This window comes from Lathamus discolor, unplaced genomic scaffold, assembly GCF_037157495.1.
Source record: "Lathamus discolor isolate bLatDis1 unplaced genomic scaffold, bLatDis1.hap1 Scaffold_159, whole genome shotgun sequence".
NCBI classification, from domain to species: Eukaryota; Metazoa; Chordata; class Aves; order Psittaciformes; family Psittacidae; genus Lathamus; species Lathamus discolor.
The window spans coordinates 1-71,778 of NW_027069188.1; the positions used below are offsets into that span (position 1 = coordinate 1).

The 71,778-nt window shown below is 54.5% G+C and overlaps 2 protein-coding genes across 4 annotated transcripts; both read left to right on the plus strand.

Annotated features, from left to right (window-relative positions):
• The first annotated feature begins 1,416 nt into the window (after positions 1 to 1,416).
• Positions 1,417 to 5,356, plus strand: LOC136006371 (glutamate receptor ionotropic, kainate 5-like). Its single transcript, XM_065664379.1, is given in 5 exon segments — positions 1,417 to 1,539; positions 1,541 to 1,662; positions 1,768 to 1,896; positions 3,246 to 3,367; positions 4,979 to 5,356. Coding segments are annotated over 5 exon segments (825 nt in total). The 5' UTR covers positions 1,417 to 1,465.
• Positions 5,357 to 8,198: 2,842 nt separating this feature from the next.
• On the plus strand, positions 8,199 to 60,299 carry ATP1A3 (ATPase Na+/K+ transporting subunit alpha 3). 3 transcript variants are annotated; one of them, XM_065664377.1, is made up of 23 exons: positions 8,199 to 8,249; positions 15,219 to 15,298; positions 16,777 to 16,837; positions 20,281 to 20,484; positions 22,100 to 22,213; positions 23,431 to 23,565; positions 25,656 to 25,773; positions 30,066 to 30,334; positions 32,403 to 32,601; positions 33,839 to 33,948; positions 34,759 to 34,893; positions 36,826 to 37,018; positions 40,721 to 40,896; positions 44,580 to 44,716; positions 47,719 to 47,869; positions 52,193 to 52,361; positions 52,462 to 52,616; positions 54,184 to 54,307; positions 56,048 to 56,193; positions 57,068 to 57,198; positions 58,501 to 58,602; positions 59,064 to 59,155; positions 60,213 to 60,299. In XM_065664377.1, the coding sequence occupies exons 1-23, from the start codon at positions 8,244 to 8,246 to the stop codon at positions 60,239 to 60,241; spliced, it is 3,036 nt and encodes a 1,011-aa protein (XP_065520449.1). In that variant the 5' UTR covers positions 8,199 to 8,243; the 3' UTR covers positions 60,242 to 60,299. The 3 variants fall into 3 exon arrangements, with proteins under 3 accessions (XP_065520449.1, XP_065520448.1, XP_065520450.1); XM_065664376.1 differs by having other exon boundaries at positions 8,223 to 8,249; positions 15,180 to 15,298; XM_065664378.1 differs by lacking the exon at positions 23,431 to 23,565 and having other exon boundaries at positions 8,223 to 8,249; positions 15,180 to 15,298.
• Positions 60,300 to 71,778: the final 11,479 nt, after the last annotated feature.

Sequence of the window (71,778 nt, forward strand, 5' to 3'; positions counted from 1 at the left end):
TAACCCAATCCAACCCAACCCAAACTATATCAACCCAACCCAACCTAGATCAACCCAACTCAATCCAACCCAACCCAACCTATATCAACCCAACCCATCCAACCCAACCCAACCTAGATCAACCCAACCCAATCCAACCCAACCCAAACTATATCAACCCAACCCAACCTAGATCAACCCAACTCAATCCAACCCAACCCAACCTAGATCAACCCAACCCATCCAACCCAACCCAACCTAGATCAACCCAACCCATCCAACCCAACCCAAACTATATCAACCCAACCCAATGTAGATCAACCCAACCCAACCCATCCAACCCAACCCAACCTAGATCAACCCAACCCAACCCAGCCTAGATCAACCCAACTCAATCCAACCCAACCCAAACTATATCAACCCAAACCCATCCAACCCAACCCAACCTAGATCAACCCATCCAACCCAACCCAAACTATATCAACCCAACCCAACCTAGATCAACCCAACCCAACCAATACAACCCAACCCAACCTATATCAACCCAACACAATCCAACCCAACCCCAACCTAGATCAACCCAACTCAATCCAACCCAACCCAACCTAGATCAACCCAACCCAACCCAGCCTATCCAACCCAACCCAACCTAGATCAACCCAACCCAACCAATGCAACCCATCCAACCCAACCCAACCTAGATCAACCCAACCCAACCAATGCAACCCATCCAACCCAACCCCAACCTAGATCAACCCAACCCATCCAACCCAACCCATCCAACCCAACCCAACCAAGATCAACCCAACCCATCCAACCCAACCCAAACTATATCAACCCAACCCAACGTAGATCAACCCAAACCAACCCATCCAACCCACCCCAACCTAGATCAACCCAACCCAATCCAACCCAACCAACCTAGATCAACCCAACCCAACCCAGCCTATCCAACCCAACCCAACCTAGATCAACCCAACCCAACCAATGCAACCCATCCAACCCAACCCAACCTAGATCAACCCAACCCAACCAATGCTACCCATCCAACGCAACCCAACCTAGATCAACCCAGCCCATCCAACCCAACCCAACCTAGATCAACCCAACCCATCCAACCCAACCCAACCTAGATCAACCCAACCCAACCCAGCCTATCCAACCCAACCCAACCTAGATCAACCCAACCCAACCTAGATCAACCCAACCCAACCAATGCAACCCATCCAACCCAACCCAACCTAGATCAACCCAGCCCATCCAACCCAACCCAACTGAGATCAACCCACCCCAACCAACCTAACCCATCGAACCCAACCCAACCTATACCAACCCATCCAACCCAGCCCAACCTAGACACCCAACCCCAACCCAATCCAACCCAACCCACCCAACCCAACCATCCAACCCAACCCCAACCTAGACCCACCGCATCCCCCCCACCCCGTTCCACCGCAGAACTCACGGTACCAAGACCTACCAGCGCATGTGGAACTACATGCAGTCCAAGCAGCCCAGCGTCTTCGTCAAGAGCACGGAGGAAGGGATCGCCCGTCCTCAACTCCAAGTACGCCTTCCTCTTGGAGTCCACCATGAACGAGTACCACCGGCGCCACAACTGCAACCTGACCCAGATCGGGGGGCTGCTGGACACCAAGGGCTATGGCATCGGCATGCCATTGGGTATGGGGCAGGGGGGAAGGGACGGGACCCACGCACCAGCGCTGGGGTGAGGTCTCCATCTTCAACACGGGAGACCCATCGGCACCCATGGATGCTCTTCCATAGGGTCCCCGTTCCGCGATGAGATCACCTTGGCCATCCTGCAGCTGCAGGAGAACAACCGCTTGGAGATCCTCAAGAGGAAGTGGTGGGAAGGGGGACATTGTCCCAAAGAGGAGGACCATAGAGCGAAAGGTGACCCCCCCCCCCCATTGAGGGGTTATGGGGTGGGGGGGAGACACACCAATGGCACCCAATGCAACCCAATGGCACCCAATGGAGCCCAATGGAACCCAATGGCACCCAATGGCCCAGTGGAACCAATGGCACCCAATGGAGCCCCATAGAGCCCAGTGGAACCCAATGGAGGCAAATGAGCCCAATGGCACCCAATGGAACCCAATGAGACCAATGGATCCCAATGGAACCCAGTGGAGCCCAATGGCACCCAATGGAACCCATTGGAGCCCAATGAGCCAGTGGAGCCTAATGGAACCCATTGGAGCCCAATGAGTCCAATGGAGCCCAATGGCGCCCAATGAGCCCAATGGAGCCCCATAGAGCCCAGTGGAACCCAATGGAGGCAAATGAGCCCAATGGCACCCAATGGAACCCAACGAGCCCAATGGATCCCAATGGAACCCAGTGGAGCCCAATGGCACCCAATGGAGCCTAAAGGTGCCCAATGAGCCCAATGGAGCCCCATAGAGCCTAATGATGCCCAGTGGAGCCCAGTGGCTCCCAAGGGATCCCAATAGAGCCCAGTGGAGCCCAATGGAGCTCAATGAGCCCAATGGAGCCCAGTGGAGCCCAATGACCCCAACGGAGCTCAATGAACCCAATGGCACCCACTGGAACCCAATGCAGCTCAATGGAGCCCGAATGAGCCCAACAGAGCCCAATGAGCCCAATAGAGCCCAATGGAACCCAATAGAGCCCAGTGGAGCCCAATGACACCAGTGGAGCCCAATGGCACCCAATGGAACCCAATGGCACCTGGTGGAGCTCAATAGAGCCCAGTGGAGCCCAGTGGAGCCCAATGGAACCCAATAGAGCCCAGTAGAGCCCAGTGGAGCCCAATGACACCAGTGGAGCCCAATGGCACCCAATGGAACTCAATGGCACCCGGTGGAGCTCAATAGAGCCCAATGGAGCCCAATAGAGCCCAATGGAACCCAATAGAGCCCAGTAGAGCCCAGTGGAGCCCAATGACACCAATGGAGCCCAATGGCGCCCAATGGAACTCAATGGCACCCGGTGGAGCTCAATAGAGCCCAATGGAGCCCAGTGGAGCCCAATGGAACCCAATAGAGCCCAATAGAGCCCAGTGGAGCCCAATGACACCAATGGAACCCAATGGCACCCAATGGCACCCACTGGAGCTCAATAGAGCCCAATGGAGCCCAGTGGAGCCCAATGGAGCCCAATGAGCCCAATGGAGCCCAATAGAGGCCAATGGCGCCCAATGGAGCCTGATGGAACCCCATGGCGCCCAATGGGGCCCAGTGGATCCCAATGATGTGTGGGGTCTTCTCCTCCTCCAGGGCTGGGCATGGAGAACATTGGGGGCATCTTCGTGGTGCTGGTTTGCGGCCTCATCGTCGCCATCTTCGTGGCTGTGGTGGAGTTCGTGTGGTCAACGCGGCGCTCGGCTGAGAGCGAGGAGGTAATGGGGGCAATGGGGGTAATGGGGGCAATGGGGGTAATGGGGGTAATGGGGGCAATGGGGGTAATGGGGGCAATGGGGGTAATGGGGTAATGGGGGTAATGGGGGCAATGGGGCAATGGGGTAATGGGGGCAATGGGGGTAATGGGGGCAATGGGGGCAAAGGGGGTAATGGGGGCAATGGGGGTAATGGGGGCAATGGGGGTAATGGGGTAATGGGGGTAATGGGGGCAATGGGGGCAATGGGGTAATGGGGGCAATGGGGTAATGGGGTAATGGGGGCAATGGGGTAATGGGGGTAATGGGGGCAATGCGGGTAATGGGGTAATGGGGGGTAATGGGGGCAATGGGGGTAATGGGGGTAATGGGGGCAATGGGGTAATGGGGGCAATGCGGGTAATGGGGTAATGGGGGTAATGGGGGTAATGGGGGTAATGGGGTAATGGGGGCAATGGGGGCAATGGGGTAATGGGGCAATGGGGGTAATGGGGTAATGGGGGTAATGGGGTAATGGGGGCAATGGGGGCAATGGGGTAAGGGGGGTAATGGGGGCAATGGGGCAATGGGGTAATGGGGTAATGGGGGTAATGGGGGCAATGCGGGTAATGGGGTAATGGGGGTAATGGGGGCAATGGGGGTAATGGGGTAATGGCGGCAATGGGGCAATGGGGTAATGGGGGCAATGGGGGTAATGGGGACAATGGGGGCAATGGGGACAATGGGGGTAATGGGGTAATGGGGGCAATGGGGGGCAATGAGGGCAATGGGAGCAATGGGGGCAATGGGGGCAATGAGGGCAATGGGGGGCTATGGGGGCAATGGGGGTAATGGGGGCAATGGGGGGCAATGGGGCAATGGGGGTAATGGGGGCAATGGGGGCAATGGGGGTAATGGGGGGCAATGGGAGACACGGGAGTTCCCATAGGGCACTGTGGGGTTTGGGAGGTCCCATAGAGGACTGCGGGGCCCGTATGCAATGGGGGGAGCTATAGGGGATGGGGAGGTCCATAGAGTCCAGGGGATCCCATAGGGGATGCGAGGCCCCATAGGACTGGCCAGGCCCTATAGGAGATGTGGGGTCCCATAGGGGATGCAAGGCCCCATAGGACTGGCCAGGCCCTATAGGAGATGTGGGGTCCCAATGGGTCCCATAGGGGATGCGAGGCCCCATAGGACTGGCCAGGCCCTATAGGAGATGTGGGGTCCCAGTGGGTCCCATAGGGGATGCGAGGCCCCATAGGACTGGCCAGGCCCTATAGGAGATGTGGGGTCCCAATGGGTCCCATAGGGGATGCGAGGCCCCATAGGACTGGCCAGGCCCTATAGGAGATGCGGGGTCCCATAGGGTCCCATAGAGGATGCTGGCACCCATAGAACTGAATGGGCCCCATAGTGGTACCCAAGGGCTCTGATGGGATGTCCCATACGGGATGGGGGGGGGGGGGGGGGGTGGTGGTCGGGTCCGGAGCTCCCCATTCTCTCTGTGTGTACCCCACTGGCCCCACAGCCACTTGCGTGTGCCCCATAGAGCCCAGGGTGCCCCATAGAGGTCTATAGGTGCCCTATAGGGCTCTATAGGTGCCCATTGCCCCCCGGGGGGTCCCCCCCCAGCTCTCCCTCTGCAATGAGATGCTCCGCGAGCTGCGCCGCGCCGTCTCCTGCCGCAAGCCGGGCCGTGCTCGCCGCCGGAGGAGACCATTGGGCCGGGGTTCGGGGGGGGCTTCTCAAACTGGGGGGCCCCCCCATCACAGCGGGGGGGGCACGATGGGGTCGTCTCATCCCGTCGGGGTCCCCCCTGCGCTGAGGGAGATGCGTTTGAGCAATGGGAAGCTCTATTCGGGTGCCGGGGGGGGGCCGCTTGGGGAAGGGGTATCCGGGGGACCCCCCCCCCCGCCTCCGTGTACCCACGTCCGGTGTGCCCCCGAGTGCCGCCGCATCCAAGCGCTGCGAGCGGGGGCCCCCCCAAAGGATGGGGGTGGGGGGGGATAAAGGAGGGGGAGGGGGGGGGGGGCCCCACGACGCAACCCCCCCCCCCCCGCCCCACATAATGAGGGGGGGCCCCCCCCCCCATAAACCCCTTCCTTGTACGCCGTGCGTATGATAGGATATGGGGGACCCCCCCCCCCCCCCCACTTTAATAAACCCACCCCCCCCCCCCCCCCATTTTAAGCCCCTTCCCCCCCCATTACTGCGCTGTGCCTTCCCGGGGGGGGGGGGGAAGGGGTGATGCCCCCCCCTCCCCCAACCCCATTTTGCCCCTCCCCCCCCCCCCCCCAAAGCCGTGCCTGGAAGGATTTAGGGGGACACACCCCACCCCCCCCCCCAATTCACCCCTATAATGGGGGGGGCACCCCCATAAAGGGGGGAGGGGCACCCCTATAATGGGGGGGTTGGGAGGGGGGGGGGTGGTGTAGGGCCAGGCCCAAGGGGTGGGTTTTAAAGGGGGGGAAGGGGCTGCGGGGGTGGGGGGGGGATGGGGGGGGTGTTGGTTATAATTAATTATTAATTATTATTAATTTGAGGAGGGGGTGATTTTATTTCCCGGTGACGTCATCGCCCCCCCCCCCCCAAATCGCGCCCCCCCCCCCCCCCCCCCCCAATAAAACCCACCCGGGACTTTTATATGGGGTGAGCATCCTCTTGATCCCCCCCCCCCCCAATGGATGTGATACCGCCGCTCCGCCAGGGGGCGCTAAGGTGAAAGAAGCGCGGGCGATATGCAAATAAGGAATGCGGAGAAAGAGCCCCGCCCACCCCAACCCCCCCCCCCCCCGCCCCCTATCAAGGTCAAAGACACCCCCCCCCCCCCGCATCCATTGTGGTGTGGTCCAGGCGCCATCGATGGTTGCCGTGGCAACCAGACGTGACGTCACGGCAGGGGGGACACCGGCGGCATTGGGATGCTCGGAGGGGGGGAAACCCCCCCCCAACGCCCCCCTCCCCCCCATAGAAACCCCCCCATAGGGACCCCCCCATTGGGGCCGCCCCATAGGGGCCGCCCCATATGGACCCCCAAGAACACCCCCCCCCCCCCATAGGGACCCCCCCATAGGGGCCGCCCCATATGGACCCCCAAGAACAGTCGTTCCCCCCCCCCCAATACGGACCCCCCCCATAGGGGCCGCCCCATATGGACCCCCAAGAACAGCCCCCCCCTCCCCATAGGGACCCCCCCATTGGGGCCGCCCCATATGGACCCCCAAGAACAGCCCCCCCCCCATAGGAACCCCCTCCAAATACCCCACCCCCAATAGGGACCCCCCAATATCACCCCTAATAGGGACCCTTCGACACCCCCCCATAGGGACCCCCCTAAATAGCCCCCCCCCCCATAGGGACCCCCCCAGTCCGACCCCCCCCATAGGAACCCCCCCACAACCCAACCTCCATAAGGACCCCCCCCAAATCTCGGGGGGAAGGGGGGGGGTCTCTCATTTAAGGGGGGGTCCCCAATTATGGGGGTCCCTAATTTTGGGGGGGGGGGGGGGGGGGGGCTGGTCAAGGTCACCTCAAGGACACATGGGGGGGGTCCCCATCAGAAGGGGGGGGGGCATCAAAATCAGCCCCCCCCCCCCCATCCCCATCCGCATCCCGGCTCCAGCTCCCCGTTGCTAAGGCCCCCCGTTGCCATGGCGACGCCGTTGCCAGGCAGCAGCGTTGCCCCGGCGATGGGCACAGGATGCTGCAGCAGGGGGGGGGCACAAAGCTCATTAGAGACAGCGCTAATTAATTAAGGGGGGGGCATGGGGGGGTCCCTAAAGGGGCGGGGCTTGGTCTGATAGTGGGGGGGGGGTGTATTGGGGGGGGGGTCTATAGATAGTGGGGGGGGAAGGGATGGGGCCGCATTGCGGGAGGGGGGGAAATGGGGGGGGGTGCATTAAGAGGGGGGGTTAATGGGGGGCTGCATTGCAGTGGGGGGGGCAATAAACGGGGGGTACCCTATAGGGGTGTCAGTGGGGGGGTTAAATTGGGGGTACCCTATAGGAGGAGTCCATAGGGGGGGGGTTAAATTGAGGGTACCCTATAGGGGTGTCAATGGGGGGGTTAAATTGGGGTAACCCTATAGGCGGGTGCCCTATAGGCGGGTATCCTATAGGGGTGCCCTATAGAGGGGTGTTGAATAGGGGTTACCCTATGGGGGTCTCAAAAGGGGGGGTTAAATTGGGGTACCCTATAGGAGGAGTCCATAGGGGGGGGGGTTAAATTGAGGGTACCGTATAGGGGTGTCAATGGGGGGGTTAAATTGGAATAACCCTATAGGAGGGTGCCCTATAGGCAGGTATCCTATAGGGGTGCCCTATAGAGGGGTGTTGAATAGGGGTTACCCCTATGGGGGTCTTAAGGGGGGGGTTAAATTGGGGTACCCTATAGGGGTGTCAATGGTGGGGGGGGGCACTAAACTGGGGGGGGGGGGCATTGCAGTGGGGGTTATAGCGGGGGGGGGGCGGGGGGGAGCTGCATTGCAGTGGGGGGGGCCCTTTGGTGGGGGGATCCCATAGGGGGGGTCTATGGGGGGGGGTCTATAGGGGGGGCTCTATAGGGGGGGTCCCATGGGGGGGTTCGCACTGCGGGGGCCCCATCGTGTCCCCCTGCACCCCCCCCCCCATGGATCCGCAGTAAAAGGGGCGTGGCCATAGGCGAGGAAAGGGGAGGGGGGGGGTCCCCTCCTCGCTCTCTGATTGGCTGCTCCTTACCCCCCCCCCCCCCCCCCCCCCCAAAGCCCAGACGGGGCCGCTCCGTGCCCCCACCCCAGTCCCGGCTCCGCAGCCGCGGGGGCCGCTTCGTTCCCTGCGCTCCGAACGGAGCCGAACGGAGCCGAACGGAGCCGAACCCCCCCCCTCCCCGTCCGTGAGCAGCCCCCGGTCCGGCCGCAGCCATGGGGGTACGTAGGGCCCCGGGGGGGGGGGTGAGCAGGGGGCATGCGAGGAGCTATAGGGGGGGCAAGGTGATAACGGGGTCTATAGGGGATGGGCAAGGCGCTATAGGGGGGTGCGAGATGATAATGGGGTCTATAGGGGATGGGCAAGGTGATAACGGGGGGGGCAAGGTGATAACGGGGTCTATAGGGGATGGGCAAGGTGATAACGGGGGGGGCAACGTGATAACGGGGTCTATAGGGGACAGGCACGAGCTATGGGGGGGTGCGAGGTGATAACGGGGTCTATAGGGGACGAGCAAGGCGCTATAGGAGGCTGCGAGATGATAATGGGTCTATAGGGGGACGGGCAAGGCGATAACGGGGGGGGCAAGGTGATAACGGGGGCTATAGGGGACGGGCAACGAGCTATGGGGGGGTGCGAGGTGATAACGGGGTCTATAGGGAAGAGCAAGGCGCTATAGGGGACAGGCAAGGTGATAACGGAGGGGGGGGAAGTGATAACGGGGTCTATAAGGGACGTGCAAGGAGCTATAGGGGGGTGCGAGATGATAACGGGGTCTATAGGGGACAAGCAAGGCGCTATAGGGACGTGCAAGGTGATAACGGGGTCTATAGGGGACGGGCAAGGCGCTATAAGGGACGCGCAAGGCGCTATGAAGGACGCGCAAGGTGATAACGGGGGGGGCAAGGTGATAACGGGGTCTATAGGGGACGGGCAAGGAGCTATGGGGGGGTGCAAGGCTCTATAGGGGACGGGCAAGGCGCTATAAGGGATGTGCAAGGTGATAGCGGGGTCTATAGGAGGCGTGCAAGGCGCTAATGCGTGTGCAAGGCGCTATAGGGGACGTGCAAGGCTCTATAAGGGGACGTGCAATGCGCTATAGGGGGGTGCAAGGCTCTATAGGGGAAGTGCAATGCGCTATAGGGGGTGCAAAGCTCTATAGGGGAAGTGCAAGGCTCTATAAGGGGACGTGCAATGCGCTATAGGGGGTGCAAAGCTCTATAGGGGCGGCGCAAGGCGCTATGGGGGGGGTGCAAGGGGCGTGCAAGGCTCTATAAGGGACGTGCAAGGCGCTATGGGGAGGTGCAAGGCTCTATAGGGGACGTGCAATGCGCTATAGGGGACGTGCAATGCGCTGCAGGGGACATGCATGGCGTTAATGGGGGGGTGCGACGGTCTATAAGGGACGTGCGATGCGCTATAAGGGGGTGCAAGGCTCTATAGGGGATGTGCAATGTGCTATAGGGGACATGCAAGGCTCTATAGGGGGGTGCAATGCGCTATAGTGGGGGTGGAACGGTCTATAAGGGACGTGCAATGTGCTATAAGGGGGTGCAAGGCTCTATAGGGGACATTCAAGGCTCCATAGGGGACGTCCAAGGCTCTATAGGGACGTGCAAGGCTCTATAGGGGACATTCAAGGCTCTATAGGGGACGCGCAATGCGCTATAGTGGGGGTGGAACGGTCTATAAGGGACGTGCAATGTGCTATAAGGGGGTGCAAGGCTCTATAGGGGACATTCAAGGCTCCATAGGGGACGTCCAAGGCTCTATAGGGACGTGCAAGGCTCTATAGGGGACATTCAAGGCTCTATAGGGGACGCGCAATGCGCTATAGTGGGGGTGGAACGGTCTATAAGGGACGTGCAATGTGCTATAAGGGGGTGCAAGGCTCTATAGGGGACGTGCAATGCGCTATAGGGGACGTGCGAGGCTCTATAGGGGTGTGCAAGGCTCTATAGGGGACATTCAAGGCTCCATAGGGGACGTCCAAGGCTCTATAGGGGACGTGCAAGGCTCTATAGGGGTGTGCAAGGCTCTATAGGGGACATTCAAGGCTCCATAGGGGACGTGCAAGGCTCTATAAGGGACATGCAAGGCTCTATAGGGGACGTGCAATGCGCCATAGGGGACGTGCAAGGCTCTATAAGGGACATGCAAGGCTCTATAGGGGGGGTGCAAGGCTCTATAGGGGACGTGCAAGGCTCTATAGGGGACGTGCAAGGCTCTATAGGGGGGGTGCAAGGAAGGGGGGGGGGATGCTTGTGTGCCCCGTCTGTGTCACGTATGTACCACGCATGTGTCACGTATGTGCCATGTATGCGCCCCGCGTGTCACGTGGGTCGTGTATGTGCCATGTGTGTCACGTGCCCCCCCCCCCCCCCCCCAAAATCACGCGCGCCCCCGCGCCCCGTCCTCGTGCCCGCGCCCATCCGCAGTGCGCGTGCGCGCTCCCCCCCCCCCCCCCACCCCCCCCGTAACCTTCCTCTCTCCTTCCCCCCCCCCCCCCCCGGCATTAATTAACGCCGTTAATTGGGGCGTTAATGAACGGGGGGGGGGGGATGATGAGAGGGAGAAGGGGACCCCCCCCCCTATAGAAATGGGGGCACCCAAAATAGGGACCCCCCCATTTGGGGGTTCCCCTATAGTGATGTATAGGGACCCCCCGTATAGTGATGTATGGGGACACCCCCTATAGTGATGCATAGAGCCCCCCCATAGTGATGTATAGGGATACCCCCCATAGTGATGTATAGAGCCCCCCCCCATAGTGACGTATAGAGCCCCCCCCATAATGATGTATAGGGACACCCCCATAGTGTTGTATAGGGACACCCCCTATAGTGATGTATAGAGCCCCCCCATAGTGATATATAGAGACCCCCCTCATAGTGATGTATAGAGCCCCCCCCCCATAGTGATGTATAGGGACACCCCCTATAGTGATGCATAGAGACCCCCCCATAGTGATGTATAGGGACACCCCCTATAGTGATGTATAGGGACACCCCCATAGTGATGCATAGAGACCCCCCCATAGTGATGTATAGGGACACCCCCATAGTGATGCATAGAGACCCCCCCATAGTGATATATAGAGACCCCCCCCATAGTGATGTATAAGGACACCCCCCATAGTGATGTATAGAGACCCCCCCCATAGTGATGTATAGGGACACCCCCATACTGATGTATAGGGACCCCCCCCAATCAGCCCCTCCCCATAGATACTCACAGAGACCCCCCAATGGGGTGGGGGGCACCCCCATGTAAGTCTATAAAGCCCCCCCCCCCCCCCCATTATCCCCTATGGAACAGCCCCTATAGAGCAGCCCCTATAGAACCCCTCCCCCCCCCCAACCATGAGGGGCCCCTCCCCCCCTCGCCCCTCCCCCCCCCCGGGATTAACGGGGGAGCAGATGGCGAAGGGGGGGGCGCCCCCTCCCCCCCCCCCCCCCGTGTGCCTTGTCCTTGTGTGGGGGAGGGGCGAAGGGTGGGGGAGGGGATGGGAAGGATTCTATGGGGGGGGGAGGGGGGGCGCCATTGATGGGGGGCTCAGTTGTGGGTCTGGGTGCCCCGTTGTGGGTCAGTTATGGGTCGGGGGGGTCAAATATGGGTCTGGGTGCCCTGTTATGGGTTGGTTGTGGGGCAGCTATGTGGCAGTTACGGGGCAGTTGTGGGGCAGTTATGGGTCACTTATGGGTCTGGAAGGTCTCAGTTATGGGTCCAGCTGTTGGGGGGGTGGTCTCAGTTATGGGTCCGTCTGTGGGTCAGTTATGGGTCAGTTGTGAGTCAGTTACGGCTCACTTATGGGTCTGGAAGGTCTCAGTTATGGGTCCGGCTGTGGGGGGGAGGTCTCAGTTGTGGGTCAATTATGGCTCACTTATGGGTCTGGAAGGTCTCAGTTATGGGTCCAGCTGTTGGGGGGGGGGTCTCAGTTATGGGTCCGTCTGTGGGTCAGTTATGGGTCAGTTGTGAGTCAGTTATGGCTCACTTATGGGTCTGGAAGGTCTCAGTTATGGGTCCGGCTGTGGGGGGAGGTCTCAGTTGTGGGTCAATTATGGCTCACTTATGGGTCACTTATGGGTCCAGAAGGTCTCAGTTATGGGTCTGGCTGTGGGGGGGAAGGGGGGGGTCTCAGTTATGGGTCAGTAATGGGTCACTTATGGGTCTGGAAGGTCTCAGTTATGGGTCCGGCTGTGGGGGGGAGGTCTCAGTTATGGGTCAGTTGTGGGTCAATTATGGGTCACTTATGGGTCTGGAAGGTCTCAGTTATGGGTCTGGCTGTGGGGCACGGGGGGTCTCAGTTATGGGTCAGTAATGGGTCAGTTATGGGTCTGGAAGGTCTCAGTTATGGGTCTGGCTGTGGGTCAGTTATGGGTCAGTTATGGGTCAGTTATGGCTCACTTATGGGTCACTTATGGGTCTGGGAAGTCTCAGCTATGGGTCCGGCTATGGGGTGGGGGGTCTCAGTTATGGGTCAGTTATGGGTCAGTTTTGGCTCACCTATGGGGGTCAGTTATGGGTCACTTGTGGGTCACTTGTGGTCAGTTATGGGTCACTTATGGGCCTGGAAGGTCTCTGTTATGGGTCCAGCTGTGTGGGAGGCGGGGGTGTCAGTTATGGGTCAGTTATGGGTCAGTTATGGCTCACTTATGGGTCAGTTATGGGTCTGGGAGGTCTCAGTTCTGGGTCTGGCTGTGTGTGTGTGTGGGGGGATCTCAGTTATGGGTCAGTTGTGGGTCAGTTATGGGTCAGTTATGGCTCACTTATGGGTCAGTTGTGGGTCTGGAAGGTCTCAGTTCTGGGTCTGGCTGTGTGTGTGTGGGGGGGGATCTCAGTTATGGGTCAGTTGTGGGTCAGTTATGGGTCAGTTATGGCTCACTTATGGGTCACTTATGGGACTGGAAGGTCTCTGTTCTGGGTCTGGCTGTGGGTCAGTTCTGGGTCAGTTATGGCTCACTTACGAGTCACTTACTTATGGGTCTGGGAGGTCTCAGTTATGGGTCTGGCTGTGTGTGTGGAGGGGGGATCTTAGTTATGGGTCCGGCTGTGGTCACTTATGGGTCACTTATGGGTCTGGGAGGTCTCAGTTATGGGTCTGGCTCTGTGTGTGTGTGGGGGGATCTCAGTTATGGGTCAGTTATGGGTCACTTATGGGTCTGGAAGGTCTCTGTTATGGGTCTGACTGTGGGTCAGTTATGGCTCAGTTATGGGTCTGGAAGGTCTCTGTTATGGGTCTGGCTGTGGGTCAGTTATGGCTCACTTATGGCTCACTTATGGGTCTGGAAGGTCTCTGTTATGGGTCTGGCTGTGGGTCAGTTATGGGTCGGTTATGGCTCACTTATGGCTCACTTATGGGTCTGGGAGGTCTCAGTTATGGGTCCGGCTGTGGGGGTGGGGGGGGGTCTCAGTTACGAGTCACAGGGGGGATTCAGTTGTGGGTCAGTTATGGGTCACATATGGCTCACATATGGCTCACATATGCTCACTTATGGCTCACTTATGGGTCTGGGAGGTCTCAGTTATGGGTCTGGCTGTGGGGTTGGGGGGGGTCTCAGTTACGGGTCACAGTGGGGAGTCAGTTGTGGGTCAGTTATGCCTCGGTTACGGGTCACTTATGGGTCTGGAAGGTCTCTGTTATGGGTCTGGCTGTGGGTCAGTTATGGGTCGGTTATGGGTCAGTTATGGCTCACTTATGGCTCAGTTATGGGTCTGGAAGGTCTCTGTTACGGGTCAGTTATGGCTCAGTTATGGGTCTGGAAGGTCTCTGTTATGGGTCTGGCTGTGGGTCAGTTATGGCTCACTTATGGGTCACTTATGGGTCTGGGGGGTCTCAGTTCTGGGTCCTCCTGAGGGTCAGTTATGGCTCACTTATGGGTCTGGGGGGGTCTCATTTCTGGGTCCGGCTGTGGGTCAGTTATGGCTCACTTATGGCTCACTTATGGGTCTGGAAGGTCTCTGTTATGGGTCTGGCTGTGGGTCAGCTATGGGTCAGTTCTGGGTCAGTTATAGCTCACTTATGGCTCAGTTATGGGTCAGTTATGGGTCTGGAAGGTCTCTGTTATGGGTCAGTTGTGGGTCAGTTCTGGCTCACTTATGGGTCTGGGGGGTCTCCGTCCCGGGTCCGGCTGTGTGTGTGTGTGGGGGGGGAGGTCTCAGTTGTGGGTCCGGCTGGGGGGGAGGTCTCAGTTGTGGGTCCGGCTGTGGGGTGGGGGGGGTCTCAGCTGTGGGTCCGGCTGTGGGGGGGGGGTGGGGGGGGGGGTCTCAGCTGTGGGTCCGGCTGTGGGTCAGTTATGGGTCACTTATGGGTCTGGAAGGTCTCTGTTATGGGTCCAGCTGTGGGTCACTTATGGCTCACTTATGGGTCACTTATGGGTCTGGAAGGTCTCTGTTATGGGTCTGGCTGTGGGTCAGTTATGGCTCACTTATGGGTCAGTTATGGGTCTGGAAGGTCTCTGTTATGGCTCACTTATGGGTCACTTATGGGTCTGGGGGGTCTCTGTTATGGGTCTGGCTGTGGGTCAGTTCTGGGTCAGTTCTGGCTCACTTATGGGTCCGGCTGTGTGTGTGTGGGGGGGGGGGGGGAGGTCTCAGCTGTGGGTCCGGCTGGGGGGGGGGGGGGGAGGTCTCAGTTCTGGGTCTGGCTGTGGGTCAGTTATGGCTCACTTATGGGTCACTTATGGGTCTGGGGGGTCTCTGTTATGGGTCCGGCTGTGGGTCAGTTATGGCTCACTTATGGGTCACTTATGGGTCTGGAAGGTCTCTGTTATGGGTCTGGCTGTGGGTCAGTTCTGGCTCACTTATGGGTCACTTATGGGTCTGGAAGGTCTCTGTTATGGGTCCAGCTGTGGGTCAGTTATGGCTCACTTATGGGTCTGGAAGGTCTCTGTTATGGGTCTGGCTGTGGGTCAGTTCTGGCTCACTTATGGGTCACTTATGGGTCTGGAAGGTCTCTGTTATGGGTCCAGCTGTGGGTCAGTTATGGCTCACTTATGGGTCAGTTCTGGCTCACTTATGGGTCCGGCTGTGGGGTGGGGGGTGGGGGTGGGGGGGAGGTGTGGGTCCGGCTGTGGGGTGGGGGTGGGGGAGGTGTGGGTCCGTCCGCCCCGGGGGGGTCGGGGCCCCCCCACGTTCCGCGCCCCCCCCAGCCCGGCGGCTCCGACAGCTACCGCGTGGCCACCACGCAGGACAAGGGCGAGAAGGAGTCGCCCAAGAAGGGCAAGAGCAAGACCCGGGACCTGGATGACCTCAAGAAGGAGGTGGCCATGGTGAGGTCACGGGGGGGGGGGTGTGGGGGTATAGGGGGTATAGGGGGTGTGGGGGGTATGGGGGTTATATAGGGTACGGGGTGTATGGGGGTTGTATGGGGGCTATGGGGGGTGTGGGGGGTATTGGGGGTATGGGGGGGTATGGGGGGTGTGGGAGGTATGGGGGGTATGGGGGGTATGGGGGGGTATAGGGGGTGTGGGGGGTATGGGGGTTATGGGGGGGTGTGGGGGTAGAGGGGGGTATAGGGGGTGTGGGGGGTATGGGGGTTATATAGGGTACGGGGTGTATGGGGGTTGTATGGGGGCTATGAGGGGTATGGGGGGTATGGGGGGTATGGGGGGTATAGGGGGTGTGGGGGGTATTGGGGGTATGGGGGGTGTGGGGGTAGAGGGGGGTATAGGGGGTGTGGGGGGTATGGGGGGGTATGGGGGGTGTGGGGGGTATAGGGGGTATGGGGGGTATGGGGGTCATATAGGGTATGGGGGGTATGGGGGGGCGTATGGGGGCTATGGGGGGTATGACAGGCATAGGGGGTATGGGGGTATGGGGGGTATAGGGGTTATGGGGGTGTATGAGGGCTATGGGGGTATGGGGGGTATGAGGGGTATAGGGGGTATGGGGGGTATGGGGGGTGTAGGGGGTATGGGGGCTATGGGGGGTGTGGGGGCTGCAGGGGGTATAGGGGACTATGGGGGCTATTGGGGGTATGGAGGGTATGGGGGTTATATAGGGTATGGGGGTTATGGGGGTTACAGGGGGTATAGGGGTTATGGGGGGTGTGGGGGCTATGGGGGGTATGGAGGGTATAGGGGTATGGGGGGTATGGGGGTATGGGGGGTGTGGGGCGATATAGGGGATATGGGGGTTACAGGGGGTATAGGGGGTATGGGTGTTATAGGGGGTATGGGGGTATAGGGTATATCGGGGCTATGGGGGTTATAGGGGGCTATGGGTGGTATAGGGGGTATGGGGGGATATAGGAGGTATGGGGGGATATAGGGGGTATGGGGGGATATAGGGGGTATGGGGGATCTAGAGGGTATGGGGGGATATAGGGGGTATGGGGGCTATAGGGGGCATGGCGAGTATGGGGGGTATAGGGGCTGTTGGGTCAATGGGGGGTATAGAGGGTATGGGGGGTATGGGGGCTATAGGGGGTTATGGGGTGGTTTGGATGCACTATAAGGGCATTTGGGGGGGGTTTATAGGGGGGCAATGGGGGTAAATGAGGGGGGTTGGCTGCATTTGGGGTGGTTTTGGGGTGGTTTAGGGTGTTTTGGGGCTGTTTTGGGGCAGTTTTGGGGTGCTTTGGGTGGTTTTGGGGCGGGTTTTGGGGTGTTTTGGGTGGTTTTGGGGTGCTTTGGGTGGTTTTGGGGTGGGTTTTGGGGTGTTTTGGGTGGTTTTGGGGTGCTTTGGGTGGGTTTGGGGTGGTTTTGGGGTGTTTTGGGGCTGTTTTGGGTCACTGCTGCCCCACAGGACCGAGCACAAGATGTCCATCGAGGAGGTGTGCAGGAAATACAACACGGACTGCGTGCAGGTGTGGGGGGGGGGGGCGTTGGGGACCCCCCATTGCCCCTATGGGGCTGCCCCATTACCACAATGGCTCCCCCCATTCCCCCTATGTCTCCCCCCATTACTGAATGGATACCCCCATTACCACAATGGCTCCCCCCATTTCACCTATGGCCCCCCCATTAACCCAATGGCTCTCCCCACTGCCCCTATGGATCCCCCCATATACCCCTATGGCTCCCCGCATTGTCCCTATGGCTCCCCCCATTACCCCAATGGCTCCCCCCATATACCCCTATGGCTCCCCCCATTACCCCAATGGCTCCCCCCATTGCCCCTATGGCTCTCCCCACTGCCCCTATGGCTCCCCCCATTACCCCTATGGCTCCCCACATTGACCCTATATCACCCCTATTACACCAATGGCTCCCCTATTGCCCCTATGGCTCTCCCCACTTCCCCCTATGGCTCTCCCCACTGCCCCTATAGCTCCCCCCATTACCCAATGGCGCAGCCCAATGCTCGCGGTTAACCCCCTAGGGGCAATAACCCGAACCCTAAACATAACCCTAACCCTTAACCCTAATGCTAACCCTAACCCCTAACCATAACCCCTAAACCCAACCCCTAACCATAACCATAGCCCCTAAACCCAGCCCCTAACCATAACCATAGCCCCTAAACCCAGCCCCTAACCATAACCATAGCCCCTAAACCCAACCCCTAACCATAACCATAACCCCTAAACCCAGCCCCTAACCATAACCATAACCATAGCCCCTAAACCCAACCCCTAACCATAACCATAGCCCCTAACCCAACCCCTAACCATAACCATAGCCCCTAAACCCAACCCCTAACCATAACCATAGCCCCTAAACCCAGCCCCTAACCATAACCATAACCCCTAAACAAAACCCCTAACCATAACCATAACCATAACCCCTAAACCCAACCCTAACGCTAACCCTAACCCTTAACACTAATCCTAATGCTAAACCCTAACCCCTAACCATAACCATAACCCTAACCGCTAAACCTAACCCCAATGTCTAACCCTACCCCTAACCCTAACCCTAACGCTAACCACAACCTTAACCATAACCCTAACCCTAACTGTAACCCTGATCCTATACGTACCCCTAACCCCAACCAACCCCTAACCCCTAACCCTAACCCCTAACACAAACCTTACCCCTAACGCAATCCTTAACCCCTATGCCTATCCCTTACACCTACCCCTAACCCTAACCCCTAACACTGACGCTAATCCCTAGCCATAACCCTAACCCTACCCTAACACAAACCCTAACCCTAACCCCTAAACCTAACCCCAGCATCTAACCCTAACCATAACCCTAACCATAACCCTAACCATAACCCTAACCATAACCCTAACCATAACCCTAACCATAACCCTAACCATAACCCTAACCATAACCCTAACCATAACCCTAACCATAACCCTAACCATAACCCTAAACCTAACTGTAACCACAATTGTATATGCACCCCTAACCCTAACCAACACCTAACCCTAACTCTAACCCCTAACACAAACCCTAACCCTAACCCCTACCCCTACACCTAGCCCTAACCCTTACCCTAACCCTACCCCTACTGATAACCCTAGCCATAACCCTAATCATAACCACAACCGTAACCCTAAACCTGACTGTAACCCTAATCCGATACGTACCCATGACCCTAACCCCTAAAACAAACCCTAACCACGAAACCTAACACCTAACCCTACCCCTAACCATAACCCTACCCCTAACCCTATGCCTATCCCTACCCCTAAGCCTATCCGTAACACTAACCCTATCCCTATCACTAATCCCTACCCCTAACCCTGCCCCTAACCCTGCCCCTAACCCCTGCCCCTAACCCTGCCCCTAACCCTACCCCTAACCCCTAACCCTAGCCCCTAACCCTAACCATAACGCCTACCCTGAACCCTACCCCTAACCCTACCCCTAACCCTATCCCTAAACCTACCCCTAACACTACTCCTAACCTTAACCCCTAACCCCTAACCCTACCCCTAACCATAACCCCTACCCCTAACACTATCCCCTAACCCTACCCCTAACCATAACCCCTACCCCTAACACTATCCCCTAACCCTACCCCTAACCATAACCCCTACCCCTAACCCCTATCCCTAAACCTAACCTTACCCCTAACCCTACCACTAACCTTAACCGTATCACTAAACCTACCCTTAACCCACTCCCTACCCCTAACACCTAACCCTAACCCTACCCCTAACCATAACCCCTAACCATAACCCCTAAACCTAACCCTAACCCTACCCCTAACCATAACCCCTACCCCTAACCTAACCTAAACTACCACTACCCCTAACTCTAACCCCTAACCCTAACCCCTATCCCTAACCCTACCCCTAACCCCTAAACCTACACCTAACCCTAACCCCTACCCCTAACCCTAACCCCTAAACCTACCCCTAACCATAACCCCTACCCCAACCATAACCATACCCCTACCCCTAACCCTAACCTAACCTAACCCCTACCCCTAACCCCTACCCCTAACCCCTACCCCTAACCCTACCCCTAACCCTACCCCTAACCCCTACCCCTAACGCTAACCCTATCCTTAACCCTACCCCTAACCCTACCCGTAACCATAACCCCTAACCCTAACCCTACCCCTAACCATAATCCTACCCCTAACCATAACCCCTACCCTGACCATAACCCCTACCCCTAACCCTACCCCTAACCCTAACCCCTACCCCTAACCATAACCCTAACCATAACCCCTACCCCACCCCTAACCATAACCCCTACCCCTAACACTAACCCTACCCCTAACCATAATCCCTACCCCAACCATAACCATACCCCTACCCCTACCCCTAACCTAACATAACCTAACCCTACCCCTACACCTAACCCTAACCCCTAACCATAAGCCCTAATCCTAACCCCTACCCCTAACCCTACCCCTAACCGTAACCCCTAGCCCTAACCGTAACCATAACCATAACCCTACCCCTACCCCTAACCTAACCTAACCTAACCTACCCCTACCCCTACCCCTAACCTAACCTAACCTAACCTACCCCTACCCCTACCCTAACCTAACCTAACCTACCCCTACCCCTACCCCTGCCCCTAACCTAACCTAACCTAACCTACCCCTACCCCTAACCTAACCTAACCTAACCTACCCCTACCCCTACCCCTGCCCCTAACCTAACCTAACCTAACCTACCCCTACCCCTAACCTAACCTAACCTACCCCTACCCCTACCCCTACCCCTAACCTAACCTAACCTAACCTACCCCTACCCCTACCCCTAACCTAACCTACCCCTACCCCTAACCTAACCTAACCTACCCCTACCCCTACCCCTACCCCTAACCTAACCTAACCTAACCTACCCCTACCCCTACCCCTACCCCTAACCTAACCTACCCCTACCCGTACCCCTAGGGGCTGACCCACAGCAAGGCACAGGAGATCCTGGCCCGGGATGGCCCGAACGCGCTGACACCGCCGCCGATGACCCCCGAGTGGGTCAAGTTCTGCCGCCAGCTCTTCGGGGGCTTCTCCATCCTGCTCTGGATCGGGGCCATCCTCTGCTTCCTGGCCTACGGCATCCAGGCGGGCACCGAGGACGAGCCCTCCAATGACAACGTATGGGGGCAGAGGGGGGGTAGCGGGGATAGGGGGTGATGGGGGTAGGGGGTGATGGGGGTGGAGGGGTGATAGGGGTATAGGGGGTATAGGGGGTGATGGGGGTATAGGGGGTGATGGGGGTATAGGGGGTGATGAGGGTATAGGGGGTGATGGGGGTATAGGGGGTGATGGGGTTATAGGGGTGATAGGGGTATAGAGGGTATAGGAAGTGATGGGATGATGGAGAGTGGGTACCAAGGATGAGCCCTCCAATGACAACGTATGGGGGGGTAGAGGGGGTATAGGGGGTGATGGGGGTATAGGGGGGATAGGGGGTGATGGGGGTATAGGGGGTGATGGGGGTATAGGGGGTGATAGGGGTATAGGGGGGATAGGGGGTGATGGGGGTATAGGGGGTGATGGGGGTATAGGGGGTATAGGAAGTGATGGGATGATGGAGAGTGGGTACCAATGATGAGCCCTCCAATGACAATGTATGGGTGATATAGGGGGTATAGGGGGTGATGGGGGTATAGGGGGTGATGGGGTTATAGGGGTGATAGGGGTATAGAGGGGTATAGGGGGGATAGGGGGTGATGGTGGTATAGGAGGTGATGTGGGTATAGGGGGTATAGGAAGTGATGGGGATGATGGAGAGTGGGCACCAATGATGAGCACTCCAATGACAGTGTATGGGTGATATAGGGGTATAGGGGGTGATGGGGGTATAGGGGTGATAGGGGTATAGGGGGAATAGGGGGTGATGGGGGTATAGGAAGTGATGGGGATGATGGAGAGTGGGTACCAATGATGAGCCCTCCAATGACAACGTATGGGTGATACAGGAGGTATAGGGGGTGATGGGGGTATAGGGGGTGATGGGGGATAGGGGGGATAGGGGGTGATGGCGGTATAGGGGGGATAGGGGTGATGGGGGTATAGGGGGTGATGGGGGTATAGGGGGTGATGGGGGTATAGGGGTATAGGAAGTGATGGGGATGATGGAGAGCGGGTACCAATGATGAGCCGTCCAATGACAACGTATGGGGGTAGAGGGGGTATAGGGGGTGATGGGGGTATAGGGGGTGATGGGGGTATAGAGGTGATAGGGGTATAGGGGGGATAGGGGGTGATGGGGGTATAGGGGGTGATGGGGGTGATGGAGAGTAGGTAGCAAGGATGAGTCCTCCGATGACAATGTATGGGCCATAGGGGGTAATGGGGTATAGGGGGTGATGGGGATGATGGAGAGTGGGTACCGAGGATGAGTCCTCCAATGACAACATATAGGGGGTATAGGGGGTGATAGAGATATAGGGGATATAGGAGGTGATGGGGGTATAGGGTATAATGGGGATATAAGGGGTGACGTGTGTAATGAGGGTGATGGGGGTATAGGGGGAGATAGGGGGTGATGGGGGTATAGGGGGAGATAGGGGATGGGGTGTAATGGGGATGATGGGGAGTGGGTACCAGGGATGAGCCCTCTAATGATAAGGAGGGGAGGGTAATGGGGGGCAATAGGGCATTGGGGGGGGGGCACTAGGGAATAGGGAGGTGATGTGGGGCTGGGGTGGGAGCCCCAATGGGGTGTTTCTACGGGGCACAACCCCATTTCCCCCCCCCCCCTTAGTTATACCTGGGCATTGTCCTGGCTGCTGTCGTCATCATCACCGGCTGCTTCTCCTACTACCAAGAGGCCAAAAGCTCCAAGATTATGGAATCCTTCAAGAACATGGTGCCCCAGGTGGGTTTTGGGGCAAATCCGGGGGGGTTTGGACAAACTGGGCTGGTTTGAGGCCAAATTGGGGTGTTTGGGGATGTTCTGTGGGTAGGGATGCTGATGGGTGAAGGATGCTGATGGGGTGAAGGATGCTGAGGGTGAAGGATGCTGAGGGTGACGGATGCTGATGGGATGAAGGATGCTGAGGATGAAGGATGCTGATGGGATGAAGGTTGCTGAGGATGAAGGATGCTGAGGATGAAGATGAAGGATGCTGATGGGATGAAGGATGCTGAGGATGAAGGATGCTGGGGTGAAGGATGCTGGGGATGAAGGATGCTGATGGGATGAAGGATGCTGAGGATGAAGGATGCTGATGGGATGAAGGATGCTGGGGTGAAGGATACTGGGGGTGAAGGATACTGAGGGTGAAGGATGCTGATGGGGTGAAGGATGCTGAGGATGAAGGATGCTGGGGTGAAGGATGCTGAGGATGAAGGATGCTGATGGGATGAAGGATGCTGAGGATGAAGGATGCTGAGGATGAAGGATGCTGAGGATGAAGGATGCTGAGGATGAAGGATGCTGAGGGTGAAGGATGCTGAGGATGAAGGATGCTGAAGATGAAAGATGATGAGGATGAAGGATGCTGATGGGGTGAAGGATGCTGGGGATGAAGGATGCCGATGGGGTGAAGGATGCTGAGGATGAAGGATGCTGATGGGGTGAAGGATGCTGGGGATGAAGGATGCTGAGGATGAAGGATGCTGAGGGTGAAGGATGCTGAGGATGAAGGATGCTGAAGATGAAAGATGATGAGGATGAAGGATGCTGATGGGGTGAAGGATGCTGAGGATGAAGGATGCTGATGGGATGAAGGATGCTGAGGATGAAGGATGCTGAGGATGAAGGATGCTGAGGGTGAAGGATGCTGAGGATGAAGGATGCTGAAGATGAAAGATGATGAGGATGAAGGATGCTGATGGGGTGAAGGATGCTGAGGATGAAGGATGCTGATGGGGTGAAGGATGCTGAGGATGAAGGATGCTGATGGGGTGAAGGATGCTGGGGATGAAGGATGCTGATGGGGTGAAGGATGCTGAGGATGAAGGATGCTGATGGGGTGAAGGATGCTCAGGGGAGGTCCTACCCCCCACCAACCTCTCCTGGACCCCCATAATGTGTTGCCCCCCTTCCGTTTTGGGGTCCCTGCCCCACACTTGGGGGTCCCTGCCCCATAGCAAGCCCTGGTGATCCGCGAAGGGGAGAAGATGCAGCTCAACGCCGAGGAGGTCGTGGTTGGGGACCTGGTGGAGGTGAAGGGGGGTGACCGTGTCCCCGCCGACCTGCGCATCATCTCGGCCCATGGGTGCAAGGTGGGCAACCCCGAAACACCCCGAAATTACACCAAAAACACCCCAAAATACCCTTGAAATACCTTAAACACCCCAGAATACTCATAAACCACCCCAAAACACCCTCAAAATACCCTAAACCATCCCAAAATACCACTAAAACACCCCAAAATGCCCCCCAAACACCCAAAGCCACCCCAGAATACCCATAAACCACCCCAAAATACACTCAAAATACCCTAAACCATCCCAAAACACCCCTGAAACACCCCAAAATACACCAAAATTGCCACAAATTACCCCTAAACCACCCCGAAATACCCCCAAACCACCCCAAAATACCCTCAGAACACCCCTAAATACCCTCAAAATGCCTTAAACCATCCCAAAATACCACTAAACCACCCCCAAATACCCCCAAAATACCCCAAAATGCAATGAAAATGTCCCAAATTACCCCTAAGACAACCCAGAATACCCTTAAAACACCCCAAAATACCCTTAAAACACCCCAAAATACCCTGAACCATCCCAAAATACCCCAAACCATCCCAAAACACCCCTGAAACACCCTGAAATACACCAAAAAATGCCTCAAATTACCCCTAAACCACCCCGAAATACCCCCCAAACCCCCCAAAACACCCAAACTACCCTAAACCATCCCCAATTACCGCTAAAACACCCCCAAAATACCCTCAAAATACCCCAAAATACACCAAAAATGACCCAAATTCCCCCTAAAACAACCCGGAATTCCCTAAACCATCCCGAAATACCCCCCTAACACCCCAAAGCACCCCAAAATACCTTAAACCATCCCAAAATACCACTAAAACACCCCCAAATACCCCAAAATACTTTAGGACCCGTTTAGGACCCCCAGAACCCCTTTAGAACCCCTTAAACCCCTTTAGGATCACCCCAACCCCCTTTAGAACACCTTTAATCGCCCTCAAACCCCTTTAGACCCCTCCCAAAACCCCTTTAGTACCCCCCAAACCCCTTTAGGACCCCCATTAACCCTTTGGGACCCATTTAGGACCCCCCCCAAACCCCCTTAGGAGCCCCAAACCCCTTTAGGATCCCACCAAAACCCCTTTAGGATCCTTTTAGCCCTCCACAAACCCCTTTAGGACCCCCCCAAACCCCCTTAGTACCCCCCAAACCCCCTTTAGGACACCCATAACCCCTTCGGTACCCCCATAACCCCTTTAGGACCCCTTTAGGACCTACATAACCCCTTTAGGACCCCCCTTAAAACCCCTGTAGAACCCCCTAAACCCCCTTGGGACCCCTTTAGGACCCACATAACCCCTTTATGACCCCCCTAAACCCCTTTAGGACCCCCCTAAACCCCTGTAGAACACCTTTAGGGCCCCTGTAACCCCTTTAGGACCGCCACCCCCCGCGCCTCTTTAGGACCCCCATGACCCCTTTAAGACCCCCCTAAACCCCTTTAGAACCCCTTCTGGGCCCCCCCCTAAACCCCTTTAGGACCCCCCCATAACCCCTTTAGGACCCCTTTAGGACCTACATAACCCCTTTAGGACCCCCTTAAACCCCTGTAGAACCCCCTAAACCCCCTTGGGACCCCTTTAGGACCCACATAACCCCTTTAGGACCCTCCATAACCCCTTTAGGACCCCTTTAAGACCCCCATAACCCCTTTAGGACCCTCCATAACCCCTTTAGGACCCCTTTAAGACCCCCATAACCCCTTTAGGACCCCCCTAAACCCCTTTAGGACCCCTATAACCCCTTTAGGACCCCCATAACCCCTTTAGGACCCCCCTAAACCCCTTTAGGACCCATTTGGTACCCCCATAACCTCTTTAGGACCCCTCTACAACTCCTTTAGGCCCCCCTACACCCCTTTAGTACCCCTTCAGGACCCCCATAACCCCTTTAGGACCCCCCCCAAACCCCTTTAGGACCCGTTTTGTACCCCCATAACCCCTTTAGGACCTCCCTAAACCCCTTTAGGACCCCCATAACCCCTTTAGGACCTCCCTAAACCCCTTTAGGTCCCCTTTAGGACCCCCAACACCCCTTTAGGACCCCCAGAACCCCTTTAGCCCCCCCCATAACCCCTTTGCCCCCCCCCCCAGGTTGACAACTCCTCCCTGACGGGTGAATCAGAGCCCCAGACCCGCTCCCCCGACTGCACCCACGACAACCCCTTGGAGACGCGCAACATCACCTTCTTCTCCACCAACTGCGTTGAGGGTGGTATGGGGCCCATAGGGGGCCATTGGGGTCTTTATGGGGTCCCCAATGGGGTTTGGGGTTCCATAGAGCTCTATTGAGGTCTCTATGGGGTGCCCAAGATGGGCTAGGGGCAGGTTTTGGGGTCCCATTGGAGATGTGCACATCGCCTTCTTCTCCATCAACTGCGTTGAGGGTGGGTATGGGGTCCATAGGGGGCCATTGGGGTCCTTATGGGGTCCCCAATGGGGTTTGGGGGTCCATAGAGCTCTATTGAGGTCTCTATGGGGTGCCCAAGATGGGTTAGGGGCAGGTTTTGGGGTCCCATTGGAGATGTGCACATCACCTTCTTCTCCATCAACTGCGTTGAGGGTGGGTATGGGGTCCATAGGGGACAATTTGGGTCCTTATGGGGCCCATAGGGGTGCATTGGGATCCTTATGGGGCCCCCAATGGGGTTTGGGGATCCATAGAGCTCTATTGGGGTCTCTATGGGGTGCCCAAGATGGGTTAGGGGCAGGTTTTGGGGTCCCATTGGAGATGTGCACATCACCTTCTTCTCCATCAACTGCGTTGAGGGTGGGTATGGGGTCCATAGGGGACAATTTGGGTCCTTATGGGGCCCATAGGGGTGCATTGGGATCCTTATGGGGCCCCCAATGGGGTTTGGGGATCCATAGAGCTCTATTGGGGTCTCTATGGGGTGCCCAAGATGGGTTAGGGGCAGGTTTTGGGGTCCCATTGGAGATGTGCACATCGCCTTCTTCTCCATCAACTGCGTTGAGGGTGGGTATGGGGCCCATAGGGCTGCATTGGGATCTCTATGGGGCCCATAGGGGTGCATTGGGGTCCTTATGGGGTCCCCAATGGGGTTTGGGGGTCCATAGGGGTCTCTATGGGGTGCCCAAGATGGGTTAGGGTCAGGTTTGGGGGTCCCATTGGAGATGTGCACATCGCCTTCTCCATCAACTGCGTTGAGGGTGGGTATAGGGTCCATAGGGGGCCATTGGGATCTCTATGGGGCCCATAGGGTTGCATTGGGGTCCTTATGGGGTCCCCAATGGGGTTTGGGGGTCCTTGCTAGGTTCAGAGGGAGTCCTAGAGCTGTTTTGGGGTTCCTAAACTCATTTTTGGCTTCCCAGACCCATTTCTGGATTTCTAGACCCATTTCTTGGTGTCCTAGACCCATTTCTTGATGTTCTAGACCCATTTTCAGGTTCTGAGACCCCATTTCTGGTGGTTCTAGCACCGATTTTGAGGTCCTACACCCCATTTCTGTGTTCCTAGACCCATATTTTATGTCCTAGACCCATTTTTTTGTGACCTTCGTCTATTTCTTGACGTCCTAGATCCATTTTTGAGCTCCTAGACCCAATTCTTGAAGTTCTACACCCATTTTTGATGTCCTAGACCCATTTCTCAATGTCTTAGACCCAATTTTGGGTGTTCTAACCCCATTTTTCCATGTCTTAGTCCCATTTCTTGATGTCCTAGACCCATTTCTTGATGTTCTAGACCCATTTTTGAGATCCTAGACCCATTTCTTGACGTCCTACACCCGTTTCTTCATATCCTAGATCCATTTTTGAGCTCCTACACCATTTCTTGATGTCCTAGACCCATTTTTAGACGTCCTAGTCCTATTTTTGATGTCCTAGACCCACTTCTTCATGTCCTAGACCCATTTCTTCATGTCCTAGACCCATTTCTTCATGTCCTAGACCCATTTCTTAATGTCCTACACCCATTTCTTGATGTTCTAGATGCATTCTTGATGTCCTACACCCATTTTTTCATGTCCTAGACCCAATTTTGAGTTCCTAGACCCATTTCTTGATGGTCTAGTCCCATATTTGAGCTCTTAAACCCCATTTTTGAGCTCCTAAGCCCCATTTTTGGCTGTTCTAACCCCATTTTCAGTGTCCCCATTGCAGGCACTGCTCGCAGGGTGGTGATCGCCACCGGGGACCGCATGGTGATGGGTTCCTAGACCCATTTCTTGATGTTCTACACCCATTTCTTCATGACCTAGACCCATTTTTCAGCTACTAGACCCATTTCTTGGTGTTCTACACCCATTTCTTCATGTCCTCCCCAGTTTTTTGATGTCCTACACTCATTTTTCGATGTTCCAGCACTGGTTTTTGCCTCCTAAGCCCCGTTTTTGGCTGTTCTAACCCCATTTTCGGTGTCCCCATTGCAGGCACTGCTCGCGGGGTGGTGATCGCCACCGGGGACCGCACGGTGATGGGTTCCTGGACCCAATTCTTCATGTCCTAGACCCATTTTTGAGCTCCTAGACCCATTTCTTGATGTCCTAGACCCATTTCTTCATGTCCTAGACCCATTTTTGATGTCCTATACCCACTTCTTCAGGTCCTATACCCATTTCTTCATGTCCTAGACCCATTTTTCAGCTCCTAGACCCATTTCTTCATGTCCTAGACCCATTTCTTGATGTTCTAGATGCATTCTTGACGCCGTACACCCATTTCTTCATGTCCTAGACCCATTTTTGAGCTCCTAGACCCATTTCTTCATGTCCTAGTCCCATTTCTTGATGTCTTATACCGATTTTTCCACATCCTACCCATTTTTTTGATGTCCTACACTCATTTTTCGATGTTCCAGCACTGTTTTTTGCCTCCTAAGCCCCGTTTTTGGCTGTTCTAACCCCATTTTCGGTGTCCCCATTGCAGGCACTGCTCGCGGGGTGGTGATCGCCACCGGGGACCGCACGGTGATGGGTTCCTAGACCCACTTCTTGATGTCCTAGACCCATTTCTTCATGTCCTAGACCCATTTTTGAGTTCCTAGACCCATTTCTTGATGTCCTAGACCCATTTCTTCATGACCTAGACACATTTTTCAGCTACTAGACCCAATTCTTCATGTCCTAGACCCATTTCTTCATGTCCTAGACCCATTTTTGAGTTCCTAGACCCATTTCTTGATGTCCTACACACATTTCTTCATGTCCTAGACCCATTTTTCAGCTACTAGACCCATTTCTTGATGTTCTACACCCATTTCTTCATGTCCTCCCCAGTTTCTTGATGTCCTACACTCATTTTTCGATGTTCCAGCACTGTTTTTGCCTCCTAAGCCCCGTTTTTGGCTGTTCTAACCCCATTTTCGGTGTCTCCATTGCAGGCACTGCTCGCGGGGTGGTGATCGCCACCGGGGACCGCACGGTGATGGGTTCCTACACCCAATTCTTCATGTCCTAGACCCATTTCTTCATGTCCTAGACCCATTTTTCAGCTACTAGACCCGTTTCTTGATGTCCTACACCCATTTCTTGATGTTCTGGACCCATTTTTCGATGTCCTAGTCCTATTTTTGATGTCCTATACCCACTTCTTCATGTCCTAGACCCATTTTTGAGCTCCTAGACCCATTTCTTCATTTCCTAGACCCATTTCTTGATGTTCTAGATGCATTCTTGACGCCGTACACCCATTTCTTTATGTCCTAGACCCATTTTTGAGCTCCTAGACCCATTTCTTCATGTCCTAGACCCATTTCTTGATGTTCTAGATGCATTCTTGACGTCGTACACCCATTTCTTCATGTCCTAGACCCATTTTTGAGCTCCTAGACCCATTTATTCATGTCCTAGTCCCATTTCTTGATGTCTTATACCAATTTTTCCACGTCCTACCCAGTTTTTTTGATGTCCTACACTCATTTTTCGATGTTCCAGCACTGTTTTTTGCCTCCTAAGCCCCGTTTTTGGCTGTTCTAACCCCATTTTCGGTGTCCCCATTGCAGGCACTGCTCGCGGGGTGGTGATCGCCACCGGGGACCGCACGGTGATGGGTTCCTAGACCCATTCCTTGATGTTCTACACCCATTTCTTCATGTCCTAGACCCATTTTTGTGTTCCTAGACCCATTTCTTGATGTCCTAGACCCATTTTTCGATGTCCTAGTCCTATTTTTGATGTCCTATACCCACTTCTTCAGGTCCTAGACCCATTCCTTCATGTCCTAGACCCATTTTTCAGCTCCTAGACCCATTTCTTCATGTCCTAGACCCATTTCTTGATGTTCTTGATGCATTCTTGACGTTGTACACCCATTTCTTCATGTCCTAGACCCATTTTTGAGCTCCTAGACCCATTACTTCATGTCCTAGTCCCATTTCTTGATGTCTTATACTGATTTTTCGACGTCCTAGTCCCATTTTTTGATGTCCTAGACCCATTTCTTGGTGTTCTAGTCCCATATTTGAGCTCTTAAACCCCATTTTTGAGCTCCTAAGCCCCATTTTTGGCTGTTCTAACCCCATTTTCGGTGTCCCCATTGCAGGCACTGCTCGCGGGGTGGTGATCGCCACCGGGGACCGCACGGTGATGGGCCGCATCGCCACGCTGGCGTCGGGGCTGGAGGTGGGCAAGACGCCGATCGCGGTGGAGATCGAGCACTTCATCCAGCTCATCACCGGCGTGGCCGTGTTCCTGGGCATCTCCTTCTTCATCCTCTCCCTCATCCTGGGCTACACCTGGCTCGAGGCCGTCATCTTCCTCATCGGCATCATCGTGGCCAACGTGCCCGAGGGGCTGCTGGCCACCGTCACCGTGAGTCGGGGCGGGTACGGGGTGCTGGATGGGGTGATGGATGGGTTGTAGGGGTGATGTATGGGGTGGTGTATGGGGTGGTGTATAGGGTGATGTATGGGGAGAGGTATGGGGTATAGGGGTAATGTATAGGGTGATGTATGGTGTGATACATGGGGTGATGAATAGGGTGACATATGGGATGTAGGGGTGACGTACGGGGTGATATATAGGGTGATGTATGGGGTATAGGGGTAACGTATAGGGTGATGTATGGTGTGATATATGGGGTGATGCATAGGGTGACGTATGGGATGTAGGGGTGACATACGGGGTGATACATAGGGTGACGTATGGGGTGATGTATGGGGTATAGGGGTAACGTATAGGGTGATGTATGGGGTGATGTATGGGGTGATGTATGGGGTGATGTATGGGGTGATGTATGGGGTGATGTATGGGGTGATGTATAGGGTGACATATGGGATGTTTTGGGGTGACATACGGGGTGATATATAGGGTGACGTATGGGGTGATGTATGGGGTATAGGGGTAATGTATAGGGTGATGTATGGTGTGATATATGGGGTGATGCATAGGGTGACGTATGGGATGTAGGGGTGATGTATGGGGTGACGTATGGGGTGTAGGGGTGATGTATGGGATATAGGGGTGATGTATGGGGTGTAGGGGTGATGTACGGGATATAGGGGTGACGTATGGGGTGTAGGAGTATGGGATATAGGGGTGATGTGTGGGGTGATGTATGGGATATAGGGGTGATGTATGGGGTGATGTACGGGATGTAGGGGTGATGTATGGGATATAGGGGTGATGTATGGGGTGATGTATGGGGTCTAGGGGTGATGTATGGGGTGTAGGGATGATGTATGGGGTGATGTATGAGATGTAGGGTTAACGTACGGGGTGATGTATGGGTTAATGTATGGGGTGTAGGGGTGATGTATAGGATGATGTATAGGATGATGTATGGGGTGATGTATGGGGTGATGTATGGGGTGATGTATGGGGTATAAGGGTTATGTATGGGGTGATGTATGGGGTGTAGAGGTGATTGATGGGGTGATGGATGGGGTGATGGATGGGATGTAGGGGTGATGCATGGGGTGACGTATGGGGTGTAGGTGGTGAGGTATAGGGTGATGTATGGGGTGTAGGGAGTAATGTATGGGGTGTAGGGGGTAATATATGGGGTGATGTATGGGGCAATACCTGTGGTGGAGGGGGTGATGTATGGGGTGTAGGGGGTAATATATGGGGTGATGTATGGAGTGGTGTGTGGGGTGACGTACAGGTAGCAGAGGGTAATATATAGATGTATGGTGTCAATATATGGGGTGTAGGGGACTATATATGGGCTGATATACGGGGTGATACATGGAGCATAGAGGGTAATGTATAGGGGTCAATATGTGGGTGCTAGGGTGTAATATATTGATGTATGGTGGCAATATACGGGGTATAGGGAGTGATATATGGGATGACAGGTGTAATATATGGGGTGATGGAGGTGATGCATGGGATGTAAGGGGTACTATATGGGCATATAGGGGCAATATATGGGGTGCTGTGGCAATATGTGGGGTTCAGGATACATATATGGGGAGTCTGGGTCCAGTATCAGGGTGCCATAGGGGGTCCATACACCCAATAGGGACCCTATGCCCAGCATAGGGCTGCAGCCTGACTTTGGAAGCTAAGCAGGGTCAGCCCCGGTCAGCACTTGGATGGGAGACCTGTGTTGACCAGAGGGTTGTGGGTTCGAATCCCCCCATGCATTACCCACACCCAATGGTGCAATGGGGGGTCTGTAGCCCCCTATTATCCCTATTGGGGATCCCAATGGTGGGTCCATGCCCAGTATTGGGGTGCCATAGGGGGTCCATACACCCAATAGGGACCCCATGCCCAGCATAGGGCTGCAGCCTGACTTTGGAAGCTAAGCAGGGTCGGCCCCGGTCAGCACTTGGATGGGAGACCTGTGTTGACCAGAGGGTTCTAGGTTCGAATCCCCCCGTGCATTACCCATACCGGGGGGTCTCATGGGTGCTGTATGACCCCCCCATAGGTGTGCTTGACGCTGACAGCCAAGCGCATGGCACGCAAGAACTGCTTGGTGAAGAACCTGGAGGCGGTGGAGACCTTGGGCTCCACATCCACCATCTGCTCCGACAAGACCGGGACCCTCACCCAGAACCGCATGACCGTGGCCCATATGTGGTTCGACAACCAGATCCATGAGGCCGACACCACCGAGGACCAGTCCGGTGCGTGATATGGGATGATGGGGGTCTGGGGGGGGGGCTTTGGTATCTGTTGGGTGCTATTGGGGGGCTCTATGGGGTCTCTATGGGGTCTATGAGGTGTTTATGGTGTCTGTGGGGTCTCCTTCTGGTCTATGGGGTCTCTCTGGGGTCTATGTGGGGCTTACGAGGGGTTCGTTGGGGTGTCTACAGGGGTCTACTGATGTCTATGGGGTCTCTATGGTGTCTATGGGGTCTCTATGGCATCTCTATTGATGCCTATGAGGTCTCTATTGACATCTATGGGGTCTCTATGGCGTCTCTATTGATGTCTATGAGGTCTCTATTGATGCCTATGAGGTCTCTATTGACATCTATGGGGTCTCTATGGAGTCTCTATTGATGTCTATGAGGTCTCTATTGACATCTATGGGGTCTCTATGGCATCTCTATTGATGCCTATAAGGTCTCTATTGACATCTATGGGGTCTCTGGCGTCTCTATTGATGTCTATGAGGTCTCTATTGACATCTATGGGGTCTCTGGCGTCTCTATTGATGTCTATGAGGTCTCTATTGACATCTATGGGGTCTCTGGCGTCTCTATTGATGTCTATGAGGTCTCTATTGATGTCTATGGGAGGTCTATAGGGTCTCTCTGGGGTCTACAGGGGGTCTATTGGGGGTCTATGGGGTCCCTGACGTCTATTGGGGGTCTATGAGGTCTCTCTGGGGTCTCTGTGGGGTCTATTGCATTTCTATTGGGTGCCTATGGGGCCTCTCTGAGGTCTATGGGGGGTCTACTGCAGGTCTATGGGGTGTCTATGGGGCCTTTCTGTGGCCTATTTGGGGTCTATTTGTGTCTATGGCACCTCTATGGGCATCTACTGAGGTCTCTATGGCAGCTCTCTCGATGTCTATGAGGTCTCTATTGATGTCTATGAGGTGTCTATAGGGTCTCTATGGGGTCTCTATTGATGCCTATAGGGTGTTTGCAAGGTCTCTATTGACATCTATGGGTCTCTATTGGGTCTCTATGAGGTCTCTATTGATTTCTGTGAGGTCTCTATTGATGTCTATGAGGTGTCTATAGGGTCTCTATGAGGTCGCTCTTGATGTCTAGGGGGGCTCTATTGATGTCTATTGGTTTCTATGGGGTCTCTATGGGTCTCTATGGGGTCTCTGTGGGTCTCTATGGGTCTCTATGGGTCTCTGTGGGGTCTCTATGACCTGACCCCCCTATGTCGTCCCCCCCACCCCAGGCACCGCCTTTGACAAGAGCTCGGCCACATGGGTGGCTCTGTCCCACATTGCGGGGCTCTGCAACCGCGCCGTATTCAAGGGGGGGCAGGAGAACGTCCCCATCCTCAAGGTGACAATGGGGGGCAATGGGGGTAAGGGGGGTAATGGGGTCAATGGGGGTAATGGGGACAATGGGGTCAATGGGGGTAATGGGGACAATGGGGACAATGGGCTCAATGGAGGTAATGGGGGCAATGGGAGCCATGGGGGCAATGGAGACAATGGAGTCGATGCAGGCAATGGGGTCAATGGGGATGATGGGGACAATGGGGTCGATGGGGGTAATGGGGTCAATGGGGACAATGGGGTCAATAGGGGTAATGGGGACAATGGGCTCAATGGAGGTGATGGGCGCAATGGGGGCCATGGGGGCAATGGAGACAATGGAGTCGATGCAGGCAATGGGGTCAATGGGGGTCAATGGGGATGATGGGGACAATGGGATCGATGGGGGCAATGAGGGCAATGGGGTCAATAGGGGTAATGGGGGCCATGGGGGCAATGGAGACAATGGAGTCGATGTAGGCAATGGGGTCAATGGGGGTCAATGGGGATGATGGGGACAATGGGATCGATGGGGGCAATGAGGGCAATGGGGTCAATAGGGGTAATGGGGGCAATGGGGGCCATGGGGGCAATGGAGACAATGGAGTCGATGCAGGCAATGGGGTCAATGGGGGTCAATGGGGATGATGGGGACAATGGGGTTGATGGGGGTAATGAGGTCAATAGGGTCAATGGGGCCAATGGGGGTCAATGGGGATGATGGGGACAATGGGGTCGATGGGGGCAATGAGGGCAATGGGGTCAATGGGGACAATGGGGTTCAATGGGGCCATGGGGTCCCCCCTCATCCCGCTGCATCCGCCCCCATTCCCAGCGGGACGTGGCCGGGGACGCCTCGGAGTCGGCGCTGCTCAAGTGCATCGAGCTCTCCTCCGGCTCCGTCAAGCTCATGCGGGAGCGCAACAAGAAAGTGGCCGAGATCCCCTTCAACTCCACCAACAAGTACCAGGTACCCGGGGGGACACCCGCATCCAATGGGAGACACCCGCATCCAATGGGAGACACCCGCATCCAATGGGAGACACCCGCATCCAATGGGAGACATCCCACATCCAATGGGAGACACACACATCCAATGGGAGACATACCATATCCAATGGGAGACACCCGCATCCAATGGGAGACACCCGCATCCAATGGGAGACATCCCACATCCAATGGGAGACACACACATCCAATGGGAGACATCCCACATCCAATGGGAGACACACACATCCAATGGGAGACACACACATCCAATGGGAGACATACCATATCCAATGGGAGACACCCGCATCCAATGGGAGACATCCCGCATCCAATGGGAGACACCCACATCCAATGGGAGACATACCATATCCAATGGGAGACACCCGCATCCAATGGGAGACATCCCACATCCAATGGGAGACATACCACATCCAATGGGAGACACACACATCCAATGGGAGACATCCCACATCCAATGGGAGACACCCGCATCCAATGGGAGACACACACATCCAATGGGAGACACCCGCATCCAATGGGAGACACCCACATCCAATGGGAGACACCCGCATCCAATGGGAGACATACCATATCCAATGGGAGACATACCATATCCAATGGAAGACATCCCACATCCAATGGGAGACATACCATATCCAATGGGAGACACCCGCATCCAATGGGAGACACCCGCATCCAATAGGAGGCACCCACATCCCATAGGTTACATCCCATGGGTTACATCCCACATCCAATGGGAGACATCCCACATCCAATGGGAGACACCCACATCCCATGGGTTACATCCCACATCCAATGGGAGACACCCATATCCAATGGGTTACATCCCACATCCAATAGGAGACATACCATATCCAATGGGAGACATCCCACATCCCATGGGAGATGCCCAAAATCCAATGGGATGCATCCCACATCCAATGGGAGACACCATAAATCCAATGGGATGCATCCCAGATCCAATGGGTTACATCCCACATGCAGTAGGAGACATCCCACATCCAATGGGATACATACCACATACAACGGGAGACACCCAAAATACAATGGGATACACCCAAAATCCAGTGGGATACATCCCACATCCAATGGGAGACACCCTAAATCCAATGGGATGCATCCCAGATCCAATGGGTTACATCCCAGACCCAGTAGGAGACATCCCACATCCAATGGGAGACACCCAAAATACAATGGGAGACACCCTAAATCCAATGGGGTACACCCCACATCCCATGGGAGACACCCCACATCCCATGGGGGATGCTCAAAAGCCAATGGGGGAACCCCAAATCTCCCTATCCATTCCCCCCCATCCCATTTCACCCCATTCCCATTCCTCCTCCTATTCCCATACCCTCCAATCCCTCATTCCCATTCCCCCATTCCTCCCCCTATTCCCATTCCCCTCCATCCCCATCCCTATTCTCCCCCATTCCCCTTCCTCCCCCTATCCCCATCTCCTCCACTCCCTCATCCCCATCCCCATCCCCCCCATTCCCTTTCCTCCCCTTATCCCCATATCCTCCACTCCCTCATTCCCATTCCCACTCCCCCATCCCCATCCCCATTCCCCCATTCCCTTTCCTCCCCTTATTCCCATATCCTCCTATCCCCATTCCCCTTCCTCCCCCTATCCCCATGCCCTCCACTCCCCCATCCCCATCCCCATTCCCCCTATTCCCTTTCCTCCCCTTATTCCCATATCCTCCCATCCCCATCCCCATTCCCCCCCCGTCCCCACTCCAACGCCCAACATTCCCAGGTGCCTCCAGGCTGGAATTCTCCACAGAGCCCTGTGCGTGTATGGGGTGTGTGTGTGTGTGTATGGGGGGGGGATACCCCTATAGGCTCCCATTGACCCTATAGACATCTACACGTCCCCCCCCAGCTCTCCATCCATGAGACCGAGGACCCCAACGACAACCGGTACCTGCTGGTGATGAAGGGCGCTCCGGAGCGCATCCTGGACCGGTGCTCCACGATCCTGCTCCAGGGCAAGGAGCAGCCCCTGGATGAGGAGATGAAGGAAGCGTTCCAGAACGCGTACCTGGAGCTGGGGGGGCTCGGGGAGAGGGTCCTGGGTAAGGGGGGGGATTGGGGGGGGAGAGAGGGGGATATAGGGATAAGGGGGGATAGAGGCATGGGGGGATAGAGGGGGATAGGGGGATGGGGGGGATAGAGGGATGGGGGGCATAGAGGGGAGTATAGGGATAAGGGGGGATATAGGGATAGAGGGGGATAGGGGGATAGAGGGGGATAGAGGGATGGAAGGGGATATAGGGATGGACGGGGATAGAGGGATGGGGGGGATATAGGGATAGAGGGGGACAGAGGGGGATAGAGTGACAGGGGGGGATATAGGGATGGAGGGGCATAGAGGGATAGGGGGGGATATAGGGATAGAGGGGGATAGAGGGGGACAGAGGGATAGAGGGGGATAGAGGGATGGGGGGATATAGGGATAGAGGGGGATAGAGGGATAGAGGGGGATAGAGGGATAGGGGGGTATATAGGGATGGGGGGATACAGGGATAGAGGGGGATAGAGGGATAGAGGGAGAGAGGGGGATATAGGGTTGGGGGGGATATAGGGATAGAGGGGGATAGAGGGATGGAGGGGATAGAGGGAGAGAGGGGGATATAGGGATGGAGGGGGATAGAGGTATAGAGGGGGATAGAGGGATGGGGGGGATATAGAGATAGAGGGGGATAGAGGGGTGGGGATATAGGGATATTGTGATGGGGATATTGGGATGGGCGATATAGGGTTGGGGATATAGGGGGATATAGGGATGGAGATATTAGGATGGGGATATGGGGATGGGGATATGGGGATGGGGATATGGGGATGGGGATATGGGGATGGGGATATAGGGTTGGGGATATAGGGATAAGGATATTGAGATGGGGATATAGGGGGATATAGGGATGGGGATATAGGGGGACATAGGGGGTGAGGATGGGGATATAGGGGTATATGGGGGTCCTAGGTGTCCATGGGAGGATGACGATGGGATGGGAACGGGGCTAAGGAGCGATATAAGGGGATATAGGGAGTGAGGAGGGGGATATGGGGGGATATAGGGAGTGAGGAGGGGGATATGGGGGGATATAGGGAGTGAGGAGGGGGATATGGGGGGATATAGGGAGTGAGAATGGGAATATAGGGGGATATGGGGGTCCTAGGGGTCCATAGGAGGATGAGGGTGAGATGGGAATGGGGCTTGGGGGAGATATAGGTGTTGAGGATGGGGATATAGGGGGATATATCCCTATATGATGAGATGGGAATGGGGCTCAGGGGGGATATAGGGGGATATAGGTAGTAAGGATGGGGACATAGGGGGATATATCCCTATATGATAAGATGGGAATGGGGCTAAGGGGGTATATAGGGGGATATAGGTGGTGAGGATGGGGATATAGGGGGATATATCCCTATATGATGAGATGGGAATGGGGCTCGGGGGGGATATGGGGGGATATAGGTGGTGAGGATGGGGATATGGGGGATATATCCCTATATGATGAGATGGGAATGGGGCTCGGGGGGGATATAGGGGGATACGGGCATCCCTGAGGTCCTTGGGATATGGGGGCTATGGAAGCGCAGAGGGGCTGTAAGGGATCTATAGGGGTACAAAGAGGGGGGTTTGGGGTATAAAGGGGGGTGTTTTGGGGTGCAAAGGGAATATTTTGGGGCACAAAAGGGGTGTTTTGGGGTAGAAAAGGGGTGGAAAGGGGTAAATTTGGGTACAAAAGGGGTGTTTTGGGGTAGAAAAGGGGTGGAAAGGAGTAAATTTGGGTACAAAAGGGGTTTTTGGGGCACAAAAGGGGGTGTTCTGGACACAAAAGGGGGTGTTTGGGGCACAAAGGGGGTGTTTTGGGGTAGAAAAGGGGTATTTTGGGGTACCAAAGGGGTATTTTGGGGTAGAAAAGGGGTGTTTTGGGGTACAAAATGGGTGTTTTGGGGCACAAAAGTTATATTTTGGGGTACAAAGGGAGTATTTTGGGGCAGAAAGGGGTAAGTTCGGGGTACAACAGGAATATTTTGGGGTACAAATGGGGTATTTGGGGGTAGAAAGGGGTGAGTTTGGGGTACAAAGGGAATATTTTGGGGAGCAAAAGGGGTATTTTGAGGCACAAAAGGGGTGTTTGGTGCAGAAAAGGGGGTATTTGGGGGTAAAAATGGGTATTTGGGGTACAAAAGTGATATTTTGGGGTACAAAGGGAGTATTTTGGGGCACAGAAGGGGTATTTTGAGGCATGAAAGGGGGATTTGATGTACAAAAGGGGTGTTTTAGGGTACAAAAGATATTTTGGGGTACAAAAGAGTTGGTTTGGGGCACAAAAGGGGTATTTTGGGTTACAAAAGGGGTATTTTGGGGTACAAAAGGAGTATTTTGGAGCACAAAAGGGGTATTTTGGGGTAGAAAAAGGGTGTTTTGGGGTAGAAAGAGGTAAGTTTGGGGTACAAAGGGAGGATTTGGGGGCACAAAAGGGGTGTTTTGGGTTAGAAAGAGGTTAAGTTTGGGGTACAAAGGGAGGATTTGGGGGCAGAAAAGGGGTGTATTGGGGTAGAAAAGGGGTGCTTTGGAGTGGAAAGAGGAAAGTTTGGGGTATAAAGAGAGTATTTGGGGGCACAAAATGGGTATTTTGGGGTAGAAATAGCTAAGTTTGGGGTATTAAAAAGGGAGGATTTTGGGGTGCAAAATGGGTGTTTTGGGGCAATAAAGGGGTGTTTTGGGGCACAAAAGAGGTGTTTTGGGGTAGAAAAGGGGTATTTTGGGTAGAAAGAGGTAAGTTTGGGGCACAAAGGGGTATTTTGGGGTAGAAAAGGGGTGTTTTAGGGTAGAAAGAGGTAAGTTTGGGGTACAAAAGGTGTGTTTTGGGGTAGAAAAGGTGTGTTTTGGGGGTAGAAAAGGGTTTTTTGGGGTAGAAAAGGTGTGTTTTGGGGGTAGAAAGGGTTTTTTTGGGGGTAGAAAAGGGGTGTTTTGGGGTAGAAAAGGGTTTTTTTTGGGTAGAAAAGGGGTGTATTGGGGTAGAAAAGGGGTGTTTTGGGGTAGAAAGATGTAAGTTTGGGGTACAAAGGGAGTATTTTGGGGTACAAAGGGAGTATTTTGGGGCGCAAAAGGGGCATTTTGGAGTATGAAGAGGTAAGTTTGGGCTACAAAGAGAGTATTTGGGGGCACAAAAGGGGTGTTTTGGGGTAGAAAAGGGGTGTTTTGGGGTAGAAAAGGGGTATTTTGGGGTAGAAAAGGGTTGGTTTGGGGTAGAAAAGGGTATTTTTGGGGGTAGAAAAGGGGTGTTTTGGGGTAGAAAAGGGTTTTTTGAGGGTCGAAAAGGGGTGTTTTGGGGTAGAAAATGGTTTTTTGGGGGTAGAAAAGGTTTTTTTTGGGGTAGAAAAAGGGTGTTTTGGGGTAGAAAAGGGGTGTTTTGGGGTAGAAAAGGGTTTTTTGAGGGTAGAAAAGGGGTGTTTTGGGGTAGAAAAGGGATTTTTGGTGTAGAAAAGGGGTGTTTGGGGGCAAAAAAATGGTATTTTGGGGTAGAAAAGGGGTGTTTTGGGGTAGAAAAGGGTTTTTGGGGCAGAAAAGGGGTGTTTGGGGGCAAAAAAATGGTATTTTGGGGTAGAAAAGGGGTGTTTTGGGGTAGAAAAGGGTTTTTTGGGGCAGAAAAGGGGTGTTTGGGGGCAAAAAAATGGTATTTTGGGGTAGAAAAGGGGTGTTTGGGGTAGAAAATGGATGTTTTGGGGTCGGGGGCTCTGACCCTTGCCCCCCCCCCCAGGTTTCTGCCACTTTTACCTGCCCGAGGACCAGTACCCGAAGGGCTTCGCCTTCGACTGCGACGACGTCAACTTCGCCACCGACAACCTCTGCTTCGTGGGGCTCATGTCCATGATCGACCCCCCCCGCGCCGCCGTGCCCGATGCCGTGGGCAAGTGCCGCAGCGCCGGCATCAAGGTGAGACCTGAAACCGCCCGGATTCGGCCCAAAAAGAGGCGGAAAGTGGCCCCGAAACAACCGAAAGTAGCCCCAAAATGGCTCCAATACAGCGGAATTCAGCTTGAAAAGAGACCCCAAACAGAGCAAAATCGCCCCAAAACAGAGGAAAATAGCTCCAAAACAGCCGAATTCAGCCTAAAAAGAGACCTGAAACAGAGGAAAATCGCCCCAAAACAGAGGAAAATAGCTCCAAAACAGCCGAATTCAGCCAAAAAGAGACCTGAAACAGAGGAAAATCGCCCCAAAACAGAGGAAAATAGCTCCAAAACAGCCGAATTCAGCCCAAAAAGAGACCCGAAACAGAGGAAAATAGCCCCAAAACAAGTGAATTCAGCCCAAAAAGAGAGCCAAACCAGCCGAAAATAAGCCCAAACCAGAGGAAAATCGCCCCAAAACGGCTGAATTCAGCCCAAAAAGAGAGCCAAACCAGCCGAAAATAAGCCCAAACAGAGGGAAAATAGCCCCAAAACAAGTGAATTCAGCCCAAAAAGAGACCCGAAACAGAGGAAAATCGCCCCAAAACGGCTGAATTCAGCCCAAAAAGAGAGCCAAACCAGCCGAAAATAAGCCAAAACCAGAGGAAAATCGCCCCAAAACATCAGAATTCAGCCCAAAAAGAGACCCAAAACAGAGGAAAATAGCCCCAAAACGGCTGAATTCAGCCCAAAAGAGACCCGAAACAGAGGAAAAATAGCCCCAAAACAAGTGAATTCAGCCCAAAAAGAGACCCAAAACAGAGGAAAATCGCCCCAAAATGGCTGAATTCAGCCCAAAAAGAGACCCAAAACAGAGCAAAATCGCCCCAAAACAGAGGAAAATAGCCCCAAAACAAGTGAATTCAGCCCCAAAAGAGAGCCAAACCAGCCAAAAATAACCCCAAACCAGAGGAAAATAGCCCCAAAACAGCCGAATTCAGCCCAAAGAGTCCCAAAACAGAGGAAAATAGCCCCAAAACGGCTGAATTCAGCCCAAAAATAGAGCCAAACCAGCCGAAAATAACCCCAAACCAGAGGAAAATCGCCCCAAAACGGCTGAATTCAGCCCAAAAAGAGACCCAAAACAGCTGAAAATAACCCCAAACCAGAGGAAAATAACTCCAAAACAGCCGAAGTCAGCCCAAAAGAGACCCAAAACAGCAAAATCGCCCCAAAACAGAGGAAAATAGCTCCAAAACAGCGGAATTCAGCCTAAAAGAGACCCAAAACAGAGGAAAATCACCCCAAAACGGCTGAATTCAGCCAAAAAGAGACCCGAAACAGAGGAAAATCGCCCGAAAACAGAAGAAAATAGCTCCAAAACAGCCGAATTCAGACCGAAAATAGCTGAATATAGCTCCAAAAGAGAGGAAAATAGCTCCAAAACAGCTGAATTCAGCCTAAAAGAGACCCAAAACAGCAAAATCGCCCCAAAACAGAGGAAAATAACCCCAAAACAAGTGAATTCAGCCCAAAAAGAGACCCGAAACACCCGAAAATAACCCCAAAACAGAGGAAAATACTTCCAAAACAGCCGAATTCAGCACGAAAATAGATTAATATAGCCCCAAAACAGAGGAAAATAGCCCCAAAACAACTGAATTCAACCCAAAAAGAGACCCAAAACTGAGGAAAATAACCCCAAAACAGACAAAAAAGCTCCAAAACTAGCCGAATTCAACCCGAAAATAGCCCTAAAACAGAGGAAAATAGCCCCAAAACGGCTGAATTCAGCCCAAAGAGAGACCCAAAACAGCCGAAAATAACCCCAAACCAGAGGAAAATAGCTCCAAAACAGCCGAATTCGGCCCGAAAATAGCCGAATATAACCCCAAAACAGAGGAAAATAGCTCAAAAAAACCCAAAAATAACCCCCAAACAGCAGAATTCAGCCTAAAAAGAGACCCCAAACAGAGGAAAATATCCCCAAAACAGAGGAAAATTGCCCAAAACAGAGGAAATTATCCCAAAACACCCCAATTTCCCTTCAAATCACCCAAAATCACCCAAATCACTCCAAAACCACTCAAATAACCCAAAATCATCCCAAAAAACCCCAATTTCCCCTTAAATCACCCAAATCACCCCAAAGTCCCCAATTTCCCCTCAAATCACCCAACCCACCCAAATCACCCTAAAACCACTCAAATCACCCAAACCCCCTCAAAACCCCCAATTTTCCCCTCAAATCACCCAAAATCACCCACATCTTCCCCAATTCCCCTCAAATCACCCCAAATAACCCCCAACCCCCCCAATTTCCCCCCCACTTCCCCTCAAATCACCCAAATCACCCCAAAATCCCCCAATTTCCCCCTCAAATCACCCCAAATCACCCCAATATCCCTCAAATCACCCAAAATCACCCAAATCACCCCAAACCCACTCAAATCACCCAAATCACCCCACCCCCCCAAATTTCCCCTAAAATCACCCAAATCACCCCAAAACCCCCCAATCCCCATTCGATTTACCCCAAATCACCCCAAATCACCCCAAAATCACTCAAATCACCTCAAAATCCCCCAGTTTCCCCCTCAAATCACCCAAAACCACCCAAATCCTCCCCGAAACCACTCAAATCACCCCAACCCCCCCCAATTCCCCCTTAAATTACCAAAATCACCTCCAAACCCCCAATTTTCCCTTCAAATCACCCAAATGCACCCCAAATCCTCCCCAATAACCCTCAAATCACCCGAATCACCCCAAAATCCCCCAAGTTCCCCTCAAATCACCCAAATTCCCCCCCAAAAAAAACATTTCCCCCTCAAATCACCCAAAACCACTCAAATCACCCCAACCCCCCAAATTGAACCTCAAATCACCCCAAATCACCCAAATCACCCCAAAATCCCCCAATTTCCCCCTCAAATCACCCCAAATCACCCAAATCACCCCCAAATCCCCCAATTTCCCCCTCAAATCACCCCAAATCACCCAAATACCCCAATATCCCCTCAAACCACCCCAAATCACCCAAATCACCCCCAAACCACTCAAATCACCCAAAATCATTCCAAACCCCCCAGATTTCCCCCTTAAATCACCCAAATCACCCCCAAAAAACCAATTTCCTCTCAAAACACCCAAAATCACCCAAAACCACTCAAATCACACAGATCACCCCAAAATCTCCCTCAAATCCCCCGAATCACCCCAAAATCCCCCAAGTTCCCCTCAAATCACTCAAATCCCCCCCAAAAAAACCAATTTCCCCCTCAAATCACCCAAAGCCACTCAAATCACCCCAAACCCCCGAAATTGAACCTCAAATCACCCAAAATCACCCAAATCACCCCCAAAATCCCCCAATTCCCCCTCAAATCACCCCAAATCACCCCAATATCCCCTCAAATCACCCAAATCACCCCAAAACCACTCAAATCACCCAAAATCATCCCAACCCCCCCCGATTTCCCCCTTAAATCACCCCCAAAAACCAATTTCCCCTCAAAACACCCAAAATCACCCAAAACCACTCAAATCCCCCAAATCACCCCAAAATCCCCCGAATCACCCAAATCACCCCAATTCCCCTCAAATCACCCAAACCCCCCCCCCAAAAACCCAATTTCCTCCTCAAATCACGCGAATCACCCCCAAAACCCCCATTTCCCCCTCAAATCGCCCCACATCGCCCACATCGCCCACATCGCCCCATAGGTGATCATGGTGACCGGGGACCACCCCATCACGGCCAAGGCCATCGCCAAGGGGGTCGGGATCATCTCCGAGGGCAACGAGACCGTGGAGGACATCGCGGCGCGGCTCAACATCCCCGTCAGCCAGGTCAACCCCCGGTGCGTGCTGTGGGGCGCTATGGGGCGCTATGGGGCGCTATGGGGCTTTATGGGCACTATGGGCGCTATGCGCACTATGGAGCTCTGCTGGCACTTTGGGGAGCTATGGGGCACTATGGGGCGCTATGGGGTGCTATGGGCCACTATGGAGCTCTGTTGGCACTATGGGGTGCTGTGGGGCACTATGGGGCGCTATGGGCACTATGGTGCGCTATGGGCAATATGGAGCTCTGTTGACACTATGGGGCGCTGTGGGGCTCTGTGGGGCGCTATGGAGAGCTGCAGGGTGCTATGGGTGCTATGGGACACTATGGGGTGCTATGGGACACTATGGGCACTATGGGCGCTATGCACACTGTGGAGCTCTGTTGGCACTATGGGGCGCTATGGGGAGCTATGGGGCTCTATGGACACTATGGGGCACTATGGGGCGCTATGGGCGCTATGGGGCGCTATGGGAACTATGGAGCTCTGTTGGCACTATGGGGCGCTGTGGTGGTGCTATGGGGAGCTATGGGGCTCTATGGGCACTATGGGCGCTATGGGTGCTATGGGGCGCTATGGGCACTATGGAGCTCTGTTGGCACTATGGGGCGCTGTGAGGCGCTGTGGGGTGCTATGGGGCGCTATGTGGATTATGGAGTTCTGTTGGCGCTATGGGGTGCTATGGAGCGCTATGGGGCGATGTGCGGTGCTTGGGCACTCTGGGGCACTATGCACACTATGGAGCTCTGTTGGCACTATGGGGCACTATGGGGTGCTATGGGGTGCTATGGGACGCTATGGGGCGCTATGGGCGCTATGGAGCTCTGTGGGCACTATGCGGTGCTATGGGGTGCTATGGGCACTATAGGGGGATATGGGGCACTATGTGGGGCTATGGGTACTATGGGGCACTGTGGGCTCTATGGAGTGCTGTGGGGTGCTGTGGGGTGCTATGGGGCGCTATGGGCACTATAGTGGGATATGGGGCACCATGTGGCGCTGTGGGTACTATGGGGTGCTATGTGGCTCTATGGGGTGCTCTGGAGCACTGTGGGCACTATAGGGTGCTATGGGGCACTGTGGGCTCTATGGGGTGCTGTGGGGTGCTATGGGGCGCTATGGGGGGATATGGGGCACTATGTGGCGCTATGGATGCTATGGGATGCTGTGGGCACTATGGGGTGCTATGTGGTGCTATGGGGTGCTATGGAGCGCTGCAGGCACTATGGGGTGCTATGTGGTGTTATAAGGCGCTATGGGGTGCTATAGGGTGTTATGGGGCACTATGGTGCACTATGGGCACTATGGGGCGCTGTGGGCACTATAAGGGGGGATATGGGACACTATGGGGAACTCTGGGCACTGTGGGCACTCTAAGGGGGATATGGGGCGCTATGGGGTGCTATGGGCACTATGAGGCACTGTGGGACGCTGTGGGGTGCAATGGGCCCCATGGGGGGGATATGGGGTGCTATGGGGGGGATTTAACAGGTTATGGGGGGGATTGGGGGTGCTATGGGGGGGAATCGGGGGTGATGGAGAGAAGTTAGGGAGGATGTAGGGGGATATGGGGCGCTATGGGGGGAGTTTGGGGGCTCCCCAGTGCATTGTTGGGTTGTCCCTATGGATTTTGAGTTGTCCCTATGGATTTTGAGTTATCCCAATGCATTATTGGCTTGTCCCTATGGATTTGGGGTTGTCCCTATGGATTTTGCCTTGTCCCTATGGATTTTTGCCTTGTCCCTATGGATTTTGCCTTGTCCCTATGGATTTTGGATTGAGCGTATGGATTTTGCCTTGTCCCTATGGATTTTGCCTTGTCCCTATGGATTTTGCCTTGTCCCTATGGATTTTGGCTTGTCCCTATGGATTTTGGATTGAGCGTATGGATTTGGGGTTGTCCCTATGGATTTTGCGCTGTCCATATGGATTTGGGGCTCCCTGATGCCTTTTTTGGGTTGTCCCTATCGATTTCGGTGTATCCCTATGGATTTCAGGATATCCCTGTCAATTTTCGGGATTTCCCTATGGATTTCAGGGTATCCCTATGGATTTCAGGGTATGCCTATGGATTTCGGGGTTGTCCCTATGGATTCAGGGTGTCCCTATGGATTCAGTGTATCCCTATGGATTTCGTGGTATTCCTACAGATTCGTGGTATCCCTATGGATTTTGTGGTATCCCTATGGATTTCAGGGTATGCCTATGGATTTCAGGGTTGTCCCTATGGATTCGGGGTATACCCTATGGTTTTTGTGGTATCCCTATGGATTTCAGGGTTTCCTATGGATTTCAGGGTGTCCCTATGGATTTCAGGGTATCTCTATGGATTTTGTGATATCCCTATGGATTTCGGGGTTTCCCTACGGATTTCGGGGTTGTCCCTATAGATTCGGGGTATTCTATGGTTTTCGTGGTATCCCTATGGATTTTGGGTTATCCCTATGGATTTCAAAGTTTCACTATGGATTTTTGGTTGTCCATATGGATTTCGGGGTATCCCTATGGATTTTGGGTGTATCCCTATGGATTTCGCAGTATCCCTATGGATTTAGCAGTATCCCTATGGATTTCGGGTATCCCTATGGATTTCGGGTATCCCTATGGATTTCACAGTTTCCCTATGGATTTCAGGGTATCCCTATGGATTTAGCGGTATCCCTATGGATTTCGGGTATCCCTATGGATTTCAGGGTGTCGCTATGGATTTTGGGGGTATCCCTATGGATTTCTAGTATCCCTATGGATTTCAGGGTATGCCTATGGATTTAATGGTATCCCTATGGATTTTGGGGTATCCCTATGGATTTCAGGGTGTCGCTATGGATTTGGGGGTATCCCTATGGATTTCTAGTATCCCTATGGATTTCAGGGTATCCCTATGGATTCAGGCTATCCCTATGGATTTAATGGTATCCCTATGGATTTCGCGGTATCCCTATGGATTTCGGGGTTATCCCTATGGACCCTGGTGTGCTGACCCCCCCTTCCCCTTTTCCTTTTGCCCCCCCCCAAAGGGACGCCAAGGCCTGCGTGATCCACGGCACGGACCTGAAGGACATGAGCTCGGAGCAGATCGATGAGATCCTGCAGAACCACACCGAGATCGTCTTCGCCCGCACGTCCCCGCAGCAGAAGCTCATCATCGTGGAGGGCTGCCAGAGACAGGTGCGGGGTACCGCGGAACGCACCGAAAACACCCAAAAACACCCCAAAACCGCACCAAAACACACCAGAAACAACCGAAAACAGCCCTGAAACACCCGAAAACACACCAAAAAGCAACCTAAACTCCAAAACCCCCGAAAACACCCCAAAAGCAGCCTAAATCACCCTGAAACACCCCAAAAACACCCCAAAAGCAGCCTAAAACACCCTGAAACACCCAAAAACACCCCAAAACACACCAGAAACAACCAAAAACAGCCCTGAAACACCCGAAAACACACCAAAAAGCAACCTAAACTCCAAAACCCCCGAAAACACCCCAAAAGCAGCCTAAATCACCCTGAAACACCCCAAAAACACCCCAAAAGCAGCCTAAAACACCCTGAAACACCCAAAAACACCCCAAAACACACCAGAAACAACCAAAACAGCCCTGAAACACCCGAAAACACACCAAAAAGCAACCTAAACTCCAAAACCCCCGAAAACACCCCAAAAGCAGCCTAAATCACCCTGAAACACCCCAAAAACACCCCAAAAGCAGCCTAAAACACCCTGAAACACCCCAAAAACACCCCAAAACACACCAGAAACAACCAAAACAGCCCCGAAACACCCGAAACACACCAAAAAGCAACCTAAACTCCGAAAGCCCAAAAAACACCCCAAAAGCAACCTAAACCACCCTGAAACACCCCAAAACATCCCAAAAGCAGCCTAAAACACCCTGAAACACCCCAAAACACACCAGAAACAACCAAAAACCCCCGAAACACCCAAAAACGCACCAAAAAGCAACCTAAACTCCAAAACCCCCGAAAACACACCAAAAGCAACCTAAACCACCCTGAAACACCCCAAAACCACCCCAAAACACACCAGAAACAACCGAAAACACCCCCGAAATACCCAAAAACGCAACAAAAAGCAACCTAAACTCCAAATGCCCCGAAAACACCCCAAAAGCAGCTAAAACACACCAGAAACACCCCAAAAACACCCCAAAACACACCAGAAACAACCGAAAACACCCCTGAAACACCCGAAAACACACCAAAAAGCAACCTAAACTCCAAAACCCCTGAAAACACCCCAAAAGCAGCCTAAACCACCCTGAAACACCCCAAAAGCAGCCTAAAACACCCTGAAACACCCCAAAAACACCCCAAAACACACCAGAAACAACCAAAAACAGCCCCGAAACACCGAAAACACACCAAAAAGCAACCTAAACCACCCTGAAACACCCCAAAAACACCCCAAAAGCAGCCTGAAACACCCTGAAACACCCCAAAACACACCAGAAACAACCGAAAACACCCCCGAAACACCCGAAAACACCCCAAAAGCAACCTAAACCACCCTGAAACACCCCAAAAACACCCCAAAAGCAACCTAAACCACCCTGAAACACCCCAAAAACACCCCAAAACACACCAGAAACAACCGAAAACACTCCCGAAACACCCGAAAACGCACCAAAAAGCAACCTAAACTCCAAAAGCCCCAAAAACACCCCAAAAGCAGCCTAAAACACCCTGAAACACCCCAAAAGCACCCCAAAACACACCAGAAACAACCTAGAGCACCCAAAAAAAACCCTAAAACCCCCAAAGCACTCGAAAACATCCCCCAAAAAACTAAAACACACCAAAAAGCAACCTAAACCCCAAAACACCCGAAAACACCCCCAAAACAACCTAAACCACACCAAAACCACCGAAAACACCCCCAAAACAACCTAAAACAGCCCAAAACAACCTAAAACACCCCAGAAACAACCTAAAACACACCAAAAAGCAGCTTAAACACCCCAAAACACACCGAAAACACCCAAAACACATCAAAAACAACCTAGAACACCCAAAAACCTAAAACACAAAAAAAAACACCCAAAACACCCCAAAACAACCTAAAACACACCAAAAAGCAACCTAAACCCCCAGAACACACAAAAACACCCCCAAAACAACCTGAAACACCCCAAAACACCCAAAACCACCCAAAATACCCTCCAAAACAACCTAAACAAACCTAGAACACCCTAAACCACCCCAGAAACCAACTGAAAACACCCCAAAAAACCACCTAAAACACACCAAAAACACCTGAAAACAACCGAAAACAACCCTAAAACACCCTTAACCACCCTAAAACACACCAAAACCACCTGAAACACCCCCAAACAACCTAAAACACACTAATAACACCCAAAAACACCCCAAAACCAACCTAAAATGCACCAAAAACAACCTAAAACACCCTAAAACACACCAAAACCACCCTGAAACACCCCAAAAGCAACCTAAACCACACCAAAACCACCCGAAAACAACCTAAAACACACCAAAACCACCCTGAAACACTCCCAAAACAACCTAAAACACAGCAAAAATACAGCAAAAATACCCAAAACCACCCGAAAACACCTCAAAACCAACCTACAACACACCAAAACCACAGCGAAAACTCCTGAAAACAACCCTAAAACAATCCAAAAAACACCTGAAAACACCCAAAACCACCCGAAAACACCCTAAAAATCACAAAAAAAACCCACAAACCAAAAATACCACCCCCAAAACACAAAAAACACCCTAAAATACCCATAAAACACCCAAACACAAAAAGCCACCCCAAAACACCCCCCAAAATGCCATAAAACACACCAAAAAACCACCCAAAACACCCCAAAACCACAAAAAACACCCTAAAACACCCTAAAAACACCCAGAATACCCTAAACGCACAAAAGAACACCCTAAAACCACCTCAAATCACCGTAAACCATCCCCAAAACACCAAAAAAAACCCCAAACCAACCCAAAACCAAAAAAACACCCTAACCCACCCCAAATCACCCCAAAACCAGAAAATAAAACACCCAAAACCACCCCACAAACACCAAGGAACACCTAAAATCACCCCAAAATATGACAAAGCCACCTCAGATCACCAGAAAACACCCAAAAACAGTGAGAAAACACCCTAAACCCCCAGAAAACACCCCAAAATCACCCAGAAAACACCCCAAACCACCCCAAACCACCAAACAACCACCCCAAATCACCCCAACCACCCCCAAAGCCCCCAAGAACCCCCATCAAACTCAGTCTCCAGTGCCTGAGGAGATGAGCCCCAACCAGAGAAAACACCCCAAAACCACCCTGAAAACACCCCAAAACCAGCCAAAACACCCAAAACCACCGCCAAGAGCCCCCAAGACCCCGTGCGTCAAATCCAGCCCAAGCAGCATCTCCAGAGGCCATGGAGATGCTCAAATACAACCCAAAACCACCCAAAACCACCTAAAACCACCCAAAACCCCCCTCAGAACCCCCCACCAAAACCAGCCCCAACAGCACCTGCAGTGGCCATGGAGAGCAAATGTAGTCCCAAAAACCCCAAAAACCATCCCAAAACCACCCCAAAAGGTCCCATGTCGCTATGGTGCCACCACGATGGAGATGGTACCCAAGGTGCCACCGTGATGGGGATGATGGGGATGCTCCCCATGTCCCCATCACCATGGGGATGGAGATGGTACCCAAGGTGCCAAAATGATGGGGATGATGGGGATGCTCGCCATGTCCCCATCACCATGGAGATGGAGATGGCACCCAGGTGCCACCACGATGGGGATGATGGGGATGCTCTCCATGTCCCCATCACCATGGAGATGGAGATGGTACCCAAGGTGCCAAAATGATGGTGAGGATGAGGATGCTCCCCATGTCCCCATCACCATGGAGATGGAGACGGCACCCAAGGTGCCACCACGATGGGGATGATGGGGATGCTCCCCATGTCCCCATCACGATGGAGATGGTACCCAAGGTGCCACCACGATGGGGATGATGAGGATGCTCGCCATGTCCCCATTGCGATAGGGATGGGGATGCCACCCAAGGTACCGCCGTGATGAGGATGCTCCCCATGTCCCCATCACCATGGAGATGGAGATGGTACCCAAGGTGCCACCATGATGGGGATGCTCCCCATGTCCCCGTCACCATGGAGATGGAGATGGTACCCAAGGTGCCACCCTGATGGGGATGCTCCCCATGTCCCCGTCACCATGGAGATGGAGATGGTACCCAAGGTGCCACCATGATGGGGATGATGAGGATGTTCCCCATGTCCCCATCACCATGGGGATGGAGATGGCACCCAAGGTGCCACCATGATGGGGATGATGGGGATGCTCCCCATGTCCCCATCACCATGGGGATGGAGATGGTACCCGAGGTGCCACCGTGATGGGGATGCTCCCCACGTGCCCACATCCCCATCCCATGTCCCACCTCATGTCCCTGTCCCCAGGGCGCCATCGTGGCGGTGACAGGCGACGGTGTCAACGACTCCCCGGCGCTGAAGAAGGCCGACATCGGCGTGGCCATGGGCATCGCCGGCTCCGACGTCTCCAAGCAGGCGGCCGACATGATCCTGCTGGATGACAACTTCGCCTCCATCGTCACCGGCGTGGAGGAAGGTTTGCATGGGATCCATAGGGATATCCCTATGGATTCAAGGGTGGGGGGGGGTATTTGGGATGGGGGGGACAGCGTTGGTGACCATCCCCGTGCCCTCAGGCCGCCTGATCTTTGACAACCTGAAGAAGTCCATTGCCTACACCTTGACCAGCAACATCCCCGAGATCACCCCCTTCCTGCTCTTCATCATGGCCAACATCCCCCTGCCCTTGGGTACCATCACCATCCTCTGCATCGACCTGGGCACCGACATGGTGAGAATGGGGGGGGGGGGGCACCAAAAGTGGGGGGGGACCCCCCTTATAAGAGCACCCCCAAAGCTTTGGGGACCCCAAAGTCCTCTGTGGGCCCCAGAACCTCAAATCCCCCACAGTGGGACCCCAAGAACCTCCCTATAGGGATGCTATGGAGGGCAATAGGGTGCAAATGGGATGCAGTGGGGTACCATGGGGTGCTCTAGGGATGCTATGGGGACACCATGACCCACATAAAGGGGGGGGGACCCTTTTTATGAGCACCCCTAAAGCTTTGGGGACCCCAAAGTCCTCCCTATGAGCCCCAGATCCTCCAAAGCCCCATGGTGGGACCCCAAGAGCCTCCCTATAGGGATCCTGTAGAGGGCAATACAGTGCAAATGGCATGCAGTGGGGTACCACGGGGTGCTCTAGGGATGCTATGGGGACACCATAACCCCCATAAAGGGGGGAAACCCCTTTTATGAGCACCCCCAAAGTTTTGGGGACCCCCAAAATCCTCCCTATGGGCCCCAGAACCTCCAAAGCCCCATGGTGGGACCCCAAGAACCTCCCTATAGGGATGCTATGGAGGGCAATAGGGTGCAAATGGGATGCAGTGGGGTACCATGGGGTGCTCTAGGGATGCTATGGGGACACCATGACCCACATAAAGGGGGGGACCCCCTTTTAAGTGAACCCGCAAAGCTTTGGGGACCCCCAAAGTCCTCTCTGTGGGCCCCAGAACCTCCAAATCCCCCACAGTGGGACCCCAAGAACCTCCCTATAGGGATGCTATGGAGGGCAATAGGGTGCAAATGGGATGCAGTGGGGTACCATGGGGTGCTCTAGGGATGCTATGGGGACACCATGAGCCCCATAAAGGGGGGAACCCCTTTTATGAGCACCCCCAAAGCTTTGGGGACCCCCAAAGTCCTCCCTATGAGCCCCAGATCCTCCAAAGTCCCATGGTGGACCCTAAAAACCTCCCTATAGGGATGCTATGGAGGACAATAGGGTGCAAATGGGATGTAGTGGGGTACCATGGGGTGCTCTAGGGATGCTATGGGGACACCATGAGCCCCATAAAGGGGGGAACCCCTTTTATGAGCACCCCCAAAGCTTTGGGGACCCCCAAAATCCTCCCTATGGCCCCAGAACCTCCAAAGCCCCATGGTGGGACCCCCAAGAACCTCCCTTTAGGGGTGCTATGGAGGGCAATAGGGTGCAAATGGGATGCAGTGGGGTACCATGGGGTGCTCTAGGGATGCTATGGTGATACCATGACCCACATAAATGGGGGGAACCCCTTTTTAAGAGCACCCCCAAAGTCCTCTCTGTGGGCCCCAGAACCTCCCAAGCCCCACAGTGGGACCCCAAGAACCTCCCTATAGGGATGCTATGGAGGGCAATAGGGTGCAAAGGGGATGCAGGGGGGTACCATGGGATGCTCTAGGGATGCTATGGGGACACCATGAGCCCCATAAAGGGGGGAACCCCTTTTATGAGCACCCCCAAAGCTTTGGGCCCCCCCCAGTGGTACCCATGTGGGGTGACCCCCCCTCATTGTGTCCCCCCCCCACACCAGGTCCCTGCTATCTCCCTGGCCTATGAGGCGGCCGAAAGCGACATCATGAAGCGGCAGCCCCGGAACCCACGCTCGGACAAGCTGGTGAATGAGCGGCTCATCAGCATGGCCTATGGGCAGATCGGTGAGATATCGCGATAGGGGGCAGGGCCCGGGGTTGGGGGGGGCGAGATGTCGGGGTATAGGGGGAGATATTGCGATATAGGAGGCGATATGGGGGAGAAGGGGGGGCAAATATGGGGGGGGGAAGCGAGATATCGGGATATAGGAGGCGATATGGGGGAGAAGGGGGGCAATATGGGGGGGGGGAAGCGAGATATCGGGATATAGGAGGCGATATGGGGGAGAAGGAGTGCGATATTGGGGGGGGAAGGGAGATATAGGGATATAGGAGGCGATATCGGGGGAGAAGGAGTGTGATATGGGGGGGAAGTGAGATATCGGGATATAGGAGGCGATATGGGGGAGAAGGAGTGTGATATGGGGGGGGAGCGAGATAGAGGGGGGACCCCAAAAAGTTGGGGGGGGGAACCAAAAATCCCAAGGAAAGCAGCATCCTGCATCCCTGAGCACCCTCTGCGTTGTGGTACCAAGGAGGGGAGCAGCATCCTGCTTCCCTGAGCATCCTCTGGGTGGTGGTACCCAACGGGGGAGCAGCATCCTGCATCCCTGAGCATCCTCTGCGTTGTGGTACCCAAGGAGGGGAGCAGCATCCTGCATCCCTGAGCATCCTATGGCTTGGGGTACGCAACAGGGGAGCAGCATCCTGCATCCCTGAGCATCCTCTGGGTGGTGGTACCCAAGGAGGGGAGCAGCATCCTGCATCCCTGAGCATCCTCTGGGTTGTGGTACCCAATGAGGGGAGCAGCAACCTGCATCCCTGAGCATCCTCTGCGTTGTGGTACCCAAGGAGGGGAGCAGCATCCTGCATCCCTGAGCATCCTCTGGCTTGTGGTACCCAAGGAGGGGAGCAGCATCCTGCATCCCTGAGCATCCTCTGGGTTGTGGTACCCAAGGGGGGAGCAGCATCCTGCATCCCTGAGCATCCTCTGTGTTGTGGTACCCAAGGAAGGGAGCAGCATCCTGCATCCCTGAGCATCCTCTGGGTTGTGGTACCCAAGGAGGGGAGCAGCATCCTGCATCCCTGAGCATCCTCTGGGTTGTGGTACCCAAGGAGGGGTGCAGCATCCTGCATCCCTGAGCATCCTCTGGGTTGTGGTACCCAATGAGGGGAGCAGCAACCTGCATCCCTGAGCATCCTCTGAGTTGTGGTACCCAACGGGGGAGCAGCTTCCTGCATCCCTGAGCCTCCTGTAGGTGGTGGTACCCAAGGAGGGGAGCAGCATCCTGCATCCCTGAGCATCCTCTGGGTTGTGGCACCCAACGGGGGAGGAGCATCCTGCATCCCTGAGCATCCTCTGGGTTGTGGCACCCAACAGGGGAGCAGCATCCTGCATCCCTGAGCATCCTCTGCGTTGTGGTACCCAAGGAGGGGAGCAGTATCCTGCATCCCTGAGCATCCTCTGGGTTGTGGCACCCAACAGGGGAGCAGCATCCTGCATCCCTGAGCATCCTCTGGGTTGTGGTACCCAAGGAGGGGAGCAGCACCCTGCATCCCTGAGCATCCTCTGGGTTGTGGCACCCAACAGGGGAGCAGCATCCTGCATCCCTGAGCATCCTCTGCGTTGTGGTACCCAAGGAGGGGAGCAGCATCCTGCATCCCTGAGCATCCTCTGGGTGGTGGTACCCAAGGAGGGGAGCAGCATCCTGCATCCCTGAGCATCCTCTGGGTTGTTAAGGGGCGATATGGGGGTTCAGGGGATCGGGGGTGCCCTGACCCCCCTTTTCCCCCCACATTCCCTAGGGATGATCCAGGCTCTCGGTGGGTTCTTTGCCTACTTCGTGATCCTGGCCGAAAACGGGTTCCTTCCCTCCCGCCTGGTTGGGATCCGCCTGCGCTGGGACGACCGCACCGTCAACGACCTGGAGGACTCCTATGGGCAGCAGTGGGTCAGTGCCCCATAGCGCGCCCTATAGCAGCCTTATAGCGCCCCATAGAGCCCTATAGCACACAGAGCACCCCATAGTATCACCACAGTGCCCCACGGCATTCAATAGTGCCCCATTGCCCTCCATTGCGCACCATAGTGCCCTAGAGCATCCCCATACCACCCATTGCACCCAATAGCTTTCCTTAGTACCCCACTGCATCCCATTGCCCCCCGTTGCACCCCATAGCATCGCCATTGTAGCAGGGGCTCAGTCTGAGGGGCTGAGCGCCCCACAGAACCCTATAATACCCCATAGAACCCCCATAGCACCCCATTGTCCCCCCGTTTCACCCCATAGCATCCCCATTGTGGCAGGGGCTCAGTCTGAGGGGCTGAGCGCCCCACAGAACCCTAGAATACCCCATAGAACCCCAATAGCACCCCATTGCCCCCTTTTGCACCCCATTGCAGCCGTGGGTCAGTCAGGGGTGGCTCAGCACCCCATAACACCCCATTGTATTGCTATAGCATCCCCATAGCACCCCATAGTACCCCACTGCATTCCATAGAACCCTCTAGCACCCCATTGCCCCCTCTAGCACCCTATTGCCCTCAATAGCACTCCCTATTGCCCTATAGCATTCCCTAGCACCCCATTGCAGCAGTGGGTCCCTGCACCACAACTGGGGGTCTCTGCACCCCAATTCCCATAATGGGGGGGTCCCTTCACCCCAACTGGGGTCTCTGCACCCCAATCCCCCTCCATAGCAACCCAGCACTTACCCTGTGCACCCCAATCCCCCCATATAGGGGCACCCCATAGCTCGGGGGGTGGGGGGGGTGGGGGGATAGTTTTGGGGGTGTCTCTGACGTCATTTCCGGTCCCCCCCCAGACCTATGAGCAGCGCAAGGTGGTGGAGTTCACTTGCCACACCGCGTTCTTCGTCAGCATCGTGGTGGTGCAATGGGCAGACCTCATCATCTGCAAGACCCGGCGCAACTCCGTCTTCCAGCAGGGCATGAAGTAAGGGGGGGACCCCAAAAGATAAAGGGGGGACCCCCAAAAATAAGGGGGACCCCAAAAGGTTGGAGGGGGGGGAACCCAAAAAGCCCAGGGGAAACAGCTTCCTGCATCCCTGAGCATCCTCTAGGTGGTGGTACCCAAGAGGGAAGCAGCATCCTGCATCCCTCAGCATCCTCTGTGTGGTGGTACCCAAGGGGGAAGCAGCATCCTGCATCCCTCAGCATCCTCTGTGTGGTGGTACCCAAAGAGGGAGCAGCATCCTGCATCCCTGGGAGATGCTATGGAGGGTGGGACCCGAATCTATAGGGAGGGACCCCAAAATATAGAGGGGATCCCAAAAAGTGGGGTGTAACCCAAAAATCCCGAGGGAAACAGCTTCCTGCATCCCTGAGCATCCTCTGGGTTGTGGTACCCAATGGGGAAGCAGCATCCTGCATCCCTGAGCACCCTTTTGGTGGTGGTGCCCAAGGGGGAGCAGCATCCTGTATCCCTGAGCATCCTCTGTGTTATGGTACCCAAGGGGGGAGCAGCATCCTGTATCCCTGAGCATCCTGTAGGTGGTGGTACCCAAAGAGGGAGCAGCATCCTGCATCCCTGGGAGATGCTATGGAGGGTGGGACCTGAATCTATAGGGAGGGACCCCAAAATATAGAGGGGATCCCAAAAAGTGGGGTGCAACCCAAAAATCCCGAGGGAAACAGCTTCCTGCATCCCTGAGCATCCTCTGGGTTGTGGTACCCAATGGGGAAGCAGCATCCTGCATCCCTGAGCACCCTTTTGGTGGTGGTGCCCAAGGGGGAGCAGCATCCTGCATCCCTGAGCATCCTCTGTGTTATGGTACTCAAGGGCAAAGCAGCATCCTGCATCCCTGAGCATCCTCTGTGTTATGGTACCCAAGGGGGGAGCAGCATCCTGTATCCCTGAGCATCCTGTAGGTGGTGGTACCCAAGGGGGAAGCAGCATCCTGCATCTCTGAGCATCCTCTGTGTGGTGGTACCCAAAGAGGGAGCAGCATCCTGCATCCCCGGAGATGCTATGGAGGGTGGGACCCGAATCTATAGGGAGGGACCCAAAATATAGAGGGGATCCCAAAAAGTGGGGTGCAACCCAAAAATCCCGAGGGAAACAGCTTCCTGCATCCCTGAGCATCCTCTGGGTTGTGGTACCCAAGGGGGACGCAGCATCCTGCATCCTTGGAGATGCTTTATGGGGGTCTCTCGATACTGGGGGGCACAGGGGGGTATCGGAGGGGGTCCGGGGGGTTTGTGGATTTTGGGGGTGATGCTCTTTATGCCCCCTTAGGAATAAGATCCTGATTTTCGGGCTCTTTGAGGAGACGGCATTGGCCGCATTCCTCTCCTATTGCCCTGGCATGGACGTGGCTCTGCGCATGTACCCCCTCAAGTAAGGGGGGGGCACCCCACATTTGGGGGGCTATGGGGTTTATGGGGGTCTACAGGGGTCTATGGGGTCTATGGGGGGTCTATGGGGTCCTAAGGAGGGTCCTAAGTGGGGGTGCAGCATCCTTCATCCCTGAGCATCCTCTGGGTAGTGGCACCAAGGGGGGTCTTGGGGTCCTGGAGGGGTCTATGGGGGCTTTGGGGTGTCCAAAGGGGGTTTAAGGGGGGTCTGGATGGGTCCATGGGGTGTTTGGGGGTGTTCTCGGGGGGTCTTGAAAGCCCTAAGGGTGATTTTGGGTGGATTTAACCCCTTTATGGGTGGATTTAACCCCTTTTTGTGTGGATTTAACTCTTTTGGGGGTGATTTAACTCTTTTGGGGGTGAATTTAACCCATTTTGGGGTGAATTTAACCCATTTTGGGGTGAATTTAACCATCATTTCTATCCCCCCCCCCCCCCCCCCAGGCCGAGCTGGTGGTTCTGCGCCTTCCCCTACAGCTTCCTCATCTTCGTCTATGATGAGATCCGCAAACTCATCCTGCGCCGCAACCCCGGAGGTGGAATGGGGGGCTAGGGAGTCTATGGGGGGCTATGGGGGTCTATGGGGGGTCTGTGGGGGTCTATGGGGTCCCAAGGAGGGTCCTAAGGGCAGAGCAGTATCCTTCATCCCTGAGCATCCTTTGGGTAGTGGTACCCAAGAGGGGGTCTTGGGGTCCTATAGGTGTCTATAGGGTTTATGGGGACCTATGGGGGTCTATGGGGGTCTCAAGGAGGGTCCTAAGGGAGGAGCAGCATCCTTCATCCCTGAGCATCCTTTTGTAGTGGTACCCAAGGAGGGGGTCTTGGGGGTCCTATAGGTGTCTATAGGGTTTATGGGGACCTATGGGGGTCTATGGGGTCCTAAGGAGGGTCCTAAGGGAGGAGCAGCATCCTTCATCCCTGAGCATCCTTTTGTAGTGGTACCCAAGGAGGGGGTCTTGGGGGTCCTATAGGTGTCTATAGGGTTTATGGGGACCTATGGGGGTCTATGGGGTCCTAAGGAGGGTCCTAAGGGAGGAGCAGCATCCTTCATCCCTGAGCATCCTTTTGTAGTGGTACCCAAGGAGGGGGTCTTGGGGGTCCTATAGGTGTCTATAGGGTTTATGGGGATCTATGGGGGTCTATGGGGTCCTAAGGAGGGTCCTAAGGGAGGAGCAGCATCCTTCATCCCTGAGCATCCTTTTGTAGTGGTACCCAAGGAGGGGGGTCCTGGGGGTCCTATAGGTGTCTATAGGGTTTATGGGGACCTATGGGGGTCTATGGGGTCCTAAGGAGGGTCCTAAGGGAGGAGCAGCATCCTTCATCCCTGAGCATCCTTTGGGTAGTGGTACCTAAGGGGGGGTCCATGGGGTCCTGGGGCGGGTCTATGGGGTCTATAGGGGTTCTAGGGGTCCAAGGGGGGAGCAGCATCCTTCATCCCTGAGCATCCTTTTGTAGTGGTACCCAAGTGGGGGGTCTTGGGGGTCCTATGGGTGTCTATAGGGTTTATGGGGACCTATGGGGACCTATGGGTGTCTATGGGCTTTTAGGGGTGCCTTGAGCCCCCCCTCACCCCCTCTCCCCTCTCTCCTACAGGTTGGGTCGAGAAAGAAACCTACTATTGAGCCCCCCAACCCGGAACCCCAAACCGCCCAAACCACCCCAAAACCCACCCAAAACCCCCAAAAAACCCCAAAACCACCCCAAAACCACTTCCTCCCCCCCACCTAAAACCCACCCCGGGGGGGGTGGGGGGTGGGGTGGGGTGTTACAACCCCCCTATAAGCCCCGCCCCTTTAAACCCCACCCATTTAAGCCCCGCCCCCCATTCAGCCCGCCCCCATTGAGCTCTATGGGGAGGGGGGAGGGGCGCCTCGCCTTATGGGGGGGAGGGGCTAAAAGGGGGGGGGGAGGGTTTTGGGGGTTCCCGCCCCTCCCCCCCTCCCCCGCCCTCCCGAAAATGGTTTAAAAAAAAAAAAAAAATTTGTCGTCGTGAGAAAAAAAAAAAAAAAAATTGTGGGGGGAGGGGAAAAAAAAAATTTCCCGGGAAAGGAAAAAAAAAAAAATTTAAAAAGAAAAAAAAAATTGGGGGAAAAAACCCCAAAAATTCCCGGGAAAGAAAAAAAATAAAAAAAAAAAAAAAGGGGGGGGGGGAACCGGGGGGGGGAGGGGGGAAACTTCATTAAAAGTGAAAGTGATGACGTCAGCAAGTGAAAGTGAATGGGGGAGGGGCTGGGGGGGGGGGGGGGCTTCAAGGGGACATCGGATAAGGGGGGAGGGGCAAAAAAGGGGGGGGCTGGAGGTGGTTTTGGGGTGGTTTTGGGGTAATTTGGGGGTCTCTGGGGGCTGATTTTGGGGTCTGATTTGGGGGTGGTTGGGGGTGATTTGGGGTGTTTTGGGCGTTATTTTGGGGTGTTTTGGGGGCTGATTTGGGGGTGGTTGGGGGTGGTTTTGGGGTCTTCTGGGGTGTTTTGGGGGTTATTTGGGGGTGTTTTGGGGCTGATTTTGGGGGTGGTTTTGGGGTCTTTTGGGGTGATTTGGGGTGTTTTGGGGGTGATTTGGGGTGGTTTTGGGGTAACTTGGGGGTCTTTGGGGGCTGGTTTTGGGGTGTTTTGGCGTGGTTTTGGGGTGATTTGGGGTGTTTTGGGGGTTATTTTGGGATGTTTTGGGGCTGATTTGGGGGTTGAATTGGGGGTGGTTTTGGGGTAATTCGGGGGTCTTTGGGGGCTGATTTTGGGGCTGATTTTGGGGTGGTTGGGGGTGGTTTTGGGGTCTTTTGGGGTGATTTGGGGCTGATTTTGGGGGTGGTTTTGGGGTAATTTGGGGGTCTTTGGGGGCTGATTTTGGGGGTGTTTGGGGGTTAATTTGGGGTGGGTTTGGGGGTGATCTGGGGGTATTTGGGGCTGATTTTGGGGTGTTTGGGGTATTTTGGGGTGTTTTGGGGCTGATTTGGGGGTGTTTGGGGCTGATTTTGTGGTGATTTGAGGGTTTTGGGGGGGTAATTTGGGGTGATTCTGGGGTGGTTTGGGGGTGGTGTGGGGGTTACTTTGGGGTGATTTTGGGGTGTTTGGGGGTGATTTGGGGGTCTTTTGGGGCTGATTTTAGGGTGATTTTGGGTTGGTTTGGGGGTTATTTTGTGGTGGTTTGGGGGTGATTTTGGGGTGTTTTGGTGGTGATTTGGGGGTTTTTGGGAGGTTATTTTGGGGCTGATTTGGGGCTGTTTTGGGGTGGTTTTGGGGTGTTCGGGGGCTGATTTTGGGGTGATTTGGGGGTGTTTGGGGGTTTTGGGGTGGTTAATTTGGGATTTGGGGTGCTTTGGGGCTGGTTTTGGGGTGATTTGAGGTTTTGGGGGTAATTTGGGGTGATTTTGGTGTGGTTTGGGGGTTATTTTGGGGTGGCTTGGGGGTGGTTTGGGGGTGATTTGGGGTCTTTTGGGGCTGATTTTAGGGTGGTTTTGGGTTGTTTTGGGGGTTATTTTGATGTGGTTTTGGGGTCTTTGGGGGTGATTTGGGGTGTTTTGGGGCTGATTTTAGGGTGATTTGGGGTGCTTTGGGGGTTATTTTGGGGTGATTTTGAGGTATTTGTGGGTGATTTGGGGGTTTTCTGGTTTTATTTGGGGGCTTATTTGGGGTGTTTTGGGGATTATTTGGGGTGATTTGGGGGTGATTTTGGGGTGTTTTGGGGGTTATTTTGCAGTGGTTTTGGGGTGATTTGGGATCTTTTGGGGGTGATTTTGGGGTGTTTTGGGGTTGTTTTTGGGGTGTTTGAGGGTTATTTTGGGGTGGTTTGGGGGTTTTGGGTTGGTTAATTTGGGTTGATCTTGGGGTGTTTTGGAGCTGATTTTGGGGTGATTTGGGAGTGATTTTGGGGCGTTTTGTGGTGATTTGGGGGTTTTGGGGAGTTATTTGGGGTTTATTTGAGGTGTTTGGGGGATTATTTGGGGTGATATGGGGGTCTTTTGGGGTGATTTTGGGGTGATTTTGGGGTGTTTTGGGGTTATTTTGGAGTGGTTTGGGGGTGATTTGGGGGTGGTTTGGGGTGATTTTGGGGTGGTTTGGGGTTTTGGGGAGTTATTTTGGGTTTATTTGGGGTGTTTTGGGGTTATTTTGAGTTGGTTTTGGGGTGATTTTGGGGTCTTCTGGGGATGATTTTGGGGTGATTTGGGGGTGTTTTGGGGCTGATTTGGGGGTTTTCAGGGGGTGATTTTCGGGTGTTTTGGGGTGATTTAGCAGATTTAGGGTGTTTAGAGGTGGGGAGGGGGCGATGTGGGTGATTTGGGGGTGTTTTTTGGCTGTTTTAGGGTGTTTAAGGGAGGTTTGGGGGTGATTGGGGGAGTTTGGGGGTGATTTTGGGGGCGTTTGGGGTGTTTTGGAGTGATTTTGGGGAGATTTCTGGGGGTTTGGGTGCGTTTCAGGGTGAATTTGGGGGGGTTCAGGGTGGGTTTTGGCTGTTTCGGGGCTCTTTTGGGATGGGGTTAGGGTGTTCTGGGGTGTTTGGCTGTGATTTTGGGGTGATTTGGGGCAGGTTTGGGGTGTTTCAGGGTGGTTTATGGTGTTTTGGGGTGATTTTGGGGTGATTTGGGGTGATTTTGGGGTGATTTTGGGTGATTTCGGGTAGGTTTGAGGTGTTTCAGGGTGGTTTGGGGGCCCCCACACACACCGCGGCACCACCAGGAGTCGCTCATCCAGGAGCCAGCCTCAGGGGCAGAACCTGACCCATAGGGCTGACCCATAGCGCCTGACCCATAGAGCCTGATGTATGGGGCTGACCCTTAGAGCCTGACCCATGGGGCTGACCCTTAGAGCCTGACCATGGGCCTGACCCATGGGGCTGACCCATAGCGCCTGACCCATAGAGCCTGACGCATGGGGCTGACCCTTAGAGCCTGACCCATGGGGCTGACCCATAGAGCCTGACTCATGGGCCTGACGCATGTGGCTGACCCTTAGAGCCTGACCCATGGGCCTGACGCATAGAGCCTGACCCATGGGCCTGACCCATGGGGCTGACCCATAGAGCCTGACCTGTGCGGCTGACCCATAGCACCTGACTCATAGGGCTGACCCATAGAGCCTGACCAAAAGGTCTGACCCATAGAGCCTTACCCATGCGGCTGACCCATAGAGCCTGACCCATAGAGACTGACTCATGGGCCTGACGCATGGGGCTGACCCTTAGAGCCTGACCCATGGGGCTGACCCATAGCGCCTGACCCATGCGGTTGACCCATAGCGCCTGACTCATAGGGCTGACCCATAGCGCCTGACCAAAGGTTCTGACCGATAGAGCCTGACCCATGGGGCTGACCCATGGAGCCTGACCCACACAGCTGTGTCTGCCTCCCACATCTCCAGCCCCACACCTCCATCTGCCCCACAGCGTCCCTCTGCCCCACAGCATCCCCAGCCCCACACCAGCCACAGCTGTGGGGCAGGGTGGGGAGATGTGGGGCACATCTGTGGGGCAGAGAAGGGGAGGGGTGGGGGTGTGTAGAGAGAGATGTGGGGCTGGAGGTGGGGGGGGGGAGCGTCTATGGGGCAGCGCGCTGTGGGCAATAGGGGGCGCTAGAGGGGGTGGGGGGGCTCTAGGGGGCGCTAGAGTGCAGGAGGCCCTAGGGGGCGCTAGGGTGCTCCAAGGCGAGGCCGCCAGGGGGCGCAAGGGCGCGCTGTTGCCATGGCGACCACACCCCGCCCCCGCCCCTCTGCCCGCTGTCTCGCGGGGCACGATGGGAGTTGTAGTTCAAGGGGGACGCGTCCATTGCAATGGGGCTATGGGGGGGAACAGAGACGCCATAGGAGCCCCAGAGGAGCCCCAGAGGAGCCCCATAGGAGCCCCATAGAAGCCCTATAGAAGCCCCATAGAAGCCCTATAGAAGCCCCATAGGAGCCCCATAGAAGCCCATAGGAGCCCCATAGAGGCCCCATAGAAGCCCCATAGAAGCCCTATAGAATCCCCATAGAAGCCCTTTTGGAGCCCCATAGGAGCCCCATAGAAGCCCATAGAAGCCCTATAGAAGTCCCATAGGAGCCCCTTAGAATCCCCATAGAAGCCCCAGGGAAGCCCCATAGAAGCCCCATAGGAGCCCCAGGGAAGCCCCTTAGGAGCCCCATAGGAGCCCCATAGAAGCCCCATAGAAACCCAATGACACTTCCAGGCCCCCCCCTCGACCCTCCAGGACCCCCCTATAGCCCCATAGAAGTGCAGGGACCCCCACCAAAGCCCCATAGAACCCCCCCCCCCAAGTACACTTGGGGTCCCCTTGACCCCTCCGGACCAGCCCCAAACTCCCCCCCCCCACCCAGGTCCCCATAGGGGGTTTAGGGGGGGGTTGGGGGGGGTCATTGTGGGGGGAGGGGCGGCAGCAGCCCCTCTCCATCTTCCCATTAGCGCTAATGGGCAGGTCCCTCCCCCCCCCAGTCACCCGCTGCTGATGGAGATGGATGGGCTGAGGAGCTAAGGGGCTATGGGGGATATAGAGGATATAGGGGGCTATAGGGGCTATGGGGGCTATAGGGCTTATAGGGGGCTATAGGGGTTATGGGGGCTATAGGGGCTATGGGGGGCTATAGGGGTTATGGGGCCATAGGGGCTATGGGGGCTACGGGGGCTATAGGGGCTACGGGGGCTATAGGGGCTATGGGGGCTACGGGGGCTATAGGGGCTACGGGGGCTATAGGGGCTATGGGGGCTATAGGGCTTATAGGGGGCTATAGGGGTTATAGGTGGCTATAGGGGCTATGGGTACTACGGGGGCTATAGGGGCTACGGGGGTTATAGGGGGCTATAGGGGCTATGGAGGCTATAGGGACTATGGGAGCTACAGGGGGTGTTAGGGGCTATAGGGGCTATCGAGGACTATGGGGGTAGGAAGATGAGGGGATATAGAGGATATAGGAAGCTGTAGGGGCAATGCAGGCTATAGTGGGTACCGGGGGCTATAGGGGCTACGGGAGCTATAGGGAATATCGGGGGCTATGGGGGCTATAGGGGCTATGGGAGCTATAGGGAATATCGGGGGCTATGGGGGCCATAGGGGCTATGGGGGCTATAGGGGCTATGAGAGCTATAGGGAGTATTGGGGGCCATAGGAGCTATGGGGGCTATAGGGAGTATCGGGGGTTATAGGGGATACCGAGGACTATGGGGGTAGGAAGATGAGGGGCTGTAGGGGGCATATAGAGGATATAGGAAGCTATAGGGGCCATGGGGGCTATTGGGGGTATCGAGGACTATATCGGTAGGAAGATAAGGGGCTATAGGGGGAATATAGAGGATATAGGAAGCTATAGGGGCTATGGGGGCTATGGGGGCTATAGTGGGTTTCGGGGACTATAGGGGCTATGGGAGCTATATGGTCTATGGGAGCTATAGGGGTTATCGGGGCTATAGGGGCTATGAGAGCTATAGGGGGCATCGGGAGCTTATAGGGGCTATGGGAGCTATAGGGGAGTCGAGGACTATAGCGGTAGGAAGATGAGGGGCTATACGGGGGATATAGAGGACAGAGGAAGCTATAGGTGCTATGGGGGCTATAGGGGCTGTGGTGTGGGGAAGATGGAAGATGCGGGGGCTATAGGGGGAATAGAGCCTATGGGGGCTCTATGGGGCTATAGGGGGCTATAGGGGCTCTAAGGGACTGTGTGGCTATGGGGGGCTCTGGGCGGGGGGGCTCTGGGGGTCCCCGCAGTGACCCCGCTTGGCCGCCAGGCGGCAGCACCGACCCGAGCCGCGGGGACGCGGGGGAGCGGAGGCCAAAATACCCCGAAATCACCCCAAAATAGCCCCAAATCACGTCAAATTCACCCAAAATAGCCCCAAATCACGTCAAATTCACCCCAAAATAGCCCCAAATCACATAAAATTCACCCCAAATCCCCCAAAAGAGCCCTAAATCACATCAAAATCACCCCAAAATAGCCCCAAATCACATGAAATTCACCCCAAATCCCCCCAAAATAGCCCCAAATCACATCAAATTCACCCCAAATCCCCCCAAAATAGCCCCAAATCACATCAAAATCACCCAAAATCCCCCAAAATAGCCCTAAATCACACCAATTTCACCCAAAATCCCCCAAAATAGCCCCAAATCATAATAAATTCACCCCAAATCATCCAGAGTCCTAAATCACATCAAATTCGCCCCAAATCACCCCAAAATAACCCCAAATCACATGAAATTCACCCCAAGTCCCCCCAATATCGCCCCAAATCATAACGAATGCACACCAAATCATCCAGAGTCCTAAATCACATCAAATTCGCCCCAAATCCCCCCAAAAGAGCCCTAAATCACATGAAATTCACCCCAAATCCCCCCAAAATAGCCCCAAATGATAACGAATTCACCCCAAATCACCCAGAGTCCTAAATCACATCAAATTCGCCCCAAATCACCCCAAAATAGCCCTAAATCACATGAAATTCGCCCCAAATCCCCCCAAAATAGCCCCAAATCATAACGAATTCACCCCAAATCATCCAGAGTCCTAAATCACATCACATTCACCCCAATTCACCCCCAAATCCTTCCAGATCTCCCCGAATATCTCCTTAAGTCCTGGCAGAACTCCCTAAATCCCCCACATCCCCCCAAATCGCCCCAAAATCCCCGAAATATCCCCAAATCCCCCAAATTCCCCGAATCACCCAAAATCCCTGAAATATCCCCCAAATCCCCCCAAATTCCCCAAAATCGCCCCAAAATCCCTGAAATATCCCCCAAATCCCCCAAATTCCCCGAATCACCCCAAAATCCCTGAAATATCCCCCAAATCCCCCCAAATTCCCCCAAATCGCCCCAAAATCCCCGAAATATCCACCAAATCCCCCAAAATCCCCCAAATCGCGCCAAAATATCCCCCAAATCCTCCCAAATTCCCCCCGAATCACCCCAAAATCCCCAAAATATCCCCCAAATCGCCCCAAAATCCCCGAAATATCCCCCAAATCCCCCCAAATTCCCCCAAATCGCCCCAAAATCCCCGAAATATCCACCAAATCCCCCCAAAATCCCCCAAATCGCCCCAAAATATCCCCCAAATCCTCCAAATTCCCCCGAATCACCCCAAAATCCCCAAAATATCCCCCAAATCGCCCCAAAATCCCCGAAATATCCCCCAAATCCCCCCAAATTTCCCCAAATCGCCCCAAAATCCCCGAAATATCCCCCAAATCCCCCCAAATTCCCCCAAATCGCCCCAAAATCCCCGAAATATCCCCAAATCCCCCCAAATTCCCCCGAATCACCCCAAAATCCCTGAAATATCCCCCAAATCCCCCCAAATTCCCCCAAATCGGCCCCGAATCCTCCAAAATCCCCTCAAGTCCTCCCAGTTCCCCCCCAGTTTCCCCAGTACCCCCCAAATTCCCCTTCGATGTCCCAAGAGCCCACCAAAACCCCCCAATGCCCCACAAACCACCTCCAATTCCCCCAATATCACCCCAAATCCCCCCAAATACCCCAAATACCCCCCAAATACCCCAAAATACCCCAAATCCCCCCCAAATACCCCAAATCCACCCCAATATCACCTCAAATACCCCCAAATACCCCAAATCCTCTCAAATACCCCAAATACCTCAAAATACCCCCAAATCCCCCAATATCCCCCTAGTATCACCCCCAAAAGCCCCCCAAATCCCCTCAATCCCCATATCCCACCCCTATAACCCCTATATAGGCCCCCCATCACACTTATATCAGACCCCCCCATTACCCCTATATCCAACCCCCCCATCACCCTTATATCAGACCCCCATCACCCCTATATCAACCCCCCCATATCAAAACACTGTCACCCCCATATCAAACCCCCATCACCCCTATATCAGACCCTCCCCATCACCCCTACATCAACCCCCCCATATCAAACCCCCCATCACCCCTATATCAAACTCCCCCATCACCCCTATATCAAACCCCCCCCATATCAAACCCCCCATCACCCCTATATCAAACCCCCCCATATCAACCCCCCCAACACCCCTATATCAACCCCCCATCAATCCCCCGATCACCCTTATATCAAACTCCCCATCACCCCCATATCAAACCCCCATCACCCCTATATCAAACACCCCCATATCAAACCCCCCATCACCCCTATATCAAACCCGTATCAACCCCCCCATCACCCCTATATCAACCCCCCCCATCAATCCCCCCATCACCCCTATATCAAACTCCCATCACCCTTATATCAAACCCCCCATATCAACCCCCCATCACCCCTACATCAACCCCCCCATCGCCCCTATATCAAACCCCCCATATCAAACCCGCATCACCCCTATATCAAACCCCCCATATCAGACCCCCCCATCACCCCTATATCAACCCCCCCATCAAAATCCCCCATCACCCCTATATCAACCCCCCCATCAAAATCCCCCATCACCCCTATATCAAACCCCCATCACCCCTATATCAGACCCTCCCCATGACCCCTACATCAACCCCCCCATCACCCCTATATCAAACCCCCCCATATCAGACCCCCATCACCCCTATATCAAACCCCCCATATCAGACCTCCATCACCTCTGTATCAAACCCCCCATATCAAACCCCCCATCACCCCTATATCAACCCCCTCATCAATCCCCCCATCACCCCTATATCAAACTCCCCATCACCCCCATATCAAGCCCCCATCACCCCTATATCAAACCCCCCATATCAACCCCCCCATTACCCCTATATCAACCCCCCCATATCAAAACTCCCAACACCCCTATATCAACCCCCCATCAACCCCCCCATCACCCCCATATCAAACCTCCATCACCCCTATATCAAACCCCCCCATATCAACCCCCCATCACCCCATATCAGACCCTCCCATCAGCCCCCCATCACCCCTATATCAAACTCCCATCACACCCATATTAAACCCCCATCACCCCTATATCAAACCCCCCCATATCAACCCCCCCCATCACCCCTACATCAACCCCCCCATCGCCCCTATATCAAACCCCCCATATCAGACCCCCATCACCCCTATATCAACCCCCCCATATCAAACCCCCCCCATCACCCCTATATCAAACCCCCCCATATCAGACCCCCCATCACCCCTATATCAACCCCTTCATCAAACTCCCCCATCACCCCTTTATCAAACTCCCCATCACCCCCATATCAGACTCCATCACCCCTATATCAATCCCCCCATATCAAAGCCCATCACCTCTATATCAAACCCCCATATCAAATCCCCCCAACACCCCTATATCAATCCCCCCCATATCAACCCCACCATCACCCCATATCACCCCCCCATCACCCCTATATACTTTCCCCCCCCATCACCCCTATATCGGGTACCCCCCCCATGGCTGTTATGTCTCCGGTCCCCCCCCCCCCCCCCGCCCCATCCATCACCGCCGCCGCCGCCGCCAATTCCCTTCAATCTCAGCCCTTCACTCGCAAATGGGCCCGAACTAATTAACCGCGAGTGTTAATTAACGCGCGCGCCGCCGCCATCCATCTGCGGGGGGGGGGGGGGGGGGGGGATGGGGACACCCCCCCCTCCGTGGTCCTTAAGTTGCGGGGGGGGGGGGGGAGGAAGAAGCTCAGTGGGGATGGGAAAAGGGATGGGGGGGGGGTGTCCTATGGGCTATAAAGGGGCTGGTTTGGGGGTGCTCGGCAACATTTTGGGGTCATTTGCGTTGGTTTTGGGTCTTCAGCCCCATTTGGGGCATTTGCATTGGTTTTGGGGTCCCCAGCCCCATTTTTGGGTCCTCAGCCCCATTCTGGGGTCTTTTACAGTGGTTTTGGGGTCCTCAGCCACATTTGGGGTCATTTACATTGGTTTTGGGGTCCTCAGCCCCATTTTGGGGTCATTTATGTTGGGTTTGGGGTCCTCAGCCCCATTTTGGGGTCATTTATGTTGGTTTTGGGGTCTTCAGCCCCATTTTGGGGTCTTTTATGTTGGTTTTGGGGTCCTCAGACCCATTTTGGGGTCCTCATCCTCATTTTGGGGTCTTTTATGTTGGTTTGGGGGTCCTCAGACCCATTTTGGGGTCCTCAGCCCCATTTTGGGGTCTTTTACTTTGTTTTGGGGGTCCTCAGCCCCGTTTTGGGGTCCTCATCCCCATGTTGGGGTCTTTTACATTGGTTTTGGGGTCCTCGGCCCCATTTTGGGGTGATTTATGCTGGTTTTGGGGTCCTCAGCCCCATTCTGGGGTCTTTTACAGTGTTTTTGGGTCTTCAGCCCCATTTGGAGGTCATTTACGTTGGTTTTGGGGTCCTCAGCCCCATTTTGAGGTCCTCAGCCCCATTCCGGAGTCTTTTACATTGGTTTTGGGGTCCCCAGCCCCAATTTGGGGGCATTTGCATTGGTTTTGGGATCCTCAGCCCCGTTTTGGGGTCCTCATCCCCATTTGGGGGTCTTTTACAGTGGTTTTGGGTCTTCAGCCGCATTTTGGGGTCATTTATGTTGGTTTTGGGGTCCTCAGCCCCATTTTGGGGGCATTTACACTGGTTTTGGGGTCCTCAGCCACATTTTGGGGTCATTTACATTGGTTTGGGGGTCCCCAGCCCCATTCTGGGGTCCTCAGCCCCAATTTGGGGTCTTTTACGTTGGTTTGGGGGTCCTCAGCCCCATTTGGGGGTCTTTTACATTGGTTTTGGGGTCTTCAGACCCATTTTGGGGTCATTTATGTTGGTTTTGGGGTCCTCAGCCCCATTTTGGGGTCCTCAGCCTCATTTTGGGGTCTTTTACATTGGTTTGGGGGTCCTCAGCCCCATTTTGGGGCCATTTATGTTGGTTTGGGGTCCTCAGCCCCATTCTGGGGTCCTCAGCCCCATTTGGGGGTCCTCAGCCCCATTCCGGGTTCTTTTACATTGGTTTCGGGGCCCCCAGCCCCATTTGGGGGTCATTTACATTGATTTTGTGCTCCCCAGCTCCCTTTTGGTGCCCCCAGCCCCATTTTGGGATCATTTACATCGGTTTTGGGGGTCCCCAGCCCCATTCTGGGCTCCCTTCCCCTGGGGGGGGCCGATTTGGGGCATCCCTTCCCCATCGAGCTCCGTTTTGGGGCCCCTTTGCCGCATTCTACGGGCGCTACCTTTACTGGGGGGGGGGGGGGCCGGGTGGGGGGGGGGTATCCGGGTGTCTCCCCCCCCCCCATCGCCGCCGCCCCCCCCCCCCCG

What these genes read in the sequence shown, in the direction of transcription:
- ATP1A3 (XM_065664376.1), top strand. An exon ending in CTCAAGAAGGAGGTGGCCAT is followed by an intron (nt 15,299 to 16,776) that starts GGTGAGGTCACG and finishes GCTGCCCCACAG; the next exon opens with GACCGAGCACAAGATGTCCA. An exon ending in GCCGCAGCGCCGGCATCAAG is followed by an intron (nt 40,897 to 44,579) that starts GTGAGACCTGAA and finishes ATCGCCCCATAG; the next exon opens with GTGATCATGGTGACCGGGGA.